This window comes from Nicotiana sylvestris, chromosome 6 (assembly GCF_000393655.2).
Source record: "Nicotiana sylvestris chromosome 6, ASM39365v2, whole genome shotgun sequence".
Classification (NCBI taxonomy): domain Eukaryota; kingdom Viridiplantae; phylum Streptophyta; class Magnoliopsida; order Solanales; family Solanaceae; genus Nicotiana; species Nicotiana sylvestris.
The window spans coordinates 48,856,982-48,929,070 of NC_091062.1; the positions used below are offsets into that span (position 1 = coordinate 48,856,982).

The window sequence follows — 72,089 nt, forward strand, 5'->3', positions numbered from 1 at the left end:
GGTACTGTCGTACTGGGTATGTTTAGTTTGAGGCAAAAAATGTACAGCTTTGTGTGCTGAAATTATTCAGTGAGAAGTTTAACTTTAAACTGAAATTATTGTGAGAAATGTTGGTTTTATGTGCAGCTTTGTGTGCAGTTTATGTGCAGTTTAAACTGAAGTTTAAATTCATCAAATGCTTGTAGTTCTGGCGTTCTGCGGCTTCTGCCACAATATATAGCAGCTTCCAGTAAACTTTGTACAAACGTTCAGCAATCAACACTATTAATTTTAGTTTTACCTTATCGGGTAAACCGATAACCGAACCGATAATGATCAATAACCGATTAACCGATACCCGATAACCAATATCTTATCGGTTTGGTTATCGAGTTATGATATTTGTAAACCGATAATCGATAGGCAAAACCGATAATATTCAAAACCGAACCGAACCGACCGATGCCCACCACTAATTCCATCGCACCTCTTACAGGGCCGAGTTGACCCGGGCAATAACGGATTGAATCGGGTCGTTAACGGGCTGGCCCGGCCGGTTTAGCTGGTTTAGTTGGTTCTTGCATAACTACAAAACAACGGCAAAACGAGCAAGTATTCTTAAATTGACCCAATCATCCTCTTACATTCACAATATTCCAGACCGAATAGTATTATGACGCGACCAAGACAGGGGTTGTTTCGACAATTCGCAATTTTCTTTCTCTGCACGCCACACGGCCACCTCTCTCATTTTCTCTCTCTTCCTAAAACCCTTTCCTCTGCTCTTTTGTCCTACCGCCATTGCAATTCATAGCTCTCATTTCAACTTGTCTCCTTTTTTCCCCCTTGAAATCTAAAGCGAAAAACCGAATTTGGAGATGTTGGTGAGCAGAATTTCATCTCGGTTCCCGAGAGCCATATTAAATCAGTGCCGCAGCTCGGTGCTCCTTTATTCTCGAGAACAGCAACGGAAACAGCACGTTCCCGTTCTTGCATCTCAGTTCCACTCACTTCGTGATTTTAAAGAAAAGGTTTGATTTTTGTGCCAAATTCTTTTTAAAAAAATACATTTTTCGTAGATTTTTCGTGTAGGGTTTTGCTGGGGTTTAAGGGGCAATCGTAATCTAGTTGTATCATAGGCTTCTTTTTGGATACTAGTCGAGGATATGATATGCTCCCTGTGTTCCAGTTTATGTGGAAACATTTATTTTTTAGTCCATTGTAAAAAGAATGAAGCTTTTTTAATGTGGAAAAATTAAACTTAAACATCTCATTTTACCCTTAACGATAAACTTTTATAGCCACAAGATCATAAGTTTCAAAGTCTTAAAACCACATAAATAGCTCTCTGTGCTTATTCAAACTTTGCCACATAAATTGGAATAGAGGGGGTAGGTCTTACTTTAGCTGCTGTTTTTCTTTGATGAAGTTGGCAACTTATGTTTAATAATTGTTTTAGTTTCAAGTTTGATATTTCCTTTTTTTGTTTATAATGGTGGTGTCTATTTGCTACATTCAACTCGTGTGCACCTTGGCTATTCCACTAAGTTCCTGCATAATGCTGCCAACCAGTGCTTAGGTAGATGAGAAATTTTTTATTTTTTATTTTGTTAAGTTTGGGATTGAACTCTAATTGAATAATTGGAAGTATTAGAAACCTCATATTGTTTACTATATGGAGAAAAGAAGTTCAAAATGATTTTGACTTCTAAGAAAGGAGATGTAACATGTTAACCTTTAGCTATAAAATGTCCTTATAAATGATAGTTCATCAGTATAGCTTATAATATATTCCAGTTAGGGGGAAAAGAAATTGCGGTTCAGTAACGACTTTTTAAATCGGTAAAATGTTCAGTGGGTGCATTACTTTACACATAAGCAGCCAAGTGTGGTGTTGGAGAGGAGAAGTGACGATGTCTCTGTGCTGAAGGATTCAAAGAGGATGGAGCGGATGTAATTTAGTAGGAACAGAAGGTGAAGTTCACCTCCTCAATTTGGGATTAGTGGCAAAAGGAATATGTGCAAAAATATATCTTATAAGTGCCGTAAAGATCTTATAGACTCCTTTTCAATGAACTGTCTCCAGTTTAAGGGAGAAAAGGAAAGTGGTTTTACTGAGTTGAAATATCTCTCGTTTCCTCTTTTGTTCCTAAAATCAGTCCAAGTAGCTGAGATGATGAATAGTTAAACGATCATACTTGTTTTCTTTATTTTTCTGAATTCTCTCACGACAACAAAAAATTCATAAAAGCATCATCTTCAGTCAACTGTTCTCCTCTCTTTATCAGGAAAACTATTGAGAGAAAAATGAGCACATGACCGTCGTTTTTCATCATAAAATAGGAGGAAGGATCTGTTTTCGAAGGATATCCGGGCAAACATGAAGTGAAAAATAGTTGCCTTGCTAACTTGTTCTTTTGCTGTAATCAAAATAATGTATTGTATCTTGATAATTCTATATTTCTTTTAACTTGCTCAAGTTGTAAACTCGACATTCTGCTAACTTGATGCCTTGAGGAATTATGTACAATCAAACCTCTCTATAATAGCTTCGTTGGTTCTGACATATTTTGGTTTTTATATTGACTGGTTGTTATACTCCTATAACAACATTTGATGGTTAAATATAAATCAGTTGTTATAGATAAAAATTATCCAAGAATCATTTACTTTTCTTTTTAATGTTGCATATAAAAGACTAAAAAAGATTATTTGAATTTAAAATATTGTATGCGTATTACTAATTAAATAGGAAGCTAATACATTACTAATAAATCCATAATAAAGTGTACAAAAAATTTAAACTCTAAAACACACTTTTTAAAGCTACTTGAAAAGTAGTTTTTTCCAAGAATAATGGAAGAACTCTATAATTGTAGCTTGTTTTGTAGATTTCAATCTCTTACTAGCGATATAACACCTAAATTGATGAAGATTTGTGCTTAAACTTTCAGTAAAAGGGTATCTGAAAATATACAAGCATATCTTTTAATGGAATTGAATGAAATTTTATTATGGGAGTATGTTTAACATAATATTCTTTTATCATAATTCATAAGTGGTGCATTAAAGTTTCAATATAGTTGGTCAAATTCTCTAGAGTTATTATTGGTAATATAGAGATTCTACATGGTTGTTATAGAGGGGTAATTTTACAAAAAGCATATTGTTATAAAGATGGATGTTGCTGTTATAGGTAAAAGGTTGTTACAGAGAAGTAAAATATAACATAAAAAATCAGTTCCGAGGATAACATGGCCATTATAGTGAAGTGATGTTATAAAAGGATGTTGTTATAGAGAGGTTTAACTGTATACGCTACTCTCTACCCGTCGAAAGACAAAATTGTTTAATTTCTATGTTCACATAAATATTGTCGGTTCTGCTAATGGCGGTTTTCTGATCAGGTATCTCTATTCCATGAATCTGCCTTGCAACGATTTGGAATTTCATCCTCTGCATCTCCCCAACCTAATAAAAAAGAGACATCTCAGTCTCAAAGTGACCCAGGAAGCACAAAAGTGAAGGGAGATTGTGAAGCTTCAGTTTCTGCTGATTCTCAGGTTCAAGATGAGAAGGATGAATCAGGTTCTGATATGGCATCCAATAATAACATGAATGAAAATGTCAAACGAAGGAGAAGACGTACTAAACAAACTGTGTCTTCTGATTCTGATTCTGATTTGGATACAGAGGACCTTTCTAGGGATGACTTGGTGAAACTTGTGGCTGAGAAGGAAGAACTCCTAAAGATTAAAGATGATGAGTTTCAGAAAATGCAGGACAAAGTTCTTCGCACTTATGCAGAGATGGAGAATGTCACGAACAGAACTAAACGGGAAGCAGAAAACTCCAAGAAGTTTGCCATTCAAGTTAGTTTTTCTAGGCACATCCTTTGCCAGAGAGTCATGCATCTACTTGTTAGTATATTATGTTACTTGTAATTTGCTCTCATCTTTTGCATAAATGCTGCTGCAGAATTTCGTGAAAGCGCTTCTAGATGTTTCTGATAATTTGGGTCGGGCTTCTTCTGTTGTAAAAGAGAGCTTCTCCAAAATTGATGAATCTAAGGATACTGCAGGAGCTGTGCCACTTCTGAAAACACTACTGGAAGGTGTTGAAATAACTGATAAACAGCTTGCCGAGGTACACCTTTTCACCCAAATACATTCCATGGTTTATTTCCCTCTTTTACCGCTTGGTAGACTGTTTGTCTACGAAGCACGTACTACTTTTTTTTTTCCTTTTTATTTACAAACATAAGTTACAGTATAAGGAATTTTAGGTCTTTCGGGAAACACTATGATTAGAAATTTCAACAAGCTAGTTCCAAAAATTACTCTTCAAAGCCGTATAAAAGCCAACATATCTTGGCAAAAGAAAGAATCCATTGCTGCTCATTCACTTCTGCTAAATGCCCCAACTAGCTTCTGAAATGAAGAAGCAACGAAGAGGGTTTACTATATATGCGCATGCAGCTGGAAGAGAAGCTCCAAGTCATTTTTGGATATTAGAAAATCCCAGTAGAATGCATTCAATAAATTCAGGGGTGCTTTTGTTGTGCACTGAATTACATTTTTTCCCGCGGGGGGTTTTGGGGGTTGTGTGTGTGGGGGGGGGGGGGGGCGCTGTTTTACATTTGAAATCCTTCCTATTTCTTGGTGATCTTTTCTTGAAAGACCATTGTTGTTGTGAGGAGGTTCTCCATTATATCTTTCTCAGTTGCGTCTTTTGGTTTACGGCTCTTTGTTACTTTTCAGGTATTCAAAAAATTTGGTGTCGGAAAGTATGATCCTACAAATGAACAATTTGATCCAAATAAGCATAATGCAATATTCCAAGTACCCGATCCTAAGAAGGCTCCTGGCATGGTAGCAGTTTGTCTCAAGGTATCTTGTTAGGAACTTCTTCTCAGTGCGGCAGTCTTTGCTATTTCAATCTTCATTCACTTGATCCTTGTTGATTATTGCAAATCTAGGACGTTCTTTAGGCATCCCTTTTGTTGGAAATTAAATGTGTAACAGACGTGATTGTACTTTTTGTTGCAGTCGGGGTACACCTTACATGAGCGAATCATTCGGCCAGCTGAAGTTGGTGTGACAGTAGCAGTGGAGAGTACACAGGCGGATCAAAGCACTGAATCTTAAACAGGTGGGTCACAAGCCAAGGTTTTGGAGCTGGAAAATCTGTAACAAGGTGAAATCGGGAGATCAATTTTAGCCCTCAAGTTTGAAAAGGAATCAAGTTCTAGATCCTCCAGGGGAAGCGGTGGGTCGCACAGATCTTAAGTTATAGTTTCTTCTATTATTCTTTATTAATCTTAAATCTTTTTGTTTTGCTAAAGTTTACTCTAGGATTGTGTCGTCGGAGTGGTCGAAACAATCACGTGATTCGTTGGTTAATAATGACATCCCTATTGCGCTGTCCAAATTAGAGGTATTATACCGTTGGGAACTCCGTATGAGGAGTGAGCATATCCTTTTTCCAGGAAATTACAGCTCGAGCCTTAAACCGAGTAGTGTCTGTTTTCAATGGACTTGTCTTTTGGATTGTCGATATTCTAGTAAAAGGTACTTAACTTCCATTTTCTAAATTTTGAAATTGAATTTAGCACAATCTCAATGTGCAATGGTTTTACCAATCTCTGCCATACAATATTGTAGAATTTTGTTGAAAATGCGTGCTTACACTTCCTTGAAATATTAGCAGCATATAACTCATAGTCTGCGGTAAAAACGACTTCGGATCACTGTTTAAACAGACTCCCAAGACTCCCCTCAGTATTTGTATTTAGTGTTTAATCAATAAAGCATTTATTTTTAAAATGTGTCCTATTTTTTTTGGTAAGAATATGTATGTCATTTAACCATATTTAAGTGATTGCACTATCAATTTAAATTCTTAATTTTTTAAGGTTATATTATTTAATTTAGTGTGAATGTGAGTGTGATGCACTCTCCTTAGCCCCAGGAAGGTACGTATATCAAAAGAGAAAGTAAGAGGGAAATACACCGACTGTGATGCAAGCAATTACGTCCTCAAAAGAAGCTAGAGGTTAATATTTACAATCACTTCTACTTGATTTTACAACCAGAATCTAAGTTAAAACAGTATCAAAAGCAAGTCCTCAAGAAAATAGAGGGTTGTATTTACAATCACTTCTACTTAAATACAACTATAGTCTAAGTTAAGCATGGAAAAGGAGAGGGTTATATTATATGTACAATGGTTTAGACCTAACTACCACTAGATCTAAGTTAGGCATGGTAACAACAAGTGGAGTCGTCAACCATCAAAATAAGCAGCAGCTACTATTCTTCTCAATCACAGCCTTCGAAGCACAAGTCAAAATTTAGCTGGCTTTCACTGCAAATGGATTGATCTGTCATCAGCTCCTGAAATGCACAGAAGGGGAACCTTTAACAAAACTGATACTAAATCCATAAAAGAGAGGGAGTCGAATCTTTAACAAATGAATTTCTGTATAACACTAGTTTTAGAAAGAGATGGTGCTATGATACAAGATTAATTTCTTTGATTTGTTCGTCGCTACAATGAATGCTTAGAATTCATATCAAGCAAGGAAGGAGATCAAGAAGCTTTGGGGATATATAGCACGAGTTACATGCATGCAGGAGTGAATTGAGACCAAATATTCCGGTGCTGTATATATGGGGGTTTTTCTCACTTGTATTCTGAAAATTCTTTTTTATAAAGAAAAAAGGAAAACTTGTATTCTGAAAATTTTAGGGTATTTCTCATCTTGGATAGAGTCCAAACAAAACTTGCACGTTAGAAGGGGCTCAAACCTATATATTAGTCTATCCATGTAAAACTAAAAGTTGAAACAACAACAACAACAATCTCACAAGTGGAGTCTGGGAAGGGTAGTGAGTGCGCGAGGGAGTAGAAAGGTTGTTTCCGAAAGACTCTTGGCAAAACTAAAAGTTGAAAGAACTTAGAAATTTCTCTTCCCGGAGATTAAAATGATCTAGAAAGTCTAGTCTCTCATTTTCGATTGACTCTAGAGATCTTTCCATTTCTCAAGAAACTTTGTGCTACAATAGGCAAGAATAGTAAGATTTACAGTTTACATCTATTGTCTGTGGAATGTGGATTGCTCTTGTGCTGTCTCAATTCAATATTTTGAGAGAATGATAAGTTAAATGATGATATAACACATGGAATGAAAAATGAGAAGTTAGACGAAGATATGCCACATAGAATGAAAACAGAATGACTGAAACGAGAAGTGCCACAGCCCACAGGAATGCTATGCGGTAGAAAGATACATAAAAATGTGCCCACAGGAATGCTATGCGGTAGAAATATACATATAAATGTGAAAGGTAAAATCTATAGGATGGTTATATGACCAACAATATTACGTTAGAACTGATGTTGCAGTCCAACATATCCACAAAATGAATATGGCATAAACAGAACAGATGTTAAGATGACGGCATACTTATACAATTGGACATATAATTAGAAATGATTACATTCAACAGAAAGTGCAAGCAACACAGAGAAGATAAAATAGAGAATGCCGTCAGAAATAATTTACCCATGTCCTACATAGATCTTTAGTTACATGTGTGATTTTATGATGATTGAAAGTGATCACATGCAAAGTATATTTCTTATCACTGCATCTAGGGTAGGTATATTTCTTACATTCAAGTAAATCAACGCTTATCCAAGTTTGGTCAAGGATAAGGATATAATTGAGTAAAGGAGAGCAAAGAAAAGTATAGAGAAGAAAAAATAAAATAACAAACAATAATGACAACAGAAATGCAACTGCTTTTCTAAAAGGTAACAAAGCTCAAAATATCACCTCAAAATCTTCCTCAAAGATATCATTGATGCTTTGTTTCTTCAAGATGTTATCGTTTGATGTTGAACTTGTGATAGCTTGATTTCGCTTCCTTATTTTAGCTTCATTATCAAGAGCTTCCTTTTTCTTTTCTTCTAAGTCAACAATCTGCATATTTGAGATATCATAGGAGAAAGAAGTTTAACCAAAAAAAAAAAAAAAGGAACAAATCTGATATTATGAGAATCCTGCACATTGTAAAAGAATGCTACAAAATGCCAGGCCTTAACATTCTAATTCTTTTCTTTTTATTGGTGGCATTCTAATTTCAGTTAAAAGTTCTAACTTGATGAAGCTTAGCCCTATCTTCAGTAACAATGGAATGGAAGAGAAAGGAAGGGACAAATACAAAGACGGAAAATAGAGGACAATAGGGAGAAAACTAGTGGATCCAAAAATTGTTACTCTCTTCTTCCTTTCTCTTTATATTGTTAAGAAGTACGGAAAGTGTTTGTATTTTTTTCCTTCCATTCCCTTCTCTTTTCTAGTTCCAAGCAAAGTCCTAAAGTTAGAATTACCATCTATAATAAGACTGAATCTCAGCAGATTTCTCGCTGCAATCCCACCAAAACCAAAGCAACAAATATGGTCCCACATAAATCATTCTCCACATTCTAGCAAAACATTTAAATTCGACAGCTATCTTTCCGGCACAAAAAAAAGAGAAGGGGTTCGCAATGAAATGAATTTTAATTATACACCTAATGTGCAGTTGCATTTCTAGGGGATAGTTTTGAATGTTTCTCCTACTTCATGGTTACCTTATACTTGCATTTGCAGCCATGTATATGGAAATTCTCAACTTTTTTTTTTGCAATAGGATGCTTACAGCATTAGTGTAATTTAATTAATCCATGTTATTGGTAAGTAAGCAGTGATTACATAGAGACTAGAGTTACCTGCAGTGGCGGAGCCTGAATTTTCACCAAGAGGTGTCAAAATATAAAAAATTAAATATACCAAAAAGTGAAAGGGAGTCAACGTATAATAAATATACATATAACAAAAAAATTATCTAGCAATGCAGTGTAATTTGCCGGCGAATCGACACCCCTTGGTTGAATGTGGCTCCGCCACTGGTTACCTGTAATTACCTTTTAAATGACCCGGTTCTGTAAAACATAACTCAAGTATACACCGTGACATTAGGATACCATTTGGGGTTTTTTCTAGGTAGACATTGAAATAGACGAATATGTAAATTCTAAATGAGCATTATAAACTATCAATGTGCTTTGGCAGGAACACTGCTTTTGCAATATCAAGCATCAGAAGTCTTGTTACGTTTACTTCTGTTTTGTTGATTGGCTAGAACGATACTACTTGTTCTTTTGATATAATGGAGAAATCCCTGAGGCCAGTGTCACACGAAACTCGGTGGACGATGGCCTCACCCCCTCTGTACTTTGTTGAAGTTTGGCAAAATGCCAAAGTCCCACATTGGTTGGGAGTTAAGTTTGGGGGGATTTTTCCCCTATAAAAGAAGGCCTAATGTTTAGGATTGAGACACACCTCTCATTTGCCTTCTCATCTGTTTAAGGCATTTGTATCTTCTCTCTTTAGTATTATTTCACTTGTATTTTTGGAGTGGAATAAAATATTTGGTTGTGTCCGAGGAGTAGGCAAAATTAGCCGAACCTCGTAAATTCTGGTGTTCCCTTTATTATTGCTTTATTGTCTTATTTATTATTTGGTGGTTGTCATAATTTTTGGTATAGTAGTTGTGACTTATTCACACTCTATACATTTGGCTTCCGCAACAATTGGTATCAGAGCCAAGGTACTGTCTAAGTATGCTCTGTGGTTGCAGCATAGTCTGATCTTCCACATCAGAAAAGATTTATCTTGGTAACTGAGTCAAGGTTCTGTCTGAGTATGCTCTGTGGTTGCAGCTTAGTCTGATCTTCCACACCAGAAAGGAAATAATCTTGATTTGTGTCGTCAGCTATTAAATAATATTTGTGTCAAAGATGGGAGACAATAAACAAGAAGAATCTACATCAAGTGTCAACAATACGTCATCATTGGCATCTTCGCTTATGACAAGAATTGTGTCAAATGCGAAATTTGCGGTCGAAATATTTGACGGGTCCGGACATTTTGGGATGTGGCAAGGCGAGGTTCTAGATGTCCTTTTTCAACAAGGGCTAGATCTGGCCATTGAAGAAAAGAAACCAGATGTTATTGGAGAAGAAGATTGGAGAATTATCAACCGTGTTGCTTGCGGTACCATTCGATCCTACCTTGCTAGAGAGCAGAAATATCCATACACAAAGGAAACTTCTGCAAGTAAATTATGGAAAGCACTGGAGGATAAATTTTTGAAGAAAAACAGTCAAAATAAATTGTACATGAAGAAGAGACTGTTTCACTTCACCTATGTTCCTGGTACCACGATGAATGAACATATCACCAGTTTCAATAAGTTGGTTACAGATTTGCAAAATATGGATACAACTTATGATGATGGTGACTTGGCCTTGATGTTGTTGGCGTCACTTCCTGATGAGTACGAGCACCTTGAAACTACTCTACTCCATGGAAATGACGAAGTTTCTCTCAGAGAAGTTTGTTCGGCTTTGTACAGCTATGAACAAAGAAAGCGAGAAAAACAGAAGGGCGGAGAAGGAGAAGCACTATTTGTGAGGGGTCGTCCTCAAAATCAAACGAGGACAAAGAAGGGAAGATCCAAGTCAAGATCCAGACCCAGCAAAGATGAATGTGCCTTTTGTCGAGAAAAAGGGCACTGGAAGAAAGACTGTCCGAAGTTGAAGAATAAGGCCAAACATAACAATGGAAAGGCCATTATGGATTCAAATGTAGCTGATTGTGATGATTCAGACTTCTCATTAGTTACAACAGAGTCATCAACATCATCAGACATATGGTTGATGGACTCGGCTTGTAGCTATCATATGTGTCCCAACAGGGACTGGTTCATGGAATTTCAAGAAGGAGAATATGGAGTCATCCACACAGCGGATAACAGCCCTCTTACCTCATATGGCATTGGTTCAATACGATTAAGGAACCATGATGGAATGATCAGAACATTGATAGATGTTCGATATGTACCGGATTTGAAGAAGAATCTCATCTCTGTGGGAGCCCTAGAATCAAAAGGGTTCAAAATCATTGCAGAAAATGGAGTGATGAGAGTATGCTCCGGTGCACTAGTGGTAATGAAGGCTAATCGGAAGAATAATAATATGTACCGCTATCGTGGCAGTACAGTTATTGGGACAGCGACAGTAACATCCAGTGACGACAAAGAGGCAGAAGCAACCAAGCTATGGCACATGCGCTTGGGACATGCTGGAGGAAAATCCTTGAAAACTCTATCAGATCAAGGATTGTTAAAAGGAGTAAAGGCTTGCAACTTGGAGTTTTGTGAGCATTGTGTCAAAGGGAAACAGACAAGGGTTAAATTTGGTACAGCGATCCATAATACTAAAGGCATTTTGGATTATGTACACTCTGATGTTTGGGGTCCTTCCAAAACACCTTCATTGGGTGGGAAGCACTATTTTGTAACCTTTGTTGATGATTTTTCTCGAAGAGTGTGGGTGTATACAATGAAAAACAAAGATGAAGTGCTGGGAATTTTTCTCAAATGGAAGACGATGGTGGAGAATCAAACAGGCAGGAGGATCAAGTGTATTCGCACAGACAATGGAGGTGAATACAAAAATGATCATTTCAATAAGGTCTGTGAAAATGATGGCATCGTCCGACACTTCACTGTTAGACATACACCACAACAGAATGGAGTGGCAGAACGTATGAACCGGACCTTGCTGGAGAAGGTACGGTGTATGTTGTCCAATGCTGGCTTGGGCAAAGAATTTTGGGCTGAGGCAATTACATATGCATGTCACCTCATTAATCGTCTACCATCTGCTGCTATTGATGGCAAAACACCATTTGAAAAATGGTACGGAAAACCTGCTGTAGATTATAACTCTTTGCACGTGTTTGGCTCAACTGCATATTATCATGTGACGGAGTCAAAATTGGATCCAAGGGCAAAGAAGGCTATTTTTATGGGAATTACTTCTGGAGTCAAAGGATATCGCTTATGGTGCCCTATGACAAAGAAAGTAATATTCAGCAGAGATGTTACCTTTGATGAATTTGCTATGGTAAATAAGGTAACAGAAGATACCAAACAAAATGAAGGTGCTTCTAAGCAGGTGGAGTTTGAGGGAAAATTTATTTTTCCTACACAAGAAGCAGAGGAGGAAACAAATGAAGATTACCCTCTGGAAGGAGAGCCAGTAGAGGAGATTCCAACTCAGGAATCTCAACAACAACTTGAATCAATAGCAACCAGCAGGCCAAAAAGAACAATAACGAAACCTGTTCGTCTCATAGAGACGGTTGCTTGTGCAACCTCAATTGTAGCTGATGATGTTCCTACTACTTATAAAGACGCTGTCCAAAGTTCAGAAGAAGATAAGTGGAGGATTGCCATGAATGATGAAATACAGTCCCTTCATCAGAATCATACATGGAGATTGGCCAATCTCCCGAAGGGAAAGAAAGCAATTGGGTGCAAATGGGTATTTGCAAAGAAGGAAGGATTTCCTAACCAAGTAGATGTTCGCTACAAAGCAAGATTGGTGGCCAAAGGATATGCTCAAAAGGAGGGAATTGATTACAATGAAGTGTTTTCTCCAGTTGTAAAACATTCCTCCATTAGAATTATGTTGGCTTTGGTAGCACAATTGGATTTGGAACTAGTTCAGATGGATGTAAAAACTGCGTTTTTACATGGAAACTTGGAGGAGGAAATCTACATGACTCAGCCAGAAGGATTCAAAGTTGCTGGAAAAGAAAATATGGTGTGCAAACTTGAAAAATCGTTGTACGGATTGAAACAATCTTCTAGACAATGGTACAAGCGATTTGACGAGTTTATGTTGCGGCAAGGGTACAAGAGAAGCAAATACGATCATTGTGTGTATTTGCACAAGCTTAAAGATGGTTCCTTTGTATATCTTCTCCTATATGTTGATGATATGTTGATAGCTTCCAAGAATTCGGAAGAAATTGATAAGTTGAAGATTCAACTGAAGAAGGAGTTCGAGATGAAGGATTTGGGTGAGGCAAAGAAAATTCTTGGCATGGAGATAATTAGAGATAGACGTTCAAAGAAACTCTGTTTATCTCAAAAGGAATATTTGAAGAGAGTACTTCAACGTTTTGGCATAGATGACAAGACTAAGCCAGTTAGTACTCCACTTGCTTCCCATTTTAAGCTAAGTACTACTATGTCGCCAATGGATGAAGCTGAACGAGAGTATATGTCAAAGGTACCATACGCAAATGCTGTTGGTAGCTTGATGTATGCAATGGTTTGCACAAGGCCTGACATTTCACAAGCTGTTGGAGTTATTAGCAGATATATGCACAATCCAGGGAAGGAGCATTGGCAAGCTGTGAAGTGGATTCTACGGTATATTCATAATACTGTAGATGTCGGGTTAGTTTTTGAGCAGGAAGACAATCAGTTTGTAGTTGGATATTGTGACTCAGATTTTGCGGGTGATATGGACAAACGAAGATCAACTACTGGTTATGTGTTTACTTTTGCAAAGGCACCAGTTAGTTGGAAGTCTACTTTGCAGTCAACAGTTGCTTTGTCTACAACAGAGGCAGAGTACATGGCTATTACAGATGCTGTGAAAGAGGCAATTTGGCTTCAAGGATTGCTAAAGGAGCTTGGTGTTGAACAAAAAGGTATCACAATTTTTTGTGATAGTCAAAGTGCTATTCAATTAGCGAAGAACCAAGTTTATCATGCAAGGACGAAGCACATTGATGTTCGGTATCATTTCGTACGAGAAATCATAGAAGAAGGTGGAGTCACGGTGAAGAAAATTCATACTACAGAGAATCCTGCTGATATGCTGACAAAGGTGGTGACTGCGGTCAAGTTTCAACATTGTTTGGATTTGATCAACATTGTTGAACACTGAAGATTGAAGATGAAGACACAACCAAAATTTGTTATTGAGAGAGAATTGAAAATGTGGAATTTTGCCAAGGTGGAGATTTGTTGAAGTTTGGCAAAATGCCAAAGTCCCACATTGGTTGGGAGTTAAGTTTGGGGGGATTTTTCCCCTATAAAAGAAGGCCTAATGTTTAGGATTGAAACACACCTCTCATTTGCCTTCTCATCTGTTTAAGGCATTTGTATCTTCTCTCTTTAGTATTATTTCACTTGTATTTTTGGAGTGGAATAAAATATTTGGTTGTGTCCGAGGAGTAGGCAAAATTAGCCGAACCTCGTAAATTCTGGTGTTCCCTTTATTATTGCTTTATTGTCTTATTTATTATTTGGTGGTTGTCATAATTTTTGGTATAGTAGTTGTGACTTATTCACACTCTATACATTTGGCTTCCGCAACATACTTCTCCACGTAACACCAGGTTTTTGTCTGAAGTAGGGTCCTAACTCGTGACTTGTACCTAATCCACACATTATGTAAGCTGCTCCTTAACACTAGACAAAAGCCCGCGAGGAACATCAATACTTCTAGTGCTGTCTAGTCAAAGGTGGAGCTTATGAGTTTGGTTTTCCAATCAGTTTAAGCTACTGGGTTCTAAATTAATAATTTGTATATATTCAAAGGATTTCTTACAAAAATATAAGGTTTGAACCAAAGCTATTGGGTTTGGCCGAAACCGCAACCGCAAGGCTAGCTCTGCCCCTTTGTCTAGTATCTACAATCTGAAATAGTACCCTGTTGTCTATATTGCTAAATTTCTAAGTTGTTGCTACCTGTTGTTCCCATCGGGCAAATAGCTTTGATGTATCCTAATAGTTTTACCAATTTTATTCCCTTACTTAATTGTTTTTTTTTTAAAGTTTCAATTGCACTTCAGCGATATAAATTCCAATTGCAGAGTCTAAGAAAAAATTGATTCCAAAATTAAACACTAACATTAACATTAAGATGGTGCTACTTAGTATTAGCCTACTAACAACTCTCCATAGTCCGTGGCGGAGCAGGTATTTATATACAGGGATACGAAAAAATGTTAGAATGTCACGGTTAGGATTCAAACTTGTGACCTAAAATAACTTTTGAACCTCTTACCACTACATGGGAATTTTTCCTCGTATAAAGGATTCAACAGTTTATATATAATCATAAAGTATTATTTTTACCTATTCGTACAATATAATTTTTCATTTTAATTAAACCCCCGTTCCCTCTTACTAGCTCCGCCCCTGCTCCATAGATAAAGTTTTCTCAAACATCCAAACGACAAGTTTTATCTTCCAACAAATATTATTTTTGGTGAAAAGATGAAAATTCAAAAATTTGAATTAATAAAAGAGATAAATGAAAGTAAAATGATAGTTAAACCCTAACAGTAGAAAAGAAATATCGGTTTTTTCTTACTGGTGCATAACGGAACTTCCGTTTAGGAGTTTCGTCGCCGGAATGAAAGGAAGAGAGCGGAGTCCAACGGCAGAGCATGAGTTTGGGACCGGCGACGTTGTTAATAACATTGCCGTTGCCACGAAGGCGGCTGTTGTGCTGAGAAGTGACCCACTGCTTCTTCCATTTTCTTACTGGGCCGCTAAATACTGGAGCTGAACCGTACCTCGACGAGGCCCGACCGAGTCTAGACCCTACTCCTTCCATTTTCTCTCAGAGGAAAACCTGAAGTGGAGAAATATAAATATTGTGTGCGTGAAAAAGTTGATGATGATGACTGTAGCAGGGACTAGAAGGAAGCTACAGTCTGTTTCACTGCAGTCTGGCGCGATTACAGAAAGCGCGCAAGCAGGTTCACGACGTCGTTTCGAGAAAATGCTCAACCAAAGGTCTAACATACCTGACAATATATAATAAAATGAATTTAACTTATACACACTAATACACTATAAGAATTTTTTATATTGTCAGCATACATTAATTTTGTATAGTAATTTATTTATTAATCTTATTAAATTATCAATTATTATTTATTTATTAAAATTATTTGTAATTACCTTATGGCTTGGTTGTATGATTTTCTTATATAGCTAAAAATCTTGTGTAATGTAATATATAGTATGCACAAATATTAAGAGGTAATATTTCACTTTGCCTCATTTACCTTTAAGGATTGGAAAATAATAGTCTGCCCACCTTTTAAATGATAATGATAAACCCTTTTATGCAATATTTTTTGGTAAGAAAAATATATTTGTGGCTGAGTTTAGTCGCCATAAAATTTGTATTTTTCTTATATCACCATTCGGATCACAATTTTTTAAATTTTAGATTAGCTTTCGTTAAATAAGTAATAAAGGAAAAGTAAATTAACTTACTGTGACTAGAAATTATCTGTACTTTTGGCAACGATGCATTGATAGCAATAGAGAGTGAAAGAGGAGAGTACGGAGACATAACACTGTTATGGAGTGGAGACCACTGTACCAGCGGGAAAAGTCTGGTGACTGATAATGTTGTTACTTGCTGTAATCAAGGGCAACTATTTTTGGAATTGAATTTGAACTGCAGAATCGTATGCTAGGGTTTTACTTATTAAAGTTACGGCAAATGTTGGGGTTTCGCATAGAGAGAATTTTAGAATTTCACTTATAGAGAATTTTAAAACTGTTGAATCAAGTGAGGGTTTGAACTGACAAATATTTGACGTGGTATGCCACCCTTTTTTGATACTTGGTATAATTTCATTGGCTCATTTATTTGGCTTGAATTGCCACGCCACTTGGCACATATCATGATTTATTGGCTGATTTGGATTGCCACATCACTTGAATACGTGTCATGAGCATGGGCTTTAACATGGGCTAATAGCCATTTGGATCTTGAGCTAATGAACTGGGTTTAGCATTTAATTTGTAGTCTAATTAAATGGACTAACCTTGCACATATATATTGGATTTAAATAATTTAGCCCAATTTACTAGCCACAATATTTGTTTGGACTAATGTCTTGAATTTAATATGATCCAAATTATTTTATAAATTTGAATTTGATATAATTTAAATGCTTACAGTTACGAGTCACTCTAATAATCCTTTTCTAATTTCATTCAACTATTTGTTATCTTTATTTTCTTTTTTCTCCCATAATTTCTTTTCAGTTTTTTTTTTGTATTTATTCTCCCTTTTTATCCAATAAAAAAAACAGATAACTCATATATAGTAAATCTTCATTTACTTTTTTTCCCTCTACATAACCGGCAAAGAATATTTTTTTCCCTCTTTTTTTTTTTTTTAACTTTTTCTCCATATCAATTTTAAAAAAATAACTTATACAATTTTTTTTTTACTTTTACTATTTCTCCTTTTAAGAAAATATGTGTGTATTATAACAATTGTTTCTAGCATATAGTTACAAAATTCATAGATCATCATAATAAAATAATATATTCGGAACTGTTACACCCCATATTTTCGTACATGAAAGTACGCCATAAGTAAATTGATGGAAGCTCGAAAAATGTCACGACCCGGATTTTTCACCCTCGGGAGTCGTAATGGCGCCTACTAATGAGAGCTAGGCAAGCCAACTCTTAACTACTTTTATCTTTTATAAATTATTTCTTTTATCAAATATTAGTAATAGCATAAAAAAATGACTGGATTAAATAAATATGCGGAAGACTTAATTTAAAGTGACTGAATGTAAATGCGGAATCCAACATAAATCTCTACCCAAGAACTGGTGTCACATTACTCACGAACTTCTAAGAATACTGAATACAATCGTCTGAAAGAAAATAATAAACTATTTGTCTCGAATACAATGAGATAACAGACTAAAATAATAGATAGAGGAGACACCGGGCCTGCGGACGCCTGCAAGGCTACCTCGGTGTCTCACTAGTCTGATTGCTCACACCCGCGCCACTGCTGCTACTGTCCGAAACCTGTATCTGTGCAAAAGAGCACAAAGTGTAGTATCAGCACAACCGACCCCATGTGCTGGTAAGTGCCTAGCCTAACCCCGACAAAGTAGTGACGAGGCTAGGACCAGACAATCAAATAAACCTATGCAGTTCAAGTAAATATGCATATATATAGACAACAAAGAAAGTACTGGAAACAACCAATCAATGTGGGAGGGGAAACATGCTGTGGGGAGGTAACAGTTTCAAATAGAAATATTCAGTAAAAGAGGGAGACAACAAAGTCATAAGATCAACAAGTATCAAAAGGAATCAACAATTTGCACGACATCACCCTTCGTGCTTTAACTCTCTTCCTCACCCAAGCAATATATATAAAATAAAACTGTACACGACATCACCCTTCGTGATTATACTCTCTTTCCTCACAATATAATCAATAGATATCAGTACGGAATGACATATCGTACGACACGACATCACCCTTTGTGCTTTACACTCTTTCCTCACCATATCAAACAATACACGGCATCACCCTTCGTGCTTTATCACTCTTCCTCACCCAAATAACAATCACAGAGGGGCAAGGAAATAAACTGGATAATAATCGGGATTCCAATAAGGGCACAACAATTAACAATAAAATTCCCGGCAAGGAATATATCAACAATTCCACAATTGTCTTGGCAAGGGAAAAATTCGATAATTCTTTCTCTTTCTTTCATTTCTTACTTAGTAATTCATTTTATAACTTGAGCCAACGCTCCTCAAATATTAAATATCACCATTTCTTTCACATGCACTTCACAACATATAGAAGTCATCATTTAATCATGGAAGATATAACCAAATTCGAACATTCGCGATATAAGGACTTACGGTCATGCTAGACAGCAACGTATAGATACTCGTCACCATGCCTATACGTCATACTCGACAAATAACAAGTAGCAATTAAGACTCAGCTCCTATTCCCTCAAGCTAAGGTTATACCAAACACTTACCTCGCTTTGCAACCAATTCAAAATTCCAACAAGCCTTTGCCTCACGAATTCGTGCCCGAAATTCTCAAATCTAGTCATAAACAATTCGATTAAGTCAATAAAAATTATAGGAATTAATTCCATATTAAGTTATACATTTTCCATTTAAAATCCGAAATTGCACTAAAACTTCGCCTATGGGGCCCACATCTCAGAACCCGACAAAAATTACAGAATATAAAACCTCATCCCACCACGAGTCCAACCATACCAATTTTACCAAAATCCGACATCAACTCGACCCTCAAATCTTCAAATTAAACTAAGAGAGTTTTCAAGATTTTCCCAACTAAAATCACCAATTAAATGCCAAAACTAGTAATAGATTCGGGTAATCTAACCAAAATTAAGTTAAGAACACTTATCCCGTTGTTTTCTATGAAAATATCCTGAAAATCGCCTCTCCCCGAGCTCCAATTTGCTAAAAATGGAAAATGGGCAGAAGTTACATTCTGCCCAGAATGTTCACGGGGTTACTGTTCATGGGGTACTGTTCATGGCTGGTGTTCATAGGGTACTGTTCATGGGTACTGTTCACGGGGTACTATTCATGGGTACTGTTCACGGGTACTATGTCTGCAATTTTCTAAAAATTTTCCAAGTTCGAAATCACTCCGAGACACCTCCGAAACACTCTCGAGCCCTCGGGGCTCCTAACCAAACACATACACTAACTCAACAACATCCTACGAACTTAACCGTGCGATCAAATCGTCAAAATAACATCATATACCACGAATTAAGCTTTAAAATCCAAGAATTCTTTCAAATTTCATAAAACATCAAATTTTCCATTTTGAGTCCGAAACACGTCAAACGACGTCCGTTTTCAACCAAACTTTACAGAAAGTGCTTATACCATATATAAGACATGTACCGGGCGCCAGAACCAAAATACGGGCCCGATACCATCACTTTCTAATCAAATTTTATTTCCATTTTCCTTAAATATTTTCAGAAAATAATTTTACTCAAAAATTCATTTCTCGGGCATGGGACCTCGGAATTCGATTCCGGGAATACGCCCAAGTCCCATATTTTCCTACGGACCTCCCGGGACCGTCAAATCACGGGTCCGGGTTCGTTTACCCAAAATATTGACCTAAGTCAAATTTATTTATTTTAATATCAAAACTTAGTAAATTTTCACAAAATTTCATATTTGAGCTTCCGGCTACGCGCCAGACTGCGCACGCAAATTGAGGCGATTGTAAATGAGGTTTTCAAGGCCTCGGAAGCTCGGAATGGACAAGAAAACAGGTGATGACCCTTTGGGTCGTCACATTCTCCACCTCTAAAACAACCGTTCGTCCTCGAACGGACAAAAGAAGGAAGTACCTGAGTCGGGGAATAGATGAGGATAACAGCCATGTCGGACTCGGACTCCCAGGTCGAAGCCTCAAGAGGCTGACCTCTCCACTGAACACGAACAGAGGGGAAACTCTTGGATCTTAACTGACGGACCTGCGAGTCTAGAATATCCACCGGCTCCTTCTCATAAGACAAGTCCTTGTCCAACTGGACAGTGCTGAAATCTAACACGTGGGATGGATCGTCGTGATACTTCCGAAGCATGGAACTGGGTGCATGACTGATAAACTCGGCGGCAATGCAAGTCTATAAGCCACCTCTCCCATTCGATCAAGAATCTCAAATGGACCAATGAACCTAGGGCTAAGCTTGCCCTTCTTCCCAAATCTTATCACGCCCTTCATAGGCGACACTCAGAGCAATACCCGCTCACCAACCATGAAAACCACATCTCGAACCTTACGATCTGCATAGCTCTTTTGCCTGGACTGAGTTGTACGAAGCCTATCCTGAATGATCCTGACCTTATCTAAGGCCTCCTGAACCAAATCTGTACCCAACAACCGAGCCTCTCCCGGCTCAAACCATCCAACTGGAGATCGACACCGCCTACTATATAAAGCCTCATAAGGAGCCATCTGGATACTCGACTGGTAGCTGTTATTGTAGGCAAACTCTGGTAAAGGCAAGAACTGATCCCATGAACCTCCAAAGTCAATAACACAAGCTCAGAGCATGTCCTCCAATATCTTAATAGTCCGCTCGGACTATCCGTCCGTCTGAGGATGAAATGCTGTGCTCAACTGCACCTGGGTGCCTAACTCTCGCTGAACTGCTCTCCAAAAATGCGAGGTAAACTGCATGCCTCGATCTGAAATGATAGATACCGGCACACCATGAAGGCGAACAATCTCCCGGATATAAATCTCAGCTAACCTCTCGGATGAATAGGAGACTGCCACAGGAATGAGATGCGCTGACTTGGTCAGCCTATCAACAATGACCCAAACTGCATCAAGATTCTTCCGAGTCAACGGAAGTCCAGTAACGAAGTCCATAGTGATACGCTCCCACTTCCACTCGGGAAGCTCAATCCTCTGAAACAAACCACCGGGTCTCTTATGCTCATACTTAACCTGCTGACAATTCAAACACTGAGCCACGTATGCAGCAATATCCTTCTTCATTCTACGCCACCAATAATGCTGCCGCAAATCCTGATACATCTTCACGGTGCCCAGATGAATAGAGTACCTGGAGCTATGGGCCTCCTCTAAAATCAACTCCTGAAGCCCATCCACATTAAGCACACAAACTCGCCCCTGCAATCTCAAAACTCCATCATCATCTAAGGTCACCTGCTTGGCACCTCCACACTGCACCATGTCTCTAAGGACACACAAATGGGGATCATCAAGCTGCCGATCATAGATACGCCCCAATAATGAAGAACGAGCGACTGTGTAAGCTAATACCCGACTAGGCTCAGAAATATCCAACCTCACAAATCGATTGGCCAAGGCCTGAACATTCAAAGCAAACGACCTCTAACCGACCGGAATATAAGTAAGACTGCCCATACTGGCCGACTTCTTGCTCAAAGCATCAGCCACCACATTGGTCTTTCCCGGATGATATAAGATAGTGATATCATAATCTTTCAATAGCTCCAACCACCTCCTCTATCTCAAATTCAACTCCTTTTGCTTGAACAAATACTGAAAACTCTTGTGAGCTGTGAACACCTCACATGCCACACCGTACAGGTAATGCCTCCAAATCTTCAATGCGTGAACAATGACTGCCAACTCTAAATCATGAACCGGAAAGTTCTTCTCATGAATATTCAACTGTCGCGAGGCATAGGCAATGACCTTGCCACCCTGCATCAACACTGCACCAAGCCCAATACGAGAAGCATCACAATAAACTGTATAAGGCCCTGAACCTGTGGGCAAAACCAATACCGGTGTCGTAGTCAGAGCTGTCTTGAGCTTCTGAAAGCTCACCTCACACGCGTCCGACCATCTGAACTGGGCACCCTTCTGGGTTAACCTGGTCATTGGGGCTGCAATGGATGAAAACCCCTCCACGAACTGATGATAGTAGCCTGCCAATTCCAAGAAACTCTGAATCTTTGTAGCTGATGCTGGTCTAGGCCAGTTCTTGACTGCCTCAATCTTCTTCGGATCAACCTGAATACCCTTTGCTGATACAACATGACCTAGGAATGCAACTGAACTCAGCCAGAACTCACACTTTGAGAACTTAGCATATAGTTGACTATACCTCAGAGTCTGAAGAACCACTCTGAGGTGCTGCTCGTGCTCCTCCTGGCTGCGGGAATATATCAGAATATCATTAATAAAGACTATCACAAACAAGTCCAAACACGGCCTGAACACTCGGTTCATCAGATCCATGAAAGTTGCTGGGGCATTTGTCAGCCCAAATGACATAACCAAGAACTCATAATGTCCGTACCGAGTGCGGAAAGCTGTCTTAGGGACATCAGATGCCCTAATCCTCAACTGCTGGTAGCCAGATCTCAAATCTATCTTGGAAAACAACTTGGCACCCTGAAGCTGATCGAACAAATCATCAATCCTCGGCAGTGGATACTTATTCTTGATTGTAACCTTGTTCAATTGCCGGTAATCAATGCACATTCTCATCGAACCATCCTTTTTATTTACAAACAACACCGGCGCACCCCACAACAAAACACTGGGTCTAATGAAACCCTTCTCAATCAGGTCTTGCAACTTCTCCTTCAACTCTTTCAACTCTGGCGGGGCCATGCGATATGTCGGAATAGAAATGGGCTGAGTGCCCGGAGCCAAATCAATGCAGAAATCAATATCCCTGTCGGGTGGCATACCCGGCAGGTCTGAAGGGAATACCTCAGGAAACTCGCGAACCACGGGCACAGAATCAATGGAGGGGACCTCAGTATTGAAATCACGAACATAAGCCAAATAAGCCAAACACCCCTTCTCGACCATACGCCGAGCCTTCACATACGAAATAACAATGCGGGTAGAATGACCAAGAGTCCCTCTCCACTCTAAACGGGGCAGTTCCGATAAGGTTAAGGTCATAGTCTTGGCATGACAGTCCAAGATAGCGTGGTAAGGTGATAACCAGTCTATCCCCAATATAACATCGAAGTCGACCATATCTAAAAGCAACAAATCAACACGGCTCTCAAGACCCCCAATCACCACAATACATGAATGATGAACTCGATCGACCACAATAGAATCACCCACCGGTGTAGACACATAAATAGGAATACTCAGTGGATCACTAGGCAGAACCAAGTACGGTGCAAAATAAGAGGACATATACAAATACGTAGACCCTGGATCAAATAGCACTAAAGCCTCTCTATCACACAGAATAGTACCTGTACTGACTGCATCTGAAGACTCAGCCTCTGGCCTGGCTGGAAGAGCATAGCATCGGGGCTGGGCCCCACCACCCTGAACCATATCTCTGGGACGACCTGCTGTTGGCTGGCCTCCATCTCTGGTGGTCTGAGCTCCACCTCTATGACCTCTACCTCCACCTCTAGCACCTCTACCCCCACCTCTAGCTGGCTGGGCGGGCTGTGGAACACCTGGTGCCGGTACCATGGCACGAGAACTCTGATGCTGAGAACTACCCGGTGCTCGAGGGCAAAATCTGGCAATGTGACCTGGTTCACCACAAGTGTAACAAACTCTCGGCTGCTGACCCTGTCGACCTGAATGACCACCTCTGAAACTCTGAAGCGGCGGTGCACCGACAGGAGCTGGTGGTGCACTGTAAGGCTGCTAATCAAAATAGTGCGTGTGAGAACCACGACCACCTGAAGTACCATGGGAAACCTAGAGAGCTGATTGGAAGGGCCTGAGAGGATGGCCTCTGCCATACGAATCTCTACCTCCAAACGAGGTACCACTAAATCTACCTGAGTAACGGGGCCTCTTATCCGACCTATAACCACCTCCCTGTGACAGAACCATCTCGACTCGGCGGGCCACATTGGTCGCCTCCTGAAATGTGATCTCACTCCCGGCCTCCTTGGCCATCTGAAGACGAATCGGCTGAATAAGATCATCAATAAACCTCCTCACCCTCTCTCTCTCAGTGGGGAGTATGATAAGAGCATGGCGAGCTAGATCAATGAACCTGATCTCATACTGAGTGACCGTCATGGAACCCTGCTGGAGGTGCTCAAACTGCCTCCGATAGGCCTATCTCTGAGTAACGGGGAGAAACTTCTCCAAAAACAACGCTGAAAACTGCTCCCATGACAAAGATGGCGACCCGGTTGGCCTGGCTAAGCAATAATCCCTCCACCAAGTCTTGGCGGATCCAGATAGGCAAAATGCAGCAAAATCGACCCCATTGGTCTCAACAATGCCCATGTTCCTAAGAACCTCATGACAACTATCTAGATAATCCTGGGGATCCTTAGAAGATGCACCGCTAAAAGTGGTAGTGAAGAGCTTGGTAAACCTGTCCAATCTCCACAAGGCATCAACGGACATAGCCGCTCCATCGTCGGGCTGAGCCACTATACCCGACTGAACCGCCATAGCTGGCTGAACCAATGGAACATAAACCTGGGGAGCTACTGGCTTCGGAGTGCGCGTAGTAGGAGTCTGGGCCCCTCTTCCAGCATGAAAAGTGGCTGGTGCTACTAGAAGCAAACCCGCTCGGGTGACACTCTCCATGAGGCTCACCAATCGGACCAAAGCGTCCTGAAGAACTGGGGAGGCAATGAACCCCTTTGGGACCTGAGCTAGGCCCACTGGAATTGCCTGGGCTGGAACCTCATCATCAAAGTCAATATGAGGCTCCACCGCTAGTGCTGCTGCTCTGGGCTGAGCTCTGCCCATACCTCGACCTCTAGTACGGCCTCGGCCTCGCCCTCTGCCCCTCGTGGGAGCTGCTGCAGGGGGCTCGGGCTGCTGAGCGGTAGATGAGGAAGCGCGTGTTCTCGCCATCTGCGAAAGAACAGAGTAGAAATTCAATTAGCATTGATAAACAAAACCGCACGACAAGAAAGAACAATGTGAAGTTTTTCCTAACTCAGTAGCCCCTGGGGGATAAATACAGACGTCTCCGTACCGATCCCTCAGACTCTACTAAGCTTGTCCGTGAGTTGTGAGACCTATGTAACCTAGAGCTCTGATACCAACTTGTCACGCCCCGAATTTCCCACCCTCGAGAGCCGTGATGGCGCCTACTAATGAGAGCTATGCAAGCCAACTCTTAACTATTTTTATCTTTTATAAATTATTTTTTTATCAAAAATTAGTAATAGCATAAAAAAATGACTGGATTAAATAAATATGCGGAAGACTTAATTTAAAGTGACTGAATGTAAATGCGGAATCCAACATAAATCTCTACCCAAGAACTGATGTCACATTACTCACGAACTTCTAAGAATACTGAATACAATCGTCTGAAAGAAAATAATAAACTGTTTGTCTCGAATACAATGAGATAACAGACTAAAATAATAGATAGAGGAGACGCTGGGCCTGCGGACGCCTGTAAGGCTACCTCGGTGTCTCACTAGTCTGATTGCTCACACCCGCGCTACTGCGGCTGTTGTCCGAAACCTGTATCTGTGCAAAAGAGTACAAAGTGTAGTATCAGCACAACCGACCCCATGTGCTGGTAAATGCCTAGCCTAACCCCAACGAAGTAGTGACGAGGCTAGGACTAGACAATCAAATAAACTTGTGCAGTTCAAGTATGTATGTATATATATAGACAACAAAGGAAGTACTGGAAGCAACCAATCAATGTGGGAGGGGAAACATGCTGTGGGGAGGTAACAGTTTCAAATAAAAATATTCAATAAAAGAGGGAGACAACAAAGTCATAATATCAACAAGTATCAAAAGGAATCAACAATTTGCACGGCATCACCCTTCGTGCTTTTACTCTGTTCCTCACCCAAGCAATATATATAAAATAAAACTGTACACGACATCACCCTTTGTGATTTTACTCTCTTTTCTCACAATATAATCAATAGATATCAGTACGGAATGACACATCGTACGACACTGCATCACCCTTCGTGTTTTACACTCTTTCCTCACCATATCAAACAATACACGGCATCACCCTTCGTGCTTTATCACTCTTCCTCACCCAAACAACAATTACAGATAAGGGGCAAGGAAGTAAACTAGATAATAATCGGGATTCCAATAAGGGCACAACAATTAACAATAAAATTCCCGGCAAGGAATATATCAACAATTCCACAATTGTCTCGCAAGGGAAAAATTCAATAATTCTTTCTCTTTCTTTCATTTCTTACTTAGTAATTCATTTTATAACTTGAGCCAACGCTCCTCAAATATTAAATATCACCATTTCTTTCACATGCACTTTACAACATATAGAAGTCATCATTTAATCATGGAAGATATAACCAAATTCGAACATTCGCGATATAAGGACTTACGGTCATGCTAGACACCAACGTATAGATACTCGTCACCATGCCTATACGTCGTACTCTACAATTAACATGTAGCAATTAAGACACAACTCCTAATCCCTCAAGCTAAGGTTAGACCAAACACTTACCTCGCTTTGCAACCAATTCAAAATTCCAACAAGCCTTTGCCTCGCGAATTCGTGCCCGAAATTCTCAAATCTAGTCATAAACAATTCGATTCAGTCAATAAAAATTATAGGAATTAATTCCATATGAAATTCTACATTTTCCATTTAAAATCCGAAATTGCACTAAAATTTTGCCTATGGGGCCCACGTCTTGGAACCGACAAAAATTAAGGAATATGAAACCTCATCCCACCACGAGTCCAACCATACCAATTTTACCAAAATCCGACATCAATTCGACCCTCAAATCTTCAAATTAAACTAAGAGGGTTTTCAAGATTTTCCCAACTAAAATCACCAATTAAATGCCAAAACTAGTAATAGATTTGGGTAATCTAACCAAAATTAAGTTAAGAACACTTACCCTGTTGTTTTCTGTGAAAATATCCCCAAAATCGCCTCTCCCCGAGCTCCAATTTTGCTAAAAATGGAAAATGGGACGAAGTCCCATTTTCAGAAGTTACATTCTACCCAGAATGTTTTCGATGTTACTGTTCACGGGGTACTATTCATGGCTACTGTTCATGGGTACTATTTCTGTAATTTTCTGTAATTTTCTGAAATTTTCCTACGTCCGAAATCACTCCGAGACACCTCCGAAACACTCCCGAGCCCTCGGGGCTCCTAACCAAACACATACACTAACTCAACAACATCCTACAAACTTAACCGTGCGATCAAATCGCCAAAATAACATCATATACCACGAATTAAGCTTTAAAATCCAAGAATTCTTTCAAATTTCATAAAACATCAAATTTTCCATTTTGAGTCCGAAACACGTCAAACGACGTCTGTTTTCAACCAAACTTTATAGAAAGTGCTTAAACCATATATAAGACATGTACCGGGCGCCAGAACCAAAATATGGGCCCGATACCATCACTTTCTAATCAAATTTTATTTTTATTTTCCTTAAATATTTTCAGAAACATTTTACTCAAAAATTCATTTCTCGGGCCTGGGACCTGGGAATTCGATTTCAGGCATACGCCCAAGTCCCATATTTTCCTACGGACCTCCCTGGACCGTCAAATCACGGGTCCGGGTCCGTTTACCCAAAATGTTGACCGAAGTACAATTTATTTATTTTAATATCAAAACTTAGCAAATTTTCACAGAATTTCATATTTGAGCTTCCGGCTACGCGCCCGGACTACGCACGTAAATCGAGGCAACTATAAATTAGGTTTTTATGGCCTCAGAAGCTCGGAATGGATAAGAAAATAGGTTATGACCCTTTGGGTCGTCACAAAAAATGAGATGTTATATCCCGCATGTTCATACGTTAAAGCTTCGTCGTAAGTTCGAGAATGAGATTATTTTGAGATTATAAGCATAATGTTATTTCAGAAAAGTGATGAGTAAATTCGTGAAGGTGAGAGGATAAGCAAATCGAAGAAAATGAATTTCGTCAAAGTTTGATATTTTGGGGTAAAATACGGTCCGAGCTATAATACCCAACATTTATGTATTAATGCCATATAAGGTACTACATGACCATGATAGTAAGGTGTATAAGGTATGTAAAAGTGAGTAGTATTTTAAGTAAGTTGAGGCAATTCTTAATGATTTGGGTAATGGATTAATTATTGGGTAATGGGAGATTACCTAGTTAATTAAGGAATTATTGAGTAATTAATTAAAGAATTGAATAAGAATAAACCCACCCCTACGTGGTAGAAAGCCACCCAAGGATTGTGACTCTTAAGTCACTATATTATGTGGTAAGATTAAGGTGTGAGACTTAGCATTCTTAAGAATATGAGTCATACATTCATTTAATAAAGGAAAGCCACTATAATTCTTAAAAACATGGGAATATTATCCATTCTTAAGGATGTAAGTCACAAACTTGTATCTGATAAGAATTCAAATGTAAAATATTTGTGTGTTACAAGCTTAAGTCACATAAGCAAGATAAGATCTTCAACAATTCAAAGCAACTTGAAATTTTGTAATTATAAGGGAGTATGGTGCAATCTTTCTCAAGAATATTATACGGATTTTTTCCTACTCCGATCTTGCCGTCACGTGTTGTGTTGCAATTAACGTGTGTTAGAGGGAGTGTCAAGAGAATCAACTCAAGTATGTTAAGGATATCTCTTCTTTCTTTTGGCATGATCCATATGATACAAACGAAACGAGCAAATGTATAACTTCCATAAATGACTCTATTCATAGAAATACTAGAGATGCTTATGTTCTTGATTTCGCGTGTGTCATTATTCTATTATCTATTCATGGGTCTCAAAAACTCGTGAGTTGGTAAAGTTTATTTTATGATATTAATCAGAGACATAATGGTCTTATGACGTATCAAGAGACTTCATTAATGTATTTATATGCATTTCATGCATTTATACATGCACATTGACCCATGACCAGATGTCGTTATATACGCGTATATATATGTATATGGGATATAAGAAAGATTATGGCGTTATATACATACCACCACCTGATCAGCTGGTATACATTGATGGTTTTGCCCACAGTAGTCGATATGATATGATGGGATGCCCTCAGAGGCTTGATGATGTTATGAACACATATACCTACGCACGACATGACGTTCATATGCATATGCATGACACTATGAGTATGTCATGATTTACAGAGTTATTCAGACTTACATGTCGAGACTTTTACTCCATGTTTCTCTCATGTCTATTAGTTACTAATTTTCATTCCTTACATACTCGGTACATTATTTGTAGTGACGTCCCTTTTGTCTGGGCACATTGCGTTCCATGGCCGCAAGTCCCGATAGACAAGTGAAGAGTTCTCTAAGTAGGCTATTAACTCAGCGGAATGTGTTGGTGTGCTCCATTTGCTCTAGAGTTGCTTGTTTGGTCATTATGATTTAAACGTGTATTTATGTTGCACATATTTTCATATGTTTCTATATTAATTTACTCGCATTTTTACCGCTTTTTGATTATATTGATATTGAATATTCCCATCTTAGCTTGATTATTGAATTTTATACTTTTTGGGTGTTAATGTGTAATGTAGGTATATTGAAGATGAATTTGAGAGTTAAAATGGCGAAGCTGGAGAAACAATATTCATATGAAGCATTCAAAGGAGTTCATTGTGTTCTACTTATTGGAATTGAAAATATCTTCTTTTAATGGATTAAAGATGACATGATGAACTATAATATAATGATATAAGAGATGCATGAAACAAAATAAAGAAAGAAAGAGGAAAGCACTACCTGGACAAGGGAAAAGGTTACTGGTTTCTGCGCCATGGCCAGCTGCCCTGGACGCTCGAAGCGGGGATTTTTCCTATTTTGTTCGGGACAAGGTTATTTCAGTTCTAGACGGTCCCAACTTGTATAAAAAGGATTCTAAACCTTTTTTGAAGGGGAGAGAACGTTTTTGAAGAGGAACTTTTGACAAGGGAGAGCACAGAACCGCCGTGGAGGCCGAGTTTCATCTTTTCTTCCACCAAACTTTGTAATTTTTAAGTTTCTTTGTATGATTTGTTGTTTGGCTACCATGTCTATGTGGATTTAAACTTCACGTTCTAGGGTTATGGTTCTTTCATAATTATTATTATTCGGATATTGATTTTGCTTTCTTGATTTATCATATTGGTTTATTTATTTAATCCTACACTTAATTATTTGATTGCTTGATCATCAATTGAATACTATCTACGAATCTAGAGTTGAACTCGAACGTGAGAATTCTAGATTGCATATAGGATTGAGTAGAGCAAGTTCTTGAACCTGGACATCGAGGAATAGATTCGCGGTTAGGATAGAGATATACCTAATTGCCTTGCTTGATAGATTTATAGGAATTATAAATGTGTTCTTGTTAGTTGTAATTCCATAGACATATATGCGTTAGGTTAGCTTGAATAGGCGAGTAAGAACTCGACAGATTCTTATGAGCAATATTAACCTTGTCTACCAATAAACCAGATAAATTAATTAGTCAATTCAATTGAAGAATACAATATAATTGTTAGATAGCCCATAACCCTAGATCGTTCTCATAATATTGATTACTTGACGACCGCGTATACTTGCGTGTGCGTTTGACCGCAACATGTATTGTTTGGTATGTCGGGGCTCTGTCCCGACCTTTATGACAATTATGTATTCTTAGAGGCTTGTAGATAGATTTCATGTTCGTAAAAGATTGTATGGCCTTGTCGGCCTATATTCAGTGTACAAGTGGTTATTTTAGGCCCGTATGTCTTATGTATAAGTTGGTATTATATTTTGTATTCTACTTATCTCACGGCAGCCTCTCCGGCTCAGTTATCTATGATAGTATGATGCGAAAGGATATGTTACGTTGGTACTCGGTAGAGTAAAGTACCGGGTGCCCATCGCAGCCCATCGATTTAGGTCGTGACAAAAGTAATATCGGAGCAGTTCTGTCCTAGGGAGTCTATAAGCTGTGTCTAGTAGAGTCTTGTTTATGGGTGTGTCGTGCACCATACTTATAAGCAAGAGGCTACAGGTCATTTAGGACTGTCACTCTTACTTATTACTCTAGATCATGTGGTAGAACTCAGTTGTAAGAACTCAATTTCCTAAACTCTATCTTATTCATAATACGACGATGCCTATATCCAGAAAGACGGTTGGTAAGAGATATAGCTGTGGAAGAGTTGAGTCAAAGGAACTCAATTTCTGCATCATGCCTATTATGGATAAATATGAGGTATCCAGCAGATCATGTGTGTACTAAGATGTGTAAGTTTCTTGATAAGGATTCCTAAGGCAAGAATGTCTATGCACTCTTACGGTAAAAAAGAGTAAGAGAATCGGAAGGTAGACACAAGTTTCAGCAAGTAAAAGAAGCAAGGTGAAGAAGGGTACGAGGTACCTAGTTAATGAAGGTTAACAGTATTTACAACTCAGGTAGAGGAATATAAGCCTTTTGACTTACCTTCAACAGTAATAGAGGTATGTACAATTGGCCACACTGATCTCAGTTATGCCCTATAGGAGCCAATATATATGGTTTAAGAGAAGGACGGGATATCAGAATCTGGCTGGAGTTAGAGTAACCTAAAATGGTGGATGGATTGTTTGTATTAGTTGACATTTCCGAAGGATATTACAAAAATGCTAATAAATCTCCTTGTGAGACATCCAGATGGTGTACTCTAAAATAGTACAGCTAGATATGAGTACTACAAAAATAGGCACTGGAAGCCTTGAAGGGATAAATATTACCTAAGTGTGGCTCCCATACCTAGTAGAGCGAGAACGTTAAGCAATCCGAAGAGCCAGTGGATGGAGAAAGGAGAGCTAAAAGCAAAAGAATGTCTTATTGAAGTTTTTATAATAAAGTGATAAACAGAAATGTTAGAAGGGGAAATAAGAAGAGAATTAATGAAACATTATGAGTAAGATGTGAAATATGGATGACAACGGTAGGTAAAAAAATGTCAGTATTACAGAGTCTATAGTCAAGGGAAGGAAAATATGAGAGGTGCCAAGCCTGGAGACAACAAAAGAATATAGGCCATAAAGTCATATCCTCATTTCATGGAATAAGTTCGTGACTCTAACTTGATTACCAGAAGGAAAAGTTAGACCCCAGAAATAATAGAAATTAGTATGGGCTGGTGAACAAGATAAACTAAACGTGAATTAGGGACTGAGTGATTGGATAATAGTCGACTTCATGAGAGTTTCAGATTTCGTTGCGGCAATAATAGAATGGACAATAGAAGAAGATTCATGAGAAATTCAAAGAATGGTCATTCAGGAAGAGGCTTCCCTAAAGCAAGCAATGTGAGTAAAGTTAAGCTTGATGGACTATGTGTGCCAGTTACACTAAGTGTCACCCTCGCGAGTAAGGAATTTCGTTATCCTTGGTACAAAAGGATTTCCGCAAGGCAAGTAAGGGTCATTGATAATGTGAGAAGACGCCAATGATGAAAAGGTAAAATATCTATAGGTAGATCGTCGTAGCGCTAAATATTAGTACTTCCCTAAAGGGGAGAATATGGAGTGATGTGGCATTATGTCAGAATAAAGTGGTTCTAGTAATTATGGAATGGTAAAGGAAGAATGCGATAAAATGAAAAAGGGATGAGATTGCACTTATTTAAAGCCTATAGATATGCTATGATACCAGTGCATTTTGTAAACACAAAGTCAAGGAGAGGAAGTAAGGGTTCCTGTCCGAGATGTTATTGATTAATAAGGAGCCAGTGCGAGAGGTAAGCTAAGATAAAGGAAATAACCTAGGAAAGATTATGCAGAGTATTGATATGAGAATGGGCCAACGAGTAGTTAATAGTTGATTCAGGAAGAGCCTAGTTATGTCTAGTCAAGGGGATGTAGACAAATCAGGAGGTCGTACAATATAAATATAGTAAAACCCAGTATAGTGAATTCCACCTCGCAGTAATGTCATTGTAATATTTGAGAAATGTTCAGATAGGAGTTGGGGTAGATAAAGATACCGTGTGAGTATTATGGGAATAAAAAAGAGTGCCACAGGGAAGACAGTCAAAATATCAGTTTAGAAGCAACCCTACAAGCACAAGGGCGTGGAGGTAAGTAACTACAGATAATTATATGCAAGGAAGGACATCAAAAGGTCTTTCGAGTAAACAATATAATAAGCTCACAGCTTTACAAGAGTCAGAGGGTCCCCTCTATGTAACACAATGGAAGACTAGCTGAGAAAATACGAAAGAAGGCTTCAACCTAAATACAGTGACCTAAAGAGGAAATGATCATGTAACAACAGTCTCACTACAAAATTGTATGCACTACAAAAGAAAGTGGCACCTACCATGACTAATGAACGAGAAGTAAAATTAAAAGTAATATTCGAGATCATATGGGTTGCACGAAAACTCCGGCATGCGTGGAAACTAAGATAAGCTAAGTATGCACACAACAAGAGGGCAGAAAGACTAGGAAAAGTAATAGCTTACGTTAAAGAAAGTTGAGAAGGAACAAAATGAATTATTCGATCAATGATCCCGGTTAGTTACGTTATGAATGCACTTAAGATTTCAACGTATTATCCATGCATCATATATGTTGACAATCATACAGCTGTAGAAGACTCCGATATAAGTTAAAAGAAAGAATTGAGCTCAGGTCATAGGCAAATGATTGAATTATTAGAAGATTGTATCATGGATGACCATAGCATCCAAGAAGGGCTAAAGTAATAACTAATACCATGAGCTATAGATCGAAAAATAGCTTAAGCCTACATAAAGGTTGATTAGAGGAAAGATGAAACTAAAGAGTTACATCAACTAAGTAAATCAGGAGTTTGATTATTAGACCCAGAAAATTATGGACACCGTGATTGAGAACATTGCAGAATCACTCTTAATATCAGAGGTACAAGAGAGACAATACAATAGCCATAATTTATAATGGCTCTACGATAAAGCCAGTTAGAAGAGTACCAGCCTCATACGAAGTCAGTATGAAGCTCTCATCGAATCATGTAAAAAGGTGAAAGTATTATAATAGAAGTTCAAGTTGTGGATGTGAATTATACCTATGTAGAAGGGAGGTCATGAAAAATATAGAAGATGTGATGCGGGACTTTAAGGTAAGTAAGGTAAAGGTGAACAACGTACGAGATACTCAAATGTAGAAGGTTGTGAATAGTCCATACTTCGGATAGAAGGCTAGAGGCGTGGGGATTCAATATCTAGGAATAATAGCGGCATCGTCAGTGGCATATCTTCCAACCTATGGTTTCTAGGTATCGAGAGGCCTAGTTAAGAGAGTAAAAAAGGAGTTAGAGACGATGTGATGTCTCGCTTGATGTTCCAGAAAAGCATAAGGAAATCGGTCGCAAGCTAAAGTATGATAAAATGATAAGGTTTTAGAAAGACAAGAGTAAGGATAAGAAAAGAGCAAGTGAGAAGGTGACAAAAATGGATAAGTCCTCGGGATTAAGCCCGTGGAAACAAGGGAGCTGATGGTTTCTTTAAGTTATAGAAGCTCAGTATAGCCTGAATGAACTCAAATGAGTCTAAGACTAGTAGCATTTAAAAGAGATGGAATGTTGCCTTGGTAGTAGAATAAGGGTGTGATTGTGATAGATAAAGGATGACGTTTGGGACTTTGATTGAGTAATGACTTGAAGAGGATATCATAAATTGTACGAGACTAAAATACCCATATAAGGGGAGTCACATTGGGATGCTATAAAGTACAGTTATAGAAGTATAGTATCATCTCTAGGTGGATCAATCTAATTACTCCAGTGTCCCCGATGAAATGTGAGCCCTAGCGGCGGTGTCACATAAGAGGTCAAGTTATGAGTGGTAGATGATGGATCAACATGAAGGTGAATTAACAATAGTTGGATGAAAGTTAAACAGTATGAGATGAGATCAAGCTGTCATTCTTAAGATAAAGAGTAATGAAGAAGCATTAAAGGACTTAGATTTATACATATAGGATAAGCAACGAAGGTAACCTGGAGTTTGGTAGCAGACCTCAGTAACGATAAATCGAAGTAAGAGTTATGGTATAGAATAACCTACTGAGCGAAGTAATGAAGATACAATAAAGTCATACAAATAGATAAACGAATAATTGAAATAAGGTGTAGCAATATTCGTAAGTTCAACAAAGTACCGAGCGAAGAATTTCAGTATACCTATAGATGCCCAGAGGGACATCTTATCAAGCTCTGTATATGTTTACAAAGGGAGGCCTAGAGATTGGCTAAAAGCTGGAGGAAAAAGAAGAGAAGAGTCGCATAAGCACATTTACAAAGTCAGAGTCGTACATGTTGCATAATAAAAGGTAGCAACAGTTACAAGATTAGAAGGATTCCGATCATGAGTCGCGGTGTGAAAAAGAGGCCTAAAGGGGGGAATGCTCTGGCCTTTGGGATTTATTCAAAGAACAGTTACCTAGATGGCAAGAGGAGTACAAAAGTATTCGGAAGACATAGGTTATGAAAATGATAAGGACATCAGTCAACATTCGAGGACGAATGTTCCAAAGGGGGGAATGATGTTACACCCCATATTTTTGTACATGAAAGTATGCCATAAGTAAATTGATGGAAGTTCGAAAAATGAGATGTTACATCCCACATGTTCATACGTTAAGGCTTCGTTGTAAGTTAATCGACGTAACTTCGGGAATGAGATTATAAGCATTATGCTATTTCAAACAAGTGATGAGTAAATTCGTGAAGTTGAGAGGGTAAGCAAATCGAAGAAAATGAATTTCGTCAAAGTTTGACATTTTGGGGTAAAATACGGTCCGAGTTATAATACTCGGTATTTATGGATTAGTACCATATAAAGTACTACATGACCATGATAGTAAGGTGTATAAGGTATGTAAAAGTGAGTAGTATTTTAAGTAAGTTGAGGTAATTCTTAATTATGTGGGTAATGGATTATATATTGGGTAATGAGAGATTATCTAGTTAATTAAGGAATTATTGGGAGATTAATTAAAGAATTGGATAAGAATAAACCCACCCCACGTGGCAGCAAGCCACCCCAAGGATTGTGACTCTTAAGTCGCTATATTATGTGGAGAGATTATGATGTGAGACTTTCCATTCTTAAGAATATGAGTCATACATTCATTTAATTAAGGAAAACCACTATAAGTCTTAAAAACATGGGAATCTTATCCAGTCTTAAGGATGTAATCCACAAAATTGCATCTGATAAGAATTCAAGAATTCAAACGTAAAATGTTTGTGTGTTACAAGCTTAAGTCACACAAGAAAGATAAGATCTTCAACAATTCAAAGCAACATGAGATTTTGCAATTATAAGACAATACGGTGCAATCTTTCTCAAGAATATCACATGAATTTTTCCGTACTCCGATCTTGCTGTCACGTGTTGTGTCACAATTAACGTTTGTTAGAGGGAGTGTCAAGAGAATCGACTCAGGTATGTTAAGGCTATCCCTTCTTTCTTTTGGCATGATTCATACGATACAAACGAAATGAGCAAATGTACAACTTTCAAAAATGACTCTATTCATAGAAATACTAGAGATGTTTATATTCTTGATTCCCTATGTGTCATATTATTCTATCATCTGTTCATGGGTCTAAAAAATATGTGAGTTGGCAAAGTTTATTTCATGATATTAATTAGAGGCATAATGGTCTTATGACGTACCGAAAGATTTTATTAACGTATTTCATATGCATTTCATGCATTTATACATGCACATTGACCCATGACTAGATGACATTATATACGCATATATATATGTTTATATATGTATATGAGATATATGAAAGGTTATGGCGTTATATACGCACCACCACTTGATCAGCTAGTATACGTTAATGATTTTGCCCACAGTGGCCGAGATGATATGATGAGATGCTTTCAGAGGCTTGATGATGCTATAAACACATGTACCTATGCACGAAATGACATTCATATGCATGTGCATGACACTAAGAGTATTTCATGATTTACAGAGTTATTCAGACTTACATATCGAGTCTTTTACTCCATGTTTCTCTCATGTCTATTAATTACTGATTTTCATTCCTTACATACTCGGTACATTATTTGTACTGACGTCCCTTTTGCCTGGAGATGCTGCGTTCCATGCCCGCAGGTCCCGATAGACAGGTCAAGAGTCTTCCAAGTAGGCTATCAGCTCAGTAGAAGGTGTTGGTGTATTCCATTTGCTCCAGAGTTGCTTGTTTGGTCAGTATAATTTAGACATGTATTATTTGGTATGTCGGGGTTCTGTCCCGACTTTTATGACAATTATGTATTCTTAGAGGCTTGTAGACAAATGTCATATTCATAAAAGATTGTATGGCCTTGTCGGCCTATGTTCAGTGTACAAGTAGTTATTTTAGGCCCATATATCTTATGTATAAGTTGGTATTACATGTTGTATTCTACTTATCTCACGATAGCCTCTCAGGCTCAGTTATCTATGATAGTATGACACGAAAGGATACGTTATGTTGGTACTCGGTGGAGTAAGGTACCAAGTGCCCGTCGCGGCCCATCAGTTTGGGTCGTGATAGGAACTGACTAAGCCTATAGTGGGAACTTAGAGAGAGAAACTCTCCCTTCTCAATAAAAAAATCCAAACTGCCACATTCTCATAAATAGTCATACCGAAAAAACCAATGTAACAACACAATGACATAGGAAAAATACCTCCCAAACCACCGGACATTAAATCACCACAATTAAATAATCTTATACTTACCTCGTTCAAAGACAAACTTCTAACCAATGAACAAGAAAGAAGCTTCTCAATAACTTCACCACCCCATACCTATCCCCAATGGCTCTTGATACCAACGAGGAAGAAGATGTAAAGTTCCTTGATGTCCAATAAAAAGAATTTAAGGTTCCTATAAGTGGGGAATACAAACAGGCATTTATTACCCATGGAGGTTTTCGATAATAATAAAACTACAAGGAAAACAATTCTCCACCAAGCCCTCAAATGCAAGTTAATAGACCTCTGGAAGCCAACAGAGGCATTTCCACTAATTGATCTTGGCGAACAATACTATATTGTAAGATTCAACAAGGAGGAAAATTTGGAGAATGCATTACAAAATGGACCATGGTTCATTTTTTGGTCACTTCCTTTTAGTGAAACGATGGGAATCAAATTTCGTCCCTTCATCCAAATAAATCTTTACTGGAATTTAGATTTGTCTACCTCATCTTTCCACAGAATTCTATGATGAAGAAATTCTGAAAAAAGTGGGTAATACAATTGGGAGGTTACTCAAAGTCGATGCTTGAACGTCAGCAGCTCTACGTGGGCGCTATGCCAGGCTTTGTGTTGAGCTACCTTTGGACAAGCCAGTTAAATCCAATGTGTGGATAGGTACCCATAAATAACAAATCCTTTATGAAGGAGAAAAACACCTTCGTAAAAACTATGGTCATTTAGGGCACACAACAGGGCAGTGCACCATTACAAAATAGTGCCCAACAAATTTAGTAACAAAAGAGCATGGTGACAATGAGCAAAGTGGCCTAATGCATGAAAACTCATCCAAAGCAAATGAATAATAGAAGACAGTTACATTCCACAAAAGGAAGAACAATCCTTCAATGAATGGGAGCTCAGAAACATCAAAGGCTGCAGGTATGTCCATAAATGACTCTATTCATAGAAATACTAGAGATGTTTATATTCTTGATTCTCCATGTATCATATTATTCTATCATCTGTTCACGGGTCTCAAAAATACATGAGTTGGCAAAGTTTATTTCATGATATTAATCAGAGGCATAATGGTCTAATGACGTACCGAGAGATTTTATTAATGTATTTTATATGCATTTTATGCATTTATACATGCACATTGACCAATGACCAGGTGACGTTATACACACACACACACACACACACACACATATATATATATATATATATATATATATATATGTATATGGGATATAAGAAAGGTTATGGCGTTATATATGCACCACCACGTGATCAGCTGGTATACATTGATGATTTTGCCCACAGTGTCCGAGAAGATATGATGGGATGCGTTCAGAGGATTGATGATTCTATGAACACATGTACCTACGAACGACATGACATTCATATGCATATGCATGACACTATGAGTGTTTCATGATTTACAGAGTTATTCGACTTACATGTCGAGTCTTTTACTCCATGTTTCTCTCATGTCTATTAGTTACCGATTTTCATTCCTTACATACTCTGTACATTATTTGTACTGACATCCCTTTTGCCTGGGGACGCTGCGTTCCAAGCCCGCAGGTCCCGATAGACAGGTCAAGAGTCCTCCAAGTAGGCTATCAGCTCAGCAGAGGGTGTTGGTGTACTTCATTTGCTCCGGAGTTGCTTGTTTGGTTAGTATGATTTAGACATGTATTGTTTGGTATGTCGGGGATCTATCTCGACTTTTATGACAGTTATGTATTCTTAGAGGCTTGTAGACAGATGTCATGCTCATAAAATATTGTATGGCCTTGTCGGCCTATGTTTAGTGTACAAGTGGTTATTTTAGGCCCGTATGTCTTATGTATAAGTTGGTATTATATGTTGTATTCTACTTATCTCACGGCAGCCTCTCCGGCTCAGTTATTTATGATAGTATGACAGGAAAAGCATACGTTGGTACCTGGTGGACTAAGGTACCGAGTGCCCGCCGCGGCCCATCAGTTTGGGTCGTGATAGGAACTGACTAAGCCTATAATGGGAACTTAGAGAGAGAAACTCTCCCTTCTCAATAAAAAAAATCCAAACCGCCACATTCTCATAAATAGTCATACCGGAAAATCTAATGGAACATTTCAATGACATAGGAAAAATACCTCCAAAACCACCGGACATTAAATTGCCACAATTAAATAATCTTTTACTTACCTCGTTCAAAGACATGCTTCTAACCAATGAACAAGAAAGAAGCTTCTCAATAACTTCACCACCCCATACCTATCCCCAATGGCTCTTGATACCAACGAGGAAGAAGATGGAAAGGTCTCTGATGACCAATAAAAAGAATTTAAGGTTCCTATAAGTGAGGAAGACAAACAACACATTTATTACCCATGAAGATTTTCGATAATAATAAAACTACAAGGAAAAGAATTCTCCACCAAGCCCTCAAATGCAAGTTAACAGACCTCTGGAAGCCAACGGAGACATTTCCACTAATTGATCTTGGCGAACAATACTATATTGTAAGATTCAACAAGGAGGAAAATTTGGAGAATGCATTTCAAAATGGACCATGGTTCATTTTTGGTCACTTCCTTTTAGTGAAACGATGGGAATCAAATTTTGTCCTTTTATCTGCCAAATAAATCTTTACTGCAATTTGGATTCATCTACCTCATCTTTCCACAGAATTCTATGATGAAGAAATTCTGAAAAAAATGGGTATTACAATTGGAAGGTTACTTAAAGTCGATGCTTGAACATCAGCAGCTCTACGTGGGCGTTATGCCAGGCTTTGTGTAGAGCTACCTCTGGACAAGCCACTTAAATCCAATGTGTGGATAGGTACACACAAATAACAAATCCTTTATGAAGGAGAAAAACACATTTGTAAAAACTATGGTCATTTAGGGCATACAGCAGGGCAGTGCACCATTACAAAATAGTGCCCAACAAATTTAGTAACAAAAGAGCATGGTGACAATGAGCAAAGTGGCCTAATGCATGAAAACTCATCCAAAGCAAATGAAGAATAGAAGACAGTTACATTCCACAAAAGGAAGAACAATCCTTCAATGAATGGGAGCTCAGAAACATCAAAGGCTGCAGGTATGTCCATAAATGACTATATTCATAGAAATACTAGAGATGTTTATATTCTCAATTCCCCATGTGTCATATTATTCTATCATCTGTTCATGGGTCTTAAAAATACGTGAGTTGACAAAGTTTATTTCATGATATTAATCAGAGGCATAATGGTCTTATGACGTACCGAGAGATTTTATTAATGTATTTTATATGCAATTCTTGCATTTATACATGCACATTGACCAATGACCAGGTGGCGTTATATACGCGTATATATATATATGGTATATAAGAAAGGTTATGACATTATATACGCACCACCACCTGATCAGCTGGTATACATTGATGATTTTGTCCACAGTGGCCGAGATGATATGATGGGATGCCCTCAAAGGCTTGATGATACTATGAACACATGTACCTAAGAACGACATGACATTCATATGCATATGCATGACACTATGAGTATTTCATGATTTACAGAGTTATTCAGACTTACATGTCGAGTCTTTTACTCCATGTTTCTCTCATGTCTATTAGTTACTGATTTTCATTCCTTACATACTCGGTACATTATTTGTAGTGACGTTCGTTTTGCCTAGGGACGATGCATTCCATGCCCGCATGTCCCGATAGACAGGTCAAGAGTCCTCCAAGTAGGCTATCAGCTCAGCAGAAGGTGTTGGTGTGCTCCATTTGCTCTGGAGTTGCTTGTTTGGTCAGTACGATTTAGACATATATTGTTTGGTATGCCAGGGCTCTGTCCTGACTTTTACGACAATTATATATTTTTAGAGGCTTGTAGACAGATGTCATGTTCATAAAAGATTGTATGGCCTTGTCGCCCTATGTTCAGTGTACAAGTGGTTATTTTAGGCCCATATGTCTTATGTATAAGTTGGTATTACATGCTGTATTCTACTTATCTCACAGCAGCCTCTCCAGCTTAGGTATCTATGATAGTATGATATGAAAGGATACGTTACGTTAGTACTCGGTAGAGTAAGGTACCGAGTGCCCATCACGGCCCATTAGTTTGGGTCGTGATAGGAACTGACTAAGCCTATAATGGGAACTTAGAGAGTGAAACTCTCCCTTCTCAATAAAAAAAATCCAGACCGCCATATTCTCATAAGTAGTCATACCGAAACATCCAATGTAACAATACAATGACATAGGAAAAATACTTCCAAAACCACCGGACATTAAATCACCACAATTAAATAACTTATACTCACCTCGTTCAAAGATAAGCTTCTAACCAATGAACAAGAAAGAAGCTTCTCAATAACTTCACTACCCCATACCTATCCCCAATGGCTCTTGATACCAACGAGGAAGAAGTTGAAAAGGTCCCCGATGACCAATAAAAAGAATTTAAGGTTCCTATAAGTGGGGAAGACAAACAGCGCATTTATTACACATGGAGATTTTCGATAATAATAAAACTACAAGGAAAAACAATTCTCCACCAAGTCCTCAAATGCAAGTTAACAGACCTCTGGAAGCCAACAGAGGCATTTCCACTAATTGATCTTGGCGAACAATACTATATTGTAAGATTCAACAAGGTGGAAAATTTGGAGAATGCATTACAAAATGGACCATGGTTTATTTTTGGTCACTTCCTTTTAGTGAAACGATGGGAATCAAATTTCGTCCCTTCATCTGCCAAATAAATCTTTACTACAATTTGGATTTGTCTACCTCATCTTTCCACAGAATTCTATGATGAAGAAATTCTGAAAAAAGTGGGTAATACAATTGGAAGGTTACTCAAAGTCGATGCTTGAACACCAATAACTCTATGTGGGTTCTATGCCAGGCTTTGTGTAGAGCTACCTCTGGACAAGCCAGTTAAATCCAATGTGTGGATAGGTACCCACAAATAACAAATCCTTTATAAAGGAGAAAAACGCCTTTGTAAAAACTATGGTCATTTAGGGCACACAACAGGGCAGTGCACTATTACAAAATAGTGCCCAACAAATTTAGTAACAAAAGAGCATGGTGACAATGAGCAGAGTGGTATAATGCATGAAAGCTCATCCAAAGCAAATGAATAATGTAAGACAGTCACATTCCACAAAAGGAAGAAGAATCTGTCAATGAATGGGAGCTCAGAAACATCAAAGGCTGCAGGTATCAATGTCAACATCGTTTATGCCACCACAGGTAAGTTCCTTAGCTCTCAAATCTTTAACTATAAAACTCGTTCTAGGCAGAAGACTCCGAGTGAAAATGGCACTGGGAAAACTACCACTAAAGGGGATCTTTTCACAAACAAAAACAATATCCATACAAAAAGTCACTTTACAACTCTAATGGAGTAAGACATGGTTTTGGAAAAAATCACAAACCAGCCATCGGAAAAAACAATAAAACAAATTCTCAAATCAATAAAATACACAATGTTGACAACTCATTTGGGCACGTGTCTAACAAAATAGAATACTCTACTCAAATACAAAGTAATACTACTAATGGAAGTAATCAATTTACTCCTAATCACACCAATATCACAAATCACTCTACTAATCCTAATAATTATCCTTTACATGCCACAAATGACAAAATATACTTGTCTCGCCAACAGACTCCCTCATTCCAAATGGCCAATGCCATGCAACACGTACCCCAAGCCCAATCTTCTCCCACCTTCAATAAATCCTCTATGCTATTCCCCTCAAATGACATGCAAACTGAGCCAACAATCATTAACAAAGATCCTGCAAAAATACAAGGATCCAACAGTGTCCTAATCTCTTCTATAAGTACTAACCCTTTAACAAACGATGCCAAGATTACCCATTCCCAATAGAAGGTATTACCGCCTCATCCAAATTCTACGCCAATGGCAAATTCAGAACATGTCAAACGAAACCCCCCCTAAACAATGAACACCCCTACAATCTTTATCCAACCTCCACTGCCGCAGAATCACCAACCACTATCATGGGTGGAGTTGGGACTAGTGGGCTATGCCATCTTCTTCAACATCATGTTGAATGGAAGAGAGATAGTGATCGTGTTATAAAACTCTCACTATCTAGCCCAACTAATCTCGGAGGGAATCCGGATGGCGATGAACAACTATATGAATCATGTTTTGGTGAACAACATACTCCATCCTATAGCACCAAACATGACACCCAACATAACCCAGATGATGATGATGGGATAGTTGAGTCTGCCACCCCACTTTGTCCCGGTTCAAAATGCAAATCCAATGATGGAACTCCCATTCTTCACTCCGGAGTTAATGACCAACATCAACCCAATAGTTACACCTTGGTATGCACATGCAAACCAATCCCAAACTCTTAATGCTCAGCATGTACCCCAAGTTCATCTCCAAGGCCCATTGCAGCCTCAAACACAATCAAACACACCGCAACAGGACATGATGGAGGAAGCTGTGGAACCCATCAACTTAATCCCAGAATCAATAATCAAGGATTCAAATCTCAACGAGGTAAAAATGTTTATCTTCATGGAGATGCAAGACCAGAGGCAAATACTTAACTGTCTGATGGCACTCTACAAGTACACAATGGACATAAGACCACCAGCAGACCCAACAGTAGGGCAACATGCAATGATCTTGGTTCCCTTTCAGAGAAGGAACCCAATACATGTACCAAGAGTGCTGGAGAATGGGGATCTACACAACTGGAACATCAACATAAATAGCACTATCTCATTCATCATATGGAATATTCGGGGTGGGAACAATGATAACTTTAGATTAAATTTTAGTGAAATGATTAACACCCATTATCCTTGCATGGTTACTCTCTTGGAAACAAGAATGGACAATCATATGCCTCTTCTAAACCCATTTGGTTTTCCTGACATGATTGAAATTCCGGCTCAAGGACAATCGGGTGGAATGGTCATCCTTTGGGATCATACCCTTGTCAACGTTCACAACTTTGTGCGTAGAAACCATGAAATTAGTGCTACCATTGAGGTAATCTCCACTCACAAATCTTGGTTATTTACCTCTATATATGCTAGTACTAACACTAACTATAGGAATCAAATGTGGAAAAATCTTATTAATATGCATGCTACGGTTGATGGGCCAAGGCTAGTAAGGGGATTTTAATGATGTTTTAGACTCAAATGAAAAATTAGGAGGTAACTCCATTAACAGAAAGCGTGCTAAATACCTTTGGGATTGCACTAACAAATGTGATCTTATTGACCTAGACTTTAAGGGGTGCAAATTCACGTGGACAAACCGTAGAAAGAAAAAGAGTCTTATTATGGAAAGACTAGATAAAATTTATGTAAATAGTGATTGGATTAGTTTTTTCCCTAATGCAACAGTGACTCATCTACCAAAAACTCACTCTGACCACAATCCCCTACTACTTGAAATAATCCCTAAACCTAACATTGCACTCCAAAAACCATTTAGCTTAGAAACCTTTTTGTGCAGGCATCTTGACTTTAACAACTTAGTAAACAAATATTGGAAAGGTTCTAACTACCAATAAGCTTCCAATTCCTTTCTAGAAAATGTAAGAGCCTAAAAAAACAAGGTCTTTGGGGATATCTGTAGAAAGAAAAGAAGAATTTTGGCTAGACTAAAAGGAATTCAAGAATCCGAACATTACCCCCATAGTGACTTCTTACAAAATTTAGAAAATTCCTTGCAAATTGAATACAATAATTTCCTAAAAATAGAAGATGACTACTGGAACTTAGAGCCAGAATCTCCTGGATCCAAGATGGGGATGCAAACACTAAGTTCTTCCACATCATGACCTCTAACAATAAAAGAAAAACAAGATCACACACTTTAAAAATGATGCGGGAGACTGGATTAATGACCCAATGAAAATTTTAAACCACACATATCAATACTTTCTCAATGCATTCACAACTTCTCATCAAAACACTAACTGGCTAAATATTTTCCAGGACCCCACAAGCTTCAACAAAGTAGATCTCACACTCTTGGATAAACCTTTATTGCCTTTTGAAGTCACTAATGTTGTATTCTCATTCAAACCTTTTAAGGCGCCGGGGCCAGATGAAATTCATCTTTTCTTCTACCAAAAAATTTGGAAAATAGTTGGCCCATCAGTTATTAACTATTGTCCCCAAGTTTTTCACACCAACACACTTCCCATGGGTATTAACAATACCTATATTTGTCTTATCCCAAAAATACACAATGCTAATAATCTGAAATTTTTTCGGCCAATTGGTCTCTGCAATACGATCTATAAAGTCATCACCAAGATTATTGCTAACAGATTAATGTGATTTCTCAATGACCTTATCAACCCATTTCAATCAAGTTTCATTAAAGGTAGGAGAACTAGTGATAACACCATCATTGTCCAGGAAATTATGAACCAACTCAAAAAGGTTAAAGGGAAAAAGTTTAGTATGATCCTACAGCTCGATTTAGAAAACGCTTTTGACCGACTAGAATGGTCATTTATCTATCGTATGCTCAAATTCTTCAATTTTCCCCCATCAATCTTCAAATTAATCATTCATTGTATTTGTACAAGTAATATTGCAATCCTAGTCAATGGTTCAACTACAGAATTTCTTAGCCCAAGTAGAGATATCAGAAACGGCTGCCCCTATCGCCATATATCTTCATACTTTACATGGAAATGTTCTATCGTCTAATCTTCCATCAAGTAGATATCCGCCAATGGATCCCATACACCTTATCCCCCGTGATCCTGGTATCTCTCATCTATTTTTTACGGATGACCTTACTCTAATGACTAGGGTGAATGAGAAATCATGCAATTCCATCAAAAATAGTCTCTCTCTCTTCTGCACACTATCAGGCCAAAATATCAATCTTCAAAAATCAAAGATCATTCTTTCAAAAAACTGCCCGTCAAATATAGCCAAAGAAGTAGCAAAAAATTTCAACATCAACATTAGTAATACATTTGGGAAATACCTATGTTTTCCAATTCTTCAAAAACATCCTAACCCTGGGGACTACCAGTTTATTATTGACAACATGCAAAGAAAGTTGACTGCCTGGATGTCACGATCCAAAATCCGCTAGTCGTGATGACACCTAACTCAACCCGCTAGGTAAGCCAAATAATAATTGTCCAATTTCAATAATACTAATAAGACAATCAAATAAAGGAATTATCTGAATCTTAAACCTTTCCCAAGGACTTATAGTACAAATCATGAGCTTCTAAGAATAGAGTTTACAAAGCTGATATGAACTAAATCCATTTTCTCTTTGAAAATTACATAAATAGAGTTTTAAAATCTAAGGCTGCCATGAATAAGTGGCAGCTAGCCAGCTACAATAGGGACGCAGGTACATCTTCCAATCTAGCTCCCATCGAACACAGCAATATCGGCATCCGAAATCTGCACGTAATGTGCGGAAAGTATCGTATGAGTACAACCGACCCCATGTACTCAATAAGTAACAAACCTTAACTTAGGTTGAAAGTAGCGACGAGCTGGAACATAGGCCGGGTCCAACACTAAAAACCAACAGTAGTCCATAACAACGTAGAGCATATAAATAAGGAAGTAACTCAGAGATAAACTGCTCAGCTTTTCACAGTTTTTTCGAAAATTGAAAACTCAAATTCTTTACCAAAATCATCATAAAATATGAGATAGTTTGAAAACTATAATTTTTTTCTAAAACAAATCCTTTTTCATAATAAATAGGATGTGTTCATTTTCTTTCCAGATAGCAAGTATGAGATACCTATCTATGAACACATATCAATATGTGTAAAAAAAATTACGAATGACGTGATACCATACAACGTGAGGAAAATGCGTCTCTATACATGTATGTCATATATGCATGCAAATGCCAAGTATCTCAGAGATGAATCATGTACTCACACTATCAGAGTACTCAATCTCATTGTCTCATACTTTCCACTCATCATGCTCAACCACTCGGTACTGTATATGGCCCATACAGCCCAGGAAAATCCATCCCGAAACGTATATAACACTGACTATAAGTCACCCAGTACCGAGGAAAAAGGGCAATCCAACCCTATGGAGAAATCTATCTCCAGGTATCAAGTACTTCGGACAAATCCATGTCTAGGAAAATTCATCCCTCAATAATATCATTTGCACTCATTGGGGGGTGTGTACATACTTTGGAGGGGCTCCTACAGCCCAAGCGCTATCCTAATCATCAATATAACCACTGCGGCATGCAACTCGATCCCATAATTGTCACTCATAATCAGGCTCTTAACCTCACTCATCCATCAATCTCTCCAGTCTCACCCGTGTGTTCACAATGTCATAGAAGCTAACCCGGAACAATGATATGATGTATCAATAAATAACATCTGAGACTGAAATATGATATGAATGCATGAATATGACTAAGTACGAAATATCAATGAAATCAGTGAGATGACAACAAGGAATGACCACTATGGGTCCTATTAATATAAGCATAAAGCATAAACATAATATCTAGCATGATTGATAGCTCAGTTACTTTATTACATGGTGAAAACACAGATATCATCAAAAATAGAGCCACTATACAGTGCTATGGAAACAACGAAATCACAATTCACAAGGTGCACGCCCACACGCCCGTCACCTAGCATATGTGTCACCTCAATACCAATCACACAACACGAAATTTGGGGTTTCATACCCTTAGCATTAAGTTTACTTATCTTGAACAAGCCAATTCCAACACCGACCAAGCCAAGCGATGCTCCAAAAATGCCATCACGCATGCTCCGACCTCCGAACGGCTCGAAACTAACCAAAAACAACTCAAATATATCAAACAATGCTAAAGGAACCAATCCCAATCGAAAAAGTCGAATCTTTAATCAAAAGCCCAAAATCGGCCAAAAAGTCCAACCCGGGCCTGTGCCTCGGAGCCCGACAAACTCACAAAATCCGTCAGCCCATTCAATTGCGAGTCCAACCATACTAGTTTCACTCAAATCTGACTCTGAGCCGATGTTCAAAACTCAAAATATCATATTATGTAACTTTACGCCAAAACTCTCAATTTCCTCTTTAAATATTCATCAACCAAAGCTAAAATCAAAGATAGATTTACGAAATATAATCAAAACCGAGTAGAGAACACACCCCAATTCATATGGTGAAAATCGCCTTGAAAATTTCCCAATTCCGAGCTACTCAACTCAAAATATGTTAAATTAACAAAACCCTCATATTAACAATATTTTGCCTCGTTTCTTGTGCAAAAGATCTCTAAACTTACTTTTGATTCCTCCAATATATTTCTTGTAAAATTTTAGTCAAGTTAGGCTCTTGAATCACTCCATTTGACCTTATATTGAAGGAGATATGTTAGTTTCAATATTTGGAAATAGTGCTGAATTTTAAATACGAAATCAGTAGCAATTTCGTAATTACTCTGAAAAATTTGGCAACCCAATTCTTAGTAAAATGACCATAAACTCCTCATACAATGTTCAAATTTGATGATTTTTTGGCTATGGCTCCATAATTTCGATACGGATGTAATGCTTCAATAAAAATAGAAATTGGATCTTATTTGCTTAATGTAGTACTATTTATGCTTGAAGAAACGACGTCGAAACATAAAAAGAACGAACGTAACACAACCCAAATATATCTGGAACTCACTCGAGCCCCACGGGACCCCGGTTGAACATACTAACAAGTCCCATAAAATAATACAGACCTACTCGAGGCCTCAAATCATGCATAACAATATCGAAACGATGAATGGCACCCCAAATCAAACTTAACGAACTTTTCCAAACCTTCAAATTCCAATTTTCGCCAATTAGTGCCGAATCTTTCTAGAAATATCCAATTGCAAATCCGGTAATACGTCCGAGTCCAAAATTACCATCCAGACCTAACAGAACCATCAAAACTCTAATTCGAGGTCAAATGCTAAAAAGTCCAACTTGGTCAACTCTTCCAATTTAAAGCTTCAATCGTGAAGTTCATTCTTCCAAATTGATTTCGAACAACCTAAAAATCAAAATCGACAATTCACACAAGTCATAATACATCATACGAAGTTACTCCTGCCCGAAAACTCCAGAGCGAAGTGCAAATGCTCAAAACGACCAATCGGGTCGTTACATTCTCCCCCACTTAAACATATGTTCGTCCTCGAACGTGCCAAGAGTTGTTCCCAAAACCATCAAACCGGCGTATAACCTTACCATGCACATACCCGGGGGTGATCCCACATCACCCTATCCTATATAAGTCCGATAACACAACAAAACTGAAATTTTCTCAATTCAACCAAGCTTATGGGCCTTAGAATCCAATTTCCAACATCCGGAATTTCTTATAAGATCTGAATCCTGCAACCTACACACTGTATAAGTCTAAACAAACTGTATCAAGCCATAACCATAATCCAAGACACAATCACATGATATGCATCATAACTCAAATACTCATAGCAAAAATTTCTAATCACCGTAGATGTTTAAAAATAAATCCGGTACTGGTAATAAACCTCACTCTAAAACCTTCGTACATTGCCGATGATGAAAGAAACACACAGAACTCATAACCATTCGTCAGATCAACAAGTCTTGGAGCTCCCTCTCCTTCGACAAGGACTATAGCAAATTTCTAAGCCGACTTTCGATATTATCCTTTGAAAGATACCACAATCAAATCCGATGGTATCCATTCTAGGTCCGATGACCTCATCTCATCCAACACAACCACTCTAGTAACATGCTACATCAATACAATCTAAAGTCACAACCCGTGCAATCCGTGCACAAATAAGCAACAAGCCAAGTGTACTCAAACATAGAAAATGACTCAAACGAGAGAACCGTCCGCAAACTCAACAAGTACCACCACAACGAGATGCTAAAAACCCATCACACACCGTAGAACCATAACACACGAATCTAACACGAAGGATTATATTTAAATATAATTCCGCTGCAATGTGTGACCCCATCCAAACAATGGTCCATATGAAATACCTCAAGCCACCCTGCTCAAAATCAATAACCACGCGCAAGTCGACATCAAGTACCCAAGGTGAACGACCATAACCACGGCGAAGCAAATGACGCAATGCCACACAAACCCAAAAGAACATAACTAATGAGCAATCGATCATGTATTACCCAAATACCCATCTCGCCGAAATTCTGCTATAAGGCCCCAATAGAACCACACCATGTGTGCATATAACCAACGAATCACAACCCCTCGTAGCATAGAAGAGTAACTCACAGAACATATCAAAACATGAATAAGCTCAACAACAAACTAATGGCACATCCCTCAACAACAACAGTATGGAGCCAACCAATCCGATCTGGTATAGACTACACATCCATATTGGACCTATTAATGGGCCCCCAAATCAACTCCGGTCATCCCCAAATGGACAAATAGCCCTCCAAAAGTCCACAACAACCTAACCATAACACATACTATCATCCGAATTGTTTTGGCCATATCTTCATAGTCCACAACCACGAAACAACCTGCTCTAAGAACTCCCAGTCTTCAAATCCATAGAACACACAAATCACCATATCTGATCCCAACTCTACCACCCAAATGCCTAAGACATATCTCATGAACGATCATCCCACAAGGAATACTTCTCTAATTCTTCCGTGCCACATAGCAATATCTGAATATTAGTAGTCGATCAACCAGGAGAGTACCGCAATACCAATGAAGCATCCATAAATCAAAACACAGTGCACCTTCTGAAATGTACACTCTCCTCAAGCAATACCAAATAGTAATATCATTTACCTAGTCATCTGAAACCGTCCATATTGTTCACAATTCACGACCTCCCCTTCAAAACTGATCTGTGACCTTGCACATGCAAATATCAATCCCACACAACACACCGCATCTATCATGCCATCATATGAAAAGTACGGGAATCTCATAATCAACTCTGAGTCACCGACACAATACATACTCGATCAATCAGAAACCTTCCATTTGATCCCATTGAGGAGAAAATCACAATACACAACATGTTCCTTACACCGGCAGGAAATATCCATCTCAAATCATGGTAAAAATCATCGAAAACTCTTCGAAACCCATTTGCACATAACCAAGCCATTAGAACTGAATCTGTCTAGCTCAACCAGGCCATGCAAGTCATCAAAACCCAAGAGAATTGCCACAAAACACCTATAGAGACTCACCACATCATAAGTACCCAAAGAATCGATCATATCCATCACCGTGCTGATCCAACCTACCACCAAGCTATCTTATTTCTCCGAGTTCCTTCCGAATTACCCTCAAGGTGACACTTCTCCTTTCCAGAACATCACGATCCTTACCCAAAGCTTGCCACAAGAGATCCTAGCATCAAACCACACCACTATAAGGCCCATAAGCCGCTGTATTCCCTCTTAAGCACCCCAAAAGTACCACAATTGAGACACCCACTCTGAAAAGACCTTTTGTTAACCTAAAGCTATTACTTCACCTTCCTAACACTTAAATGTATAATTCATAATAATATAGAAATATCGCGAGTCTAGACACCATCCAATGAAGAATCCCCGCCCCTAGCCATATACAAATCTCAAAAATTTCCAATTGCTACATTTAAATCTTGAATCCATTAGGAACATTCTCAAGAGTCTTCCACCCAGCTCAAATCTCAATTGCACTGCCCAAATGGGCCGAACGACCTGCTCCCTATTAGCACGACAACACCTAAAAAAGTAACCCTACCTTAACGCAATTGAGCAAATTTCTACGCCATGCGCACTACATCCTTCACGAGTAACAACTTGATCATTCCATGATTCACATATACCCATAGAGTGTAATACAACCCGCATCCAGAAATTCCTTCTCTCGAGTCATCCTCAATCTCAACCTCTGTAAGTCATAACTGATTCACAAGTATACCTCAAACCAAAACCAATACAACACCTAGTCGTTCAATCAACTTAGCAATAGTAGACTCCCCCACTTAGCTTAAATCCAAGTAATAAAGCATTTGATAACTTATAATACCCATACTCTGTTGCTGCCCAAAATCCCACACTGAAATTCAACTAAATCCTTCATAAGCTTATGTAACACAAACCATCTAATATATCAAATCATCTACAAATTTCTCATTCACCCTTCTAACAGTCAAGCCAACTCTCATAAGCGATCCCAGCTCCAAATTGCACTACATATAATTCATTGGTAAAAGGGGACTCATAATAGCACAACATAGGAATCACACAACCTAAGGACACCCCACAGAGGATAACCCACCTGCTTAGCCTCAAACTGACATCTTTCTATACCCTTCCACAGTCACCACTACTATGCAAATACTTAGTCTTCCTGATTCTGAACTCATCAACAAGACATGAAAAATCTACTTCACTCCACAATTAAATAACATGAAAGGTCCTTCAACACGCCCATAACTCGAGATTATATTTCAAATCAAGTCAGAAATCAAGCACCCAATAGTCCTTTTTTCATCTCAAGCAAACTCTGCTTGTTACATACAATCCACCAGAACACGTCTCACAGTCACATCATACTCATCATATAGCCATCCAACCACTCATCGAGCCACAAATTCTACTAATAGGGATACTACCGGACTTATAAGTCCAAAAGTACGTGCTCACACAACCAAAATCTCCGTGCTCAAGCTACAGTCAAAACTCGACCTCAAGTCCTCCAGACTGGCCCATCATCACCACACTGAAATCACATCTCTCACCTCATCCATGGAATTACAAGCCGTCGATGCACAGCGGATATCGAGTGCTCATGTGCGCATACGAATGCATGGAAGGAATTCAAAGAGTTACGCTTCAAGCTGAATCAATGCTGCACGATAAGGAAAGAAAGATGGGAAGTATATCCTAAATGTCCTGTAGCCTCTCGAAGATATGTATGGACGTCATCATACCGATCCGCAAGACTCTACTAGACACTTGCTCATGACTTGTAGAATCTATGTACCTAGAGCTTTGATACCAATCTGTCACAGCCCAAAATCCGATAGTCGTGATGGCACATAACTCAACCCGCTAGTTAAGCCAACTTATAACTGTCTAATCTCAATAATAGTAATAAGACAATCAAATAAAGGAATTATATGAATCTTAAACCTTTCTCAAGGATTGGTAGTACAAATCATGAGCTTCTAAAAATAGAGTTTATAAAGCTGATATGAACTAAATACACCTTCTATTTGAAAAGTACATAAACAGAGTTATAAAATTTAAGGTTGCCATGACCAAGAGGCAGATACAACAGGGACGCAAGTACATCTTCCAATCTAGCTCTCATCGAACACATCAACATCGACATCCGAAATCTGCACGCAATGCGCAGGAAGTGTAGTATGAGTACAACCGACCCCATGTACTCAATAAGTAACAAACCTAATCTTAGGTTGAAAGTAGTGACGAGCTGGAGCATAGGTCGGGTCCAACACCAATAATCAACAACAAATCATAACAATGTGTGAGCATATAAATAAGGAAGTAACTTAGAGATAAAATGCTTAGTTTTTTACAATTTTTTCGAAAATAGTTTCGCTTCTCAAGAATATCAGTAAAAACTCAAATTCTTTACCGAAATCGTCATAAAATATGAGATAGTCTGAAAACTATAATTTTTTCGAAAAAAATCCTTTTCACAATAAACAAGATGGTTCATTTTAGTTTCAGATAGCAAGTGTGAGATAACTCTTTATGACCACATATCAATGTGTGTAAAAATCATGAATGACGTGCTACCGTACAATGTGAGAAAAATGCGTCTCTATGTATGTATGTCATATATGCATGCCAATACCATGTATCTCAGAGATGAATCATGTACTCACACTCTCAGATTACTCAATCTCACTGTCTCACACTTTTCACTCATCATGCTCAACCACTCAGTACTGTATATGGCCCGTACGGCCCAGGGAAATCCATCCCGAAATATATATAACACTAACTATAAGTCCCCTAGTACCAAGGAAAAAAGGCAATCCAACCTTGTGGATAAATCCATCTCCAGGTATCAAGTACTTCGGACAAATCCATGTCCAGGGAAATCCATCCCTCAATAATATCATTTGCACTCACTGGGGGTGTGTACAGACTTTGGAGGGGCTCCTACAGCCCAAGAGCTATCATAATCATCAATATAACCGAAGTGGCGTGCAGCCCGATCCCATAACTGTCACTCATAATCAGGCTCTCGGCCTTACTCAGTCATCAATCTCTCCAGTCTCACCCATGGGTTCACTATGTCATTGAAGTTAACCTAGAACAATGATATGATGTATCAATAAATAACAACTAGACTGAGATATGATATGAATGTATGAATATGACTGAGTACGAAATATCAATGAAATCAGTAAGATGACATCAAGCAACGACCACTATGGGTCCTAACAATATCAACATAAACTATAAACATATATTTGTCACACCTCTTTTTTACCACCCGATGGGGTATATAAGGGAGTTTTTCCAATAAAAGTGACATAAATCGAAATGAGATTATTTATTTAATTTTAGAGTCGCCACTTGTAATAATTTATTTGGTGTCTCAAGTCACCGGTTTATTTTAAATCCCAAATCGAGGAAAATTTGACTTTATTTAAAAGTCTGCGAGACCAGAAAACTAGGTAAAGAATTCTGTTAACCCGGGAGATGGTGTTAGGCATTCCCGGATTCCATGGTTCTAGCACGGTCGCTTAACTATTAATAATTGGCCTAATTATCCGATTTACTATATGTTTTAAACCTATTGTGCATTTTTAACTTAATGAATGCTTTTAATTATTTTAACCGCTTTTAAGATTTATGGAATTATTTTTTGAACAAGTTACGATTGTCATACACTTGTCGTTTTGGAACACACTGCAAATCACGCTACATGAAATGCACCCGCGGTTCGCGACATGTTTATTTTATTATTATTATTCAAAAGTTATTATGATTGGGTCACATGAAATGCACACCCGAATTAGGGATATTTACCATGACTATGCCACAAGAACTGTACCCATAGTCACAATAGTTAATTAATCGTGCCTAAAGCAAGCTACGAGATTTGTGAATTATTTTACTAAACTACTTTGAGATTATGCGTGAAAGGCCTCTGATTATGGAGCGCTTTTGCTAAAGGAGATTTCATGCTCATGTCCTTTTTTAACTTCTTATTTCATGCAATTGACCAAGCCCAATTCCTAAAGGGTGAACAAATTAATAACTAATTAAAAGCTTACCATCTAACGAACATCACAGAAATCGAACTTTGTTAGAAACATGTTGAATAAAAGTTCTAAAACTTAGCATGGAGAGTGAAGCGAAGGGAAAGAAAGAGATTGTGAAATATCTGCATATCTCAAAGTAAAAGCAATAGAAAATAATGTTGTGAAAAGGACCAGCAAGATGGAAATGTATTAATTGAGACAACAAACTTCAAAAATTGACATACCAGTCTCCAAGTCTTGTAATATTTGCAGACGGGAATATCTTTTTTAATGAAGCTGGAATATTTCCAGAGAATGGTGGAAGCACTGGGGTCATGCCCAACTCTTGCATCCGATATAATATCTGTTTATGCAATGCTAACTGAATATTTAACTAGTTTTGAGATAAAGGTCCACCCCATGCGTGTAGGTTTCCCATGCGCGCCCAAGCCAGGAAGGCAGGTCCACCAAAGAAATCATTTAGATCTTTAGTAATATTATAATCCTGATGGCATATGAAACCTTAACTACTCGGCACAAAGAATAAGCATTTTAATCAACAAACTTTATCTGAAAAAAGGCCCAAGTTCTGGCCTACTTCATAGAGTAGATTCAAGACAGGAGTGCTAAGTTTATCAATATAGAAACTATGCATCTGTTAGCAGAATGATAGGTTTATGGCATTTGTACTACCACAACTGATTCCATTAACATATACAAAACTCATGCCCTTGCTCAAAGGTATCAAACAACTTGTATGACTTTCCACATTTGAATATCAGGCAGAAATTGCTATGGCAACAACCATTTGACTCTAAATTAAGCTAGGGGAACCCACAAAATCCAAAGCTATAAGAATACCAAGAAAACGTTTTGTCAGATAGCTTCTTGCCCCGTAAACACTAAAGGTAAGTTTATTACTTGAAGTGCCATCCAATCTACTTCTATCTCCCACCTTTGCCAATCCTACCAAACAAATGAATCTATAGCAGAGAATAGCAGAACAGTTTCCAAATAACGGCCTAGAATTCCTAAGGTTGAAACTCAACTATAGCAGTATGAATAACAACAACTTCTTCTACTCAAACAGCTTTCCAAGATCCAGAAAATATATAGCAATCGAATGAAATTAGAAACAACTTCTGAATCCCTTTTTTTAAAAACTATTTTTGCTTTGTTTTTGGAAACTTTGGTTTTTTAGATCTGTAATTCAAATTTTTGAATACAGAACTTTGTTTTCAACTTTGTTTGATGAGAGATATCCGTGTGAGAGTGAGTGATGAATTTTGTGTGTGTGAATCCATCAGAAGAGGGTGACTGTCTTTGTGTTTCTTCTTTGATGTAGATAGAAAAGGGTGCGCCGTTTTGTGTCTTTCAAGAGAAGGGGTCCTCTTTTGGTTGTTAATCTGATCTCCTCTTTTAGGTTTCCTAATGTGTCTTTTAATGGAGAGGGAAGGGTTTATTGGGCCAGGCTTGGGGATTGGTATTGAAATTGGGTTGGGGTTTAAAATTAATTTGGGCCATTTTAGGAATTTGCCCAATTTTAAAAGAAACAAGACCAAAAATATATTTTCCTATTTTCCTTTTCTTTGTTTTTTCCGTTTTCTTTTCTCTAATCAATTAAAATCCTAAATCAATCTATTTTTGTAGAAATTAAAATTTTTTATCTATTTTTAACATTAAAACAACTAATTAACTTAAAACTAAAGAAAAATACTAATTTTAAAGGCTAAAATCTAAATATGTAAAAATGACCATTGTTTGCTTAATAAAATTAATTCCTACATGCAAATTGAACCTAAGATGATATGCAATTAAAATGAGACAAATTTTATGATTTTTCTATGATTTTAAAAACATTAAACATGCATGAAATGCAACTAAATAAAGAAAAACTCCTAAAATTCATTAAAATTATTCTTGATTTATTTTTAGGAGTTATTTACATGTAGGGTAAAAATTAGGTGCTCACAGCTGCCTCTCTTTGCTCGGAAACATGAAGAGTTTTCGGGCAAAGATAAAGTGAGCAATTATGAGCAATTTTTGCCCGTTTGAAACTCCATGGGTAGCATTTTTTTGAAAAGTCTGACCGAACCTTGCTTCGGAGGTTGCCTACATATCCTTGGCTATAAAGGAATCAGGTCAGTGTAGTTCTGAAAGTTTTGGTAGCTGAGACTACCAAGAAACTGTGCTTTCACTATTGTTGCTCCTGTTTTTGCTTGCTGAGCTCCTTATTACACCAAAATCAAAAATGAAAAGCTAAACTAGCTAAACGTATCAACTACGAGTTACAAGATTCCTATCTATAAACCTTTTAAAGCTTGATCTTGAGTCTTGGCTAGTTCTTTCTGCAGACTCTAATCTGAATCTTGATGCTCGTTAACTGCAACCGCTGCTTTTCGGATCAAGGCGAGATATGCGAAGCTTGTGACTTCAATCATATCTTGAGCAATCCGCATCTTTTCTCCGCTTCTACTTAGAGCTCACTTCTTTTCTGGTTTTTCTTTTCTTTTATTTGAATCAAGACTTCTTCTTTTGGTCTCCTCAAAATTTGTGCCTCAAAGTAAAAACTTGCTCAGGCACCAAAACAAACAAACGAAAGAAATTTTCTGCCCCAGTTTTCACTAAGAACATTTCGTGAGTTATTGTAATAAAAATCTAAACTACTTCTTCATTGAAAGAAATAAAATCAGGATTGTGTATCTTTGGGAGAAGAGAGATTAGGGAGTGGAGCCCTATATCTAAAATGAAATCAAATGGGGATCAGAGGTCCTAGTTGGGAAGATTACCAGGTTATGCTAGCATCAACTAAGGAATAGGACCTTGTGCCGGAAAAGATTACTAGGTTATGCTGGCAAAGCTAGGGAGTGGGACCCTATGTTGGAAAAGATTACCAGGTTATGCTAGCATCAACTAGGGAATGGGACCCTATGTTGGAAAAAATTACCAGGTTATGCTGGAAAACTCATCGGGTTATACCGGCAAAGTCCTCGGGTTATGCCGGGGAAGTCATTGGGTTATGCCGGAAAGGTCCTCGGGTTATGCCAGAGTAGTCATCGGGTTATGCCGGGAAAGTCCTCGGGTTATGCCGAAAAAGTCCTTGAATTATGCCGGAGAAGTCATCGGATTTTGCCGGAAAGGTCCTCGGGTTATGCCGGGGAAGATCATTGGGTTATGCCGGAAAGGTTCTTGGGTTATACCGGGGGAAGTCATCGGGTTATGCCGGAAAGGTCCTCGGGTTATGCCGGGATCAACTAAGGGGTGGGACCCTATGTTGGAAAGATTACCAGGTTATGCTGGCATCGACTAGGGAATGGGACCCTATGTTGGGAAAGACATAGCTAGAGATTGGAGACCCTATGCTACCATGATTTTGAATTTTTCTTCTTCCTTTCATTTTATTTTTTTAATTTTATTTAAGAAAATCAGTAAAAATGCAGGAAATAATTTGGAGGAGACTTCCCTTTTGGATTGATTATTGCTGTAAAGCTTTCATTTCATTTTTTTTATTTTATTTAAGAAAATGAGTAAAAATGCAGGAAAGAATTTGGAGGAGACTTCCCTTTTGGATTGATTATTGCTGCAAAGCTGTTTCTAGCTCTTGCACAGTTTCTTTTTGGTTGCACCTGCTTCTTGCAAGTTGCTTTGGATTGCACCTGTTTCCTATTTTCAAATAAAGAACAATTGTTAGTTTGAAACGGTAGTTGATTTTGTGGCCTTGATTATTTCAACCACTTGATCTCGGCCCCTTTCATCTGCAACTGGTTATTTCCTGATACCGATTGCATTTCTGACCCTAGAGAAACTCTGGCTTTCCCAGACTTTGCCATGACGATTGGTCGATGGGACTCAATCTTTTCGACTTCACTTTGACTCTGTAGGCCTTTTCCTTCTGACTTGTTATTTTTTTTTCTTCTTATTTTTTTTCTTTTTCTTTTCTTTTTTTTCTAACTTCGGGGCATTAGGGAACTTTTGGCTCCTCAAACTTTGTCGCAACGACTAGTCGCGTGGGACTTAACCTTTTCCAATTTATTTCGCCTTCATAGGCCTTTCATTTCTGGCTTCTTTATTCCAACTTTAGTTTTAGAGCATTTGGAATCCCTTGCCTTTTCAAATCTTTGCCGAGATGGTTAGCCACGTGGGACTCAACCTTTTTCAACTTCATTTGCCTTTATAGGCACTTCAATTTGATTCTCTTTTTCCAAGAGTTTTGAATTTGAAGCATCGGCCGCCATGGCCAGTCGAGGTCGACTTTATGCCCCTAACAAGGCTGTGTGCCTTTTTGCACATTAGCCCATGTCAAACGGAATCCTTGTAAATCAGTCTTACCAACCTTTCTTTGTTTTAGTTTCGGAACAGAGTTAGGCCGAAAGGGATTCAAAGAAAATAAACAATGGAATAGAGAATGAGGGTAAACAAAAAGTGTCCCTTTCGGGGAAAGGAAAGAAGGACTTATCTTGAGTGCATGCGGACGTCAATGAACATGACATGCCTTTTGGACTGGATTCCTAATCCGTGAAAATCATTCGACTCTCAGAAATTCATCACAACTTTTGCCTCAAAATCGAGAAACCTTGCCAGGACTTTGTCGATGTCAATAGCTGTGAGAATCCTCTCTTCGATCAGGGGTGCCCTTTGCGGGTTTTCACCAGCTGGCCTGTCACGACCCAAACTGGAGGGCCATGACTAGCACCCGACCACACTTGCCGAGCACCAACGTACATTTCATCTAACCTTCATTATTATCTTTTAGGGCTGACGAGATCAATATAAATGGTAGACCTGGATCATGGACAACCAGCAATAAAATATGACGGCATGAACATACATAGCAGGGGATGACCAGACAATCAAGAAACTACATATAAGGTATGAGCTACCACGCTACTATGAAAGACTATACAACAAAAACTAGCCGACAAGGCATACCAAACTATACATGAGTCGACACCTGTCTATGAGCCTCTAAAGGAACGTAAGTGCTGCAACATAGCCGGAACAGGGCCCCGACATACCCATAATGTCTATAACAAAAATGCATACCAAGACCAAGGCAAGTCCGGAGAAGGGATCTCGCCAATCACCGCTGAACTGGACAACCTACTGTGGTGGGGGAGCTGCACCTGCCTGTCTATCAGGACCTGCAGCACGACATGCAGCGTCCACAAATAAAAGGACGTCAGTACGAATAAAGTACTGAGTATGTAAGGCAGGGAACCATAAATACGATCAGTAATGTAAGCAAGGATAGAGAATATACAACCTGTAACATCTTAGTACCTCTGAGGGATACTTACATGAAATGCATGATACATATGTATAAATACATAAACCTTTAAAGCATTCGCCTCTGTGGGCATCATCATCATCATATCGTACCCGGCCATAATAGGCTCGGTAGAATCGTACCCGGCCACGTGGAGCTCGGTAAAACCCAACTGATCAGTGGTTGCACAATAGGTGTCGTACCCGGCCAACTATAGCGTGGCTCGGTAGAGTAAAATAGATACATATATATAATGCATGCTCGACTCATGGAATCACATTCTAAACCTTTCGGAGTGACGTAAGGTCGGTATCCTCTGTACACGTTATTAGGACTAACTCTTCACTATGAACCTTATAAGATTTAGGAAGTACGAACAACATTGATAACATAAGAATAAGAGAAGCAACATTAACATCAATCGTTCCATAAGAGGGAAAACAATGTAAGTACTGCTAGCTTCTAAGAGTAGAGTATCTTGGAAGCTCGTTCATTACATTATGTACAATCGGAGTCGTGCAAAAGAAGGAAAGGGATAGCCTCACATACCTTGTATATATTGCCCCAATCTCAAGCTATGCAATTGTCAAAACTCCTTAGTCTACAATAAGAGAAACGATACTATCGTTATCATTTAAGCGTCATAACTATTATGTATCGACCACAACCTATTTTACGATGAAACGGACAGCACCTCCCCTATATATATGACCTCACACCATTCAAAACAGTCACCAAACAGCCCAAACAACATCAATAATAAACATATTGAGCCTCCCAAAATAGTCCACACACAGCCTAATCACTCCATACATACGACGACCACCGTAGTCGTGTCAAACAACCTGGAAATGTTACGAATAACTATCAGCCCATAACCCTACATATATATGGTGTTTCTCCACACCCTTCCTCCTCCAAAACTCCACAAGATAGTAGTAAAATACGCAGCCCAACAACAACGCAAAACAGTCCACAAAATAATAACATTACTACCAAGCCTTTCGATATATATTTCACAAGTTCTAGCTTCAATGTCTTAGCCGCAACTTGGATAATCTTAAATACATATAGAGTAAGAGGTTCTTTACCTTTATACAGAAAGAACAACTCCAATTTGACCTTAAATTTCCATGAAATATCCCTCCAATGCTGCCACAACAACAAAAAAGCAAAACTAGCGATCAATTAGTGTTTTTCGGCACTAGAATCACTTTAGAAGGCTTGAAATCACCTAGGATTGATATTAAGAACATGAGGGAGTATTTACAGAACATAAACCCTTTAAAACAACCTCCCACACGAGCTGGAACGACACAAAAATGAGCAACAACAAGAAGAACAAGAGACTTACTAGCGCCACGGAATTCCCGACACTTGATTTGTGTTGTTTGCCCCTTTTTTGGGTCTTGAATCTTGAGATAACCTTGAGAGGATGTTCCTAGGGTTCTAAGGTCTGAAAATAGTGAGAAGAAATGACTTAAAACGGGTTGGAGGCATCCTATATAGGTCCAAATATCTTAAACCGCCTTAGTGGGTCCCATAGAGAGGTGCTTGGCGCGGTCTCGCAAAAACGCGAATATCTCTCTACTCCAAGATCGTATCGATGAACGGTTTTATGCGTTGGAAACTAGACTCATAGATCTTTAATTTGGTTGGTAGATCACCCCGTAATTCCTTGTAAATTATGAGAAAAGATTAGAAACATTTGACCTAATGTTTAAGTAAAATTATGAACCTAAGTTGCGACAACTTTTGTCGACTTTTGTTTCATAACTCGTTTGACTTCAAGACTTATGATACGGATATTATATGATTAAAATACCTTAATAAATGACCTCTTGAGTGTATTAAGCACCGCTAGATTACCTGAAAATACGAGTTACAACATCCTTGATTCGTTTAACTTCTAATACTGGTTAATCACCCTTATACACTCTTGTATCACTTAAGACCAATAGGATTGACTTCTTATCATCTCAAAGATAATTCCTTCTTGGATTTATGTTAACTAATATATGGCATGAACTAACACATGTGGATATGGGTTGTAACACCCTCCCCCCTTAGGAACATTCGTCCTCGAATGTAAGGGTTTATGGGGAGTTTAAATCATCGTGGATTCCAATGGAAATTTCCGATCAATTTTCCCCTATAAAATGGTCACTAGCAAAACTTGCAAGTAATTAAGCCCAACATATGGCTTCACAAGGCTACACAAAGCATTATGCGTATTTACATTATCTACATATCACCATTTTGTATTAAGGAGGAGTATTCTCAAATTATTGCTTACCTCATAGAGCCGTTTCACCTTCCAATGTATCCTGTCTTCCACCAGCATCCTTGTTATCTTCATTCTGGAATAAGTAAGGGTATTTAGACTTCATCTCCTCTTCTGCTTCCCATGTCATTTCTTCCATATTTTTGTTCCTCCACAATACTTTGACGGAAGCTACATCTTTTGTTCTCAGCTTGCGGACTTGCCGATCTAATATCGCCACTGGCACTTCTTCATATGATAGGTCCTCTGTAACTTGTACATCTTTGATAGGGACGACTCGAGAAGGGTCTCCAATACATTTTCTCAACATAGATACATGGAATACCGGGTGGACAAATTCCAATTCGGATGGCAATTCTAACTCATAAGCAACCTGTCCAATCCGTCGAAGAATTTTATACGGCCCGATATACCTTGGACTCAGCTTACCTTTCTTCCCAAAACGCATAATACCCTTCATTGGTGAGATCCTCAGGAAAACCCAATCACCAACCTCAAACTCTAGATCACGACGTCAGACATCAGAATAAGATTTTTGCCTGCTTTGTGCCGTCCTCAATCGCTCTTGTATCACTTTCACCTTCTCAATAGCTTGGTGAATCAAATCTGGCCCATATAATTCTGTTTCACCGACTTCGAACCATCCAACTGGTGATCTACATCTCCTCCCGTATAGTGCCTCGTATGGGGCCATTTTAATACTGGAATGGTAGCTATTGTTATAGGCGAATTCTATGAGTGGAAGATGATCATCCCAATTCCCCTTAAAATCTAGAACACATGCTCGTAGCATATCTTCCAGTGTCTGAATGGTACGTTCAGCCTGTCCGTCAGTCTGCGGATGAAATGCAGTGCTGAGATTTACTTGTGTGCCTAAACCCTTCTGGAAAGACCTCCAAAAGTTAGCCGTAAATTGAGCTCCTCGGTCTGATATAATAGATATGGGCACACCATGAAGTCTAACAATCTCCTTGATATACAACTTCGCATAATCTTCAGTCGTGTAAGTTGTCTTCACTAGCAGAAAATGGGCACATTTTGTAAGTCGATCAATTATCACCCAGATGGAGTCAAACTTATGATAAGAGCGAGGTAATCCAATAATGAAGTCCATATTAATCACCTCCCACTTCCAGGTCGGAATCTCTATATTTTGAAGCAATCCACCGGGTTTCTGATGTTCTATCTTTACTTGTTGACAATTGGGACACTGGGCTACAAATTCTGCAATAGACTTCTTCATATTATCCCACCAATACTGCTCCTTGACATCATGATACATCTTTGTCGAGCCGGGATGGATGGAATATCGGGATTGATGAATCTCATTCATAATCTTCTCTCGCAACCCTGCCACATTAGGCACACACAATCGGCTCTGGTATCTCAGTGCCCCGTCTTTTCCGATCCCAAAAGCCATACTTTTACACTGTTGAATGCTTTCTCTTAATCGTACTAAGATAGGATCTTCATATTGTCGTGCTTTTACCTCGGCTACCAAAGATGATTCTGATGTATTCTGTACAGTAACACCTCCGTCATCAGAGTCTAACAATCTGATTCTCATATTGGCTAGCTGATGAAGCTCTTTAATCAACCCCCATCTACCTGCCTCAATATGTACTAAGCTTCCCATTGATTTACGGCTGAGAGCGTCTGCCACAACATTGGCTTTACCGGGATGATACAATATCTCGACGTCGTAGTCTTTCAATAATTCAAGCCACCTACGCTGCCTCAAATTCAACTCTTTCTGCTTGAAGATGTATTGTAAACTCTTGTGATCTGTGTAGATGTCAACATGGACGCCGTATAAGTAGTGCCGCCATATCTTCAAAGCATATATTACTGCAGCCAATTCCAAATCATGGGTTGGATAATTCTTTTCATGCTTCTTCAATTGTCTTGATGCATAAGCAATCACATTCCCACGCTGCATCAATACGCACCCCAAACCTATACCTGAGGCATCACAATATACCACATAACCTTCTGTTCCTTCAGGAAGAGTGAGCACTGGTGCAGATGTCAATCGATTCTTCAGCTCCTGAAAACTACGTTCACAAGTGTCAGACCACTGGAATTTGGTAGCTTTTTGTGTTAACTTAGTCAATGGTGATGATATAGAGGAAAATCCTTCTACAAACCGCCTATAATATCCTGCTAGCCCTAGGAAGCTGCGGACTTCTGATGGTGTTGTAGGTCTCGGCCAATTCTTTACTGCATCGATCTTCTGAGTGTCGACACTAATACCCTCATCAGATATCACATGGCCAAGGAATGCTACTGAGTTCAGCCAGAATTCACATTTGGAGAGCTTAGCATATAACTTACGATCCTGAAGCGTCTGTAATACTATCCGCAAGTGGCCCGCATGTTCCGCCTCCGAACGAGAATACACTAGAATGTCATCAATGAATACAATCACGAACACATCAAGATAGGGCCTGAATATAGTATTCATGAGATCCATAAAAGCTGCTGGGGCATTTGTTAGCCCGAACGACATCACCAAGAACTCAAAGTGCCCATATCTTGTCCGGAAGGCCGTCTTTGGAATATCCTTCTCCCTAACCCTCACCTGATGATACCCTGAACGTAAATCAATCTTAGAGAAATACTTGGCACCCTGGAGTTGGTCAAACAGGTCATCAATTCTTGGAAGTGGATACTTGTTCTTTATAGTAGACTTATTCAACTGTCGATAGTCGATACACATCCGTAACGACCCGTCTTTCTTCCGCACGAATAGGACTGGTGCACCCCAAGGTGAAGTGCTAGGCCTAATAAAGCCCTTATCCAGCAAGTCCTTCAACTGCACCTTCAACTCTCGCAACTCTGCCGGGGCCATTCTGTATGGAGGAATAGAGATCGGTTGAGTGTCAGGCAACACATCAATGCTAAACTCAATCTCCCTTTCAGGAGGAAGGCCTGGGAGTTCATCTGGGAAAACATCTGGGAATTCGTTGACCACAGGGATTGATTGTAAAGTAGGCGGTTTCGCCTCCGCATCCCTAACGCGAACGAGATGATAAATGTAACCTTTTGAGATCATTTTCCTTGCCTTAAGATAGGAAATAAACCTACCTTTCGGTGTAGCAATGTTCCCTTTCCATTCAATGACGGGTTCACCCGGAAATTGGAACCTAACCATCTTCGTACGACAGTCAACATTTGCATAGCATGAGGCCAACCAGTCCATTCCCATTATCACATCAAAATCAACCATTTCTAACTCAAATAAATTTGCCGAGGTTTGACGACTACAAATCATCACAGTGCAACCTCTATATACCCTTCTAGCAATCACAGAATCTCCTATCGGAGTAGATACCGCGAGGGGTTTACTTATCAATTCAGGTTCAATGCCAAACTTATTAGCCACAAAGGGTGTAACATATGATAATGTAGATCCCGGATCAATCAGCGCATATACATCATAAGAAAACACAGATATAATACCTGTAACAACATCTGGAGACGACTCGAGATCCTGTCGACCTACTAGAGCATAGGTTCGATTTTGAGCACCACTCGAACTCGGCACTGCACCTCTACCCCTACCACGACCTGTCGACTGCTGAAAACCCCGTGCTGGAGGTCGAACTGATGAGGAAGAACCAGACACAGATCCAGTCGGCTGAGCCATACCATCACCTCCTCTATTAGGACAATCCCGCATCATATGGCCAGGCTGCCCGCACGAATAGCATGCATCAGAACCTCGACGACACAGTCCAAAGTGGGCCTTGCCGCACTGATCACAATGTGGTGTTGGGGGTCTCATCTGACTAGTATCCCTGTGATGTTGCGAGCCAGATGCCCGCGAACTCTGACCTGGACCAGAATAGGATCGATCATATCGAGGCCTCTGAAACTGTGGAGGAGCACTAGCTACAGGTGGCGCCGAACTCCTCGAAAACTGTGGCCTGATGCGGCCTCTGAAGTCATCAGAATACCCTGCAAATCTCGCCCTCTTATGCTGGCCCCTATCCTGCTCCCTAACTGCCCTCTGCTGGCGCTTACGATCCTCTAGGGTCTGGGCATAAGCTTGAATACGGGAAATATCCATGCCCTCCACCAAGGAGGCTGTCGTACACTCATTTATCAGATGTGGTCCCAACCCATTCACGAACATATGCACCCTATCACTCATCTCGGCCACCATATGGGGAGCATACCTTGCCAAAGAATCAAACTGCATACTGTACTCTCGCACACTCATATTACCTTGTCTAAGGTTCAAGAACTTATCAGCTCTAGCTCGTCGTATCTCAACTGGCAAGTAGTGACGAAGAAAGGCCTCAGAAAATTCCTTCCACACAGCTGGAGGAGGGTTCGGACCCCTGGATCTCTCCCAACTATCATACCAGAGAACCGCTAAATCCCGTAGCCGATAAGAAGCCAACTCTACTGCCTCTGTATCACTAACATGCATAACCCGAAGTGTACGATGAACCTGGTCAATAAAAGTCTGTGGGTCCTCCTTGGGGTCTGATCCGGTAAACACTGGAGGGTCTAAATTAATAAAATCACGAACTCTTGTACTAACTGGTTTCTCAGCAGCACCTGTATTCTGCCTCTGAGCCTGAGCAGCTACCAAGCTAGTCAATAACTGCAAAGCACTCCGCATATCCTGGTCTGGAGTGCCAGACGGAGGAACTGGAGGCGCTGGGTGCCTTCTAATATCCTCTGGAGGAGATGGAGTAGATGAGGTATGAGAGGGCATCTCACTTTGAGCCTCACTTTGTCCTGCTCTGACTTGGGGCACCTGACTGGTACCCTCTCCCGCTGCTGTATCAAGCCGTCTACTAATCGTTTGCTTCCTAGTCGAAGGCATCACTGAAAAAAACAAGGTGAATATTAGAGACGAACACTTACGACTCAACTCTACGCACGATCTAGATTCAGGAAGAAGGTAACAACCCTAGATGTCATGTAGCCTCCTGATTATAAATGTGGCGCGCTACACATCCATAATCAAGAATCTACTAGACACGGCTCATAGACAACCCCTAGGACAGACTTGCTCTGATACCAAGTTTGTCACGACCCAAACTGGAGGGCCATGACTAGAACCCGACCACACTTGCCGAGCACCAATGTACATTTCATCTAACCTTTATTATTATTCTTTAGGGCTGACGAGATCAATATAAATGGTAGACCTGGATCATGGACAACCAGCAATAAAATATGACGGCATGAACATACAAAGCAGGGGATGACTAGACAATCAAGAAACTACATATAAGGTATGAGCTACCACGCTACTATGAAAGACTATACAACAAAAACTAGCCGACAAGGCATACCAAACTATACATGAGTCGACACCTGTCTATGAGCCTCTAAAGGAACGTAAGTGCTGCAACATAGCCGGAACAGGGCCCCGACATACCCATATTGTCTATAACAAAAATGCATACCAAGACCAAGGCAAGTCCGGAGAAGGGATCTCGCCAATCACCGCTGAACTGGACAACCTACTGTGGTGGGGGAGCTGTACCTGCCTGTCTATCAGGACCTGCAGCACGACATGCAGCGTCCACAAATAAAAGGACGTCAGTACGAATAAAGTACTGAGTATGTAAGGCAGGGAACCATAAATACGATCAGTAATGTAAGCAAGGATAGAGAATATACAACCTGTAACATCTTAGTACCTCTGAGGGCTACTTACATGAAATGCATGATACATATGTATAAATACATAAACCCTTAAAACATTCGCCTCTGTGGGCATCATCATCATCATATCGTACCCGGCCATAATAGGCTCGGTAAAAAAACGTACCCGGCCACGTGGAGCTCGGTAAAACCCAACTGATCAGTGGTTTCACAATAGGTGTCGTACCCGGCCAACTATAGCGTGGCTCGGTAGAGTAAAATAGATACATATATATAATGCATGCTCGACTCATGGAATCACATTCTAAACCTTTCGGAGTGACGTAAGGTCGGTATCCTCTGTACGCGTTATTAGGACTAACTCTTCACTATGAACCTTATAAGATTTAGGAAGTACGAACAACATTGATAACATAAGAATAAGAGAAGCAACATTAACATCAATCGTTCCATAAGAGGGAAAACAATGTAAGTACTGCTAGCTTCTAAGAGTAGAGTATCTTGGAAGCTCGTTCATTACATTATGTACAATCGGAGTCGTGCAAAAGAAGGAAAGGGATAGCCTCACATACCTTGTATATATTGCCCCAATCTCAAGCTATGCAATTGTCAAAACTCCTTAGTCTACAATAAGAGAAACGATACTATCGTTATCATTTAAGCGTCATAACTATTATGTATCGACCACAACCTATTTTACGATGAAACGGACAGCACCTCCCCTATATATATGACCTCACACCATTCAAAACAGTCACCAAACAGCCCAAACAACATCAATAATAAACATATTGAGCCTCCCAAAATAGTCCACACACAGCCTAATCACTCCATACATACGACGACCACCGTAGTCGTGTCAAACAACCTGGAAATGTTACGAATAACTATCAGCCCATAACCCTACATATATATGGTGTTTCTCCACACCCTTCCTCCTCCAAAACTCCACAAGATAGTAGTAAAATACGCAGCCCAACAACAACGCAAAACAGTCCACAAAACAATAACATTACTACCAAGCCTTTCGATATATATCTCACAAGTTCTAGCTTCAATGGCTTAGCCGCAACTTGGATAATCTTAAATACATATAGAGTAAGAGGTTCCTTACCTTTATACAGAAAGAACAACTCCAATTTGACCTTAAATTTCCATGAAATATCCCTCCAATGCTGCCACAACAACAAAAAAGCGAAACTAGCGATCAATTAGTGTTTTTCGGCACTAGAATCACTTTAGAAGGCTTGAAATCACCTAGGATTGATATTAAGAACATGAGGGAGTATTTACAGAACATAAACCCTTTAAAACAACCTCCCACACGAGCTGGAACGACACAAAAATGAGCAACAACAAGAAGAACAAGAGACTTACTAGCGCCACGGAATTCCCGACACTTGATTTGTGTTGTTTGCCCCTTTTTTGGGTCTTGAATCTTGAGAGAACCTTGAGAGGATGTTCCTAGGGTTCTAAGGTCTGAAAATAGTGAGAAGAAATGACTTAAAACGGGTTGGAGGCATCCTATATAGGTCCAAATATCTTAAACCGCCTTAGTGGGCCCCATAGAGAGGTGCTTGGCGTGGTCTCGCGAAAGCGCGAATATCTCTCTACTCCAAGATTGTATCGATGAACGGTTTTATGCGTTGGAAACTATACTCATAGATCTTTAATTTGGTTGGTAGATCACCCCGTAATTCCTTGTAAATTATGATAAAAGATTAGAAACATTTGACCTAATGTTTAAGTAAAATTATGAACCTAAGTTGCGACAACTTTTGTCGACTTTTGTTTCATAACTCGTTTGACTTCAAGACTTATGATACGGATATTATATGATTAAAATAGCTTAATAAATGACCTCTTGAGTGTATTAAGCACCGCTAGATTACCTGAAAATACGAGTTACAACATCCTTGATATTCGTTTAACTTCTAATACTTGTTAATCACCCTTATACACTCTTGTATCACTTAAGACCAATAGGATTGACATCTTATCATCTCAAAGATAATTCCTTCTTGGATTTATGTTAACTAATATATGGCATGAACTAACACATGTGGATATGGGTTGTAACATGGCCTCTCTCATTTCTCTTCTTACCATCGCCTTGTAGTGCTCTTTGTGAGTTTTCACTAACAAGACTCTCTCATTTTTTATTTCTCTGCTTACCATCGCCTTATGGTGCACGTGAGGGTTTTCACCGATAAGACTCACTCATTTTATTTCTCTCATTTTGTTGTATCAGGTCCAAGTAACTGTATCCTCCCATTTTGAACCTCTTTACTAGTTGATCAGAAGGACTTGAACAGGGTTTGGGTAAAAAGAATTTAAATTGAGTTACAACTTTGGAACCTTTCGGGCGAAAACATCGCCGAACCATTATAACATCTCCCCCAGTTTCACTTTTTGGAGAATTTGGATTTTTGTTTTGGTGTGATTGAATCCCAGAGAGAGGCTACCTACGTATCCTTTCGGAATCATGTCGAACGTAGTTTAGGAAACTTTGTTTTGTTTTTCTTTTCTTTTGCTTTTTCTTCTATTTTGTTTGTTTTCTTCTTCTTTTTTTCCCTTTTTCCTCTCTTTTTTTCATCGTTTGATTTTCTTTGTCTTTTCTTCCCCTTTTTTGTATCTTTCTTTTTCTTCTATTTTTTCATCTTTTTTTTTTCATTTATCATTTCATTTTTTCAATAATACTTTCAAGTT

The 72,089-nt window shown here is 38.9% G+C and overlaps 2 protein-coding genes across 3 annotated transcripts; one reads left to right on the top strand and one right to left on the bottom strand.

Moving 5' to 3' along the window:
- The first annotated feature begins 737 nt into the window (after positions 1 to 737).
- On the top strand, positions 738 to 5,620 carry LOC104242496 (grpE protein homolog 2, mitochondrial-like). 2 transcript variants are annotated; one of them, XM_009797555.2, is made up of 6 exons: positions 768 to 1,010; positions 3,387 to 3,567; positions 3,673 to 3,851; positions 3,958 to 4,125; positions 4,740 to 4,868; positions 5,028 to 5,620. In XM_009797555.2, exons 1-6 carry the CDS (start codon positions 858 to 860, stop codon positions 5,124 to 5,126), a joined length of 909 nt encoding a protein of 302 aa, XP_009795857.1. In that variant the 5' UTR covers positions 768 to 857; the 3' UTR covers positions 5,127 to 5,620. The 2 variants fall into 2 exon arrangements, with proteins under 2 accessions (XP_009795855.1, XP_009795857.1); XM_009797553.2 differs by having other exon boundaries at positions 738 to 1,010; positions 3,387 to 3,851.
- Positions 5,621 to 5,975: 355 nt separating this feature from the next.
- Positions 5,976 to 15,688, bottom strand: LOC104216808 (uncharacterized). The gene is made up of 3 exons (XM_070147960.1): positions 15,274 to 15,688; positions 7,820 to 7,966; positions 5,976 to 6,374 (listed from the first exon to the last, which is right to left on the bottom strand). Exons 1-3 carry the CDS (start codon positions 15,517 to 15,519, stop codon positions 6,300 to 6,302), a joined length of 468 nt encoding a protein of 155 aa, XP_070004061.1. The 5' UTR covers positions 15,520 to 15,688; the 3' UTR covers positions 5,976 to 6,299.
- Positions 15,689 to 72,089: the final 56,401 nt, after the last annotated feature.

Bases quoted from the DNA above. Each gene is read 5' to 3' on its own strand.
- LOC104216808 (XM_070147960.1), bottom strand. From the start codon at position 15,519: ATGGAAGGAGTAGGGTCTAGACTCGGTCGGGCCTCGTCGAGGTACGGT. The intron at 7,967-15,273 runs GTAAGAAAAAAC...TCAAATATGCAG, and splicing joins GGAAGTTCCGTTATGCACCA to ATTGTTGACTTAGAAGAAAA. The intron at 6,375-7,819 runs GTGATATTTTGA...TGTGCATTTCAG, and splicing joins TCTTTGAGGAAGATTTTGAG to GAGCTGATGACAGATCAATC.
- LOC104242496 (XM_009797553.2), top strand. From the start codon at position 858: ATGTTGGTGAGCAGAATTTCATCTCGGTTCCCGAGAGCCATATTAAAT. The intron at 4,126-4,739 runs GTACACCTTTTC...GTTACTTTTCAG, and splicing joins CTGATAAACAGCTTGCCGAG to GTATTCAAAAAATTTGGTGT. The intron at 4,869-5,027 runs GTATCTTGTTAG...TTTTTGTTGCAG, and splicing joins TGGTAGCAGTTTGTCTCAAG to TCGGGGTACACCTTACATGA.